The sequence below is a fragment of the Trachypithecus francoisi genome, unplaced genomic scaffold, assembly GCF_009764315.1.
Source record: "Trachypithecus francoisi isolate TF-2019V2 unplaced genomic scaffold, Tfra_2.0 Lachesis_group7, whole genome shotgun sequence".
Taxonomy (NCBI): domain Eukaryota; kingdom Metazoa; phylum Chordata; class Mammalia; order Primates; family Cercopithecidae; genus Trachypithecus; species Trachypithecus francoisi.
Window position 1 is genome coordinate 17,155,671 of NW_022681472.1, and position 72,089 is coordinate 17,227,759.

The 72,089-nt window shown below is 38.5% G+C and overlaps 3 long non-coding RNA genes across 7 annotated transcripts; all 3 read left to right on the top strand.

Annotated features, from left to right (window-relative positions):
* Positions 1–470: 470 nt before the first annotated feature.
* On the top strand, positions 471–29,619 carry LOC117079360. 4 transcript variants are annotated; one of them, XR_004435387.1, is made up of 7 exons: positions 471–556; positions 1,020–1,145; positions 16,299–16,419; positions 17,793–17,900; positions 18,029–18,227; positions 23,788–24,058; positions 29,340–29,619. It is a non-coding gene; the product is annotated as an uncharacterized LOC117079360 (long non-coding RNA). The 4 variants fall into 4 exon arrangements; XR_004435388.1 differs by lacking the exon at positions 18,029–18,227; XR_004435390.1 differs by lacking the exons at positions 17,793–17,900; positions 18,029–18,227 and having other exon boundaries at positions 23,760–24,058.
* A 2,853-nt stretch (positions 29,620–32,472) lies between these two features.
* On the top strand, positions 32,473–41,631 carry LOC117079361. Its single transcript, XR_004435391.1, has 4 exons — positions 32,473–32,692; positions 34,235–34,479; positions 36,996–37,090; positions 41,279–41,631. It is a non-coding gene; the product is annotated as an uncharacterized LOC117079361 (long non-coding RNA).
* Positions 41,632–41,862: 231 nt separating this feature from the next.
* On the top strand, positions 41,863–46,588 carry LOC117079362. Of its 2 annotated transcripts, none has more exons than XR_004435393.1 (3): positions 41,863–42,027; positions 43,851–43,945; positions 46,439–46,588. It is a non-coding gene; the product is annotated as an uncharacterized LOC117079362 (long non-coding RNA). The 2 variants fall into 2 exon arrangements; XR_004435392.1 differs by having other exon boundaries at positions 43,855–43,945.
* The last annotated feature ends 25,501 nt before the right edge of the window (positions 46,589–72,089 follow it).

A 72,089-nucleotide genomic window follows, 5' to 3' on the forward strand; every position in this document is an offset into this window, starting at 1 on the left:
GGATATCTAGGAAGAAATGAAAATCCTCTATAATGTTTGTCCTGAAAACTTAAGTCTTTTAAATGATGTGTACAATTACAGCAGGCAAAACAATTTTTGTGTTATGCCCTTGAATAGTTCTTGCTCACCAATCATTTAAATTGTGTAGCTTTAACTTCAGTCCTTGTCATGACACATTAGAATGAGGATGTGTGATGTACCTACCCAAGCGAGGCGCTGTAGAACATGTCTCACTGTTTTGCCGCTGAGCAGATGAAAAGCTGGGTATTCATCCACCACTGTCGGTCTGTCATTGACTGAGTGCTGTTTCCAGAATCACTCAGTCTCTTGCTTTGCATGTGAGCACTGAGTGTTCCCACATCAATATCAAGTTGGGCAATAGATTCCTGTATTTCTCAAACCCTGTCATCCTATCATTCTGGTGGATGTGCTCTGTATTTCTAAAGAAGCCCTTTCTTTCCAAAGGCCTTTTTGGGATCCTCTGGGAGCTCAGCTTCTTAGACTGGAAGTGCCAGGGAAATACATCACCAAATTCCCCCTTCTACTGGGGCTTCTGGTAAGTACCCTACCTTCTCCTGTAAGATACTGTAAAATGTGCAGGCATTTGTTTACCCTACTAATGCTACTCAAAATATGCTTTGTTTTCTGGTGCAAACACTTTATAGTCTTGTTAAGTTTAGCCTGAAGCTGTGTCCTCATGGATTTTAAGATCAGCCTTAACATTACTCTGTTTACAGTGAACTGTAACTTCATTAGATATGGAAGCAGTCTGTAACCTACTCTTGTACCAATCAGCTAGTTTCAGCCAATGAAAGGTGGCCAACTGTTCCAACTAGGTTCAAATAAGGCAAACACTGAGCTGTAACCAATCCAGTTGTTTTTGTACCTCACTTCTGCTTTCTGTACATCACTTTCCTTTTTCTAGTCATAAATCCCTTCCAAGCATGTGGCAGCACAGAGTTTCTCTGAATCCATTCCAATTCTGGGGGCTGCCCAATTTGCAAATCATTCCCCAACAGATGGTATCAGAAGTGTGATCGGAAGTGGGATATCTAGCAACCCCCAGCAGCACTGAGTGACCAGGCATGGGACCCACCACGGGCCCAGGGTGTCCATTGTTCTCTCGAAGCAACTGGGAATTTTGGGTAAGTTTTCTCTTAGATTCTGAAGCTCCATGTAGTTCAGTTTTGAGTTTTTCCTTTATAGGCATCCTTGGGAATAGACATGGCTATTTGGTATCCAGGATGACTGGGGAAAGACAGGAAAGGTACCTGTAGTTGTAGTTTCAAAATTATTTTCAGTAATTCAAAATCTTAAAGTCATCTTACGCTAAATTAAGTAATAGATAATCATAAAATGATTGAGTCATTTTAAATAAGTTAAAATACTGAAACATTAATTATTAAACATAAATACAGGTTAACATATGTTGTTATCTTATTTTCACACGACATAGAACAGCTACATGTTAGATCTGTTAAACAAAAAACTGATAAGCATAGCTTTCAAAAAATTATAAAGTGGTTTTCATCTTCAAACAGTTTTATAAAATAATTTAAAATTACTTCCTAGGGTTTCCTCAATTCTTTAAACGCCCTCAATTTTGCTGTAGAAGGTTATTTCTTGTCATTAAGGGTTTCAAAGCCAAACATAATTTTACAAAGGGAAGCAGAGGCTGCTGTGTCATTCATTTGCTCTGTAACAAGAACCTAGTGGGAGCCCAGCTACTAGGGCATCTAAAAGTAAAAGCTCACATCCTGAGCTGTGGCCAAATCCTGCCATCCCTTTGGCTTTTCAGCCATGGAAACTGATTTTAGATCCTCAGGGTTGGAATTACTCACCCCATTCACAATATTATAATTCTTTAAAAAATGTTTTGTGTGGTTGCACTAGAGTTTGCAATGTACATTTGTAACAAAGTACACTTAATACTAAAATGCTTCATAAGTAGTGCTGGTGACTTGGGCAATCCCCAGGACCCTGGGCTGTGTGCTCTGTCTGGGGAAGGTGAGGGGCAAGGCTTGTGCTGAGTTTTCCCAGTTCATCTCTTCCTTATAAAACTGCTGTCATTAATTACACATATTCATATAATATAATCATGCAATATGTTGTTTTTGTCAGCTTAAAAGAAAGAAGCCTACGCATAAAATGTAATTTGAAGAGTATACTTGAGCCACAGTATACTTGAGCCACAGCACTGAGGACAGCTGCCTGGGACACACTTCTAAGCAGCTGTGGGGAATGCTGTGTCACCTTTGTTACAAGCATGTTTTTAAATGCAAAAGGGAACAAGTAATGGGCTGATACAAAGTTGTTTGACAGGAAGTCTCATAAGAGAATTTACTTTTATCTTTACATATTATTTATCTTTTCTTGATGCTTTCTTTATGTAGACTGAGTTTCTGAATATATCATTTTATGTTTCCCTGAAGAAATTTTTTTAAAGATATTTTTTAAAAGCAGTTTTAGGTTCAGAGCAAAATCAGACAACAAGGACAGAGAATTCCCATATACCCTTCACTCCCACACATACACAGCCTCCCCACTACCAATATCCTGGTCCAAAGTGGTGTATTTGTTACTGTCAATAAACTTTTGTTGACTTTCACTTGTCAATATCACCAAAAGTTCATAGTTTACATTAAAGATCATTCTGGGGTTGTACATTTTGTGGGTTCTGACAAATCTGTAATGACATGTATCCACTATTATATTGTCATGGAAAATAGTTTCACTCCCCTAAATATACTCTGTCCTCTGCCTATTATCTCTCCCTTTCCCCCAGCCCCTTGCAATCACTTATATTTTTACTGTTGCCACAGTTTTGCCTTTTCCAGAATGTCATACAGTTGAGGCCATACAGTATGTAGCATTTGTAGATTGATTTCTTTCACTTAATAATATGCATTTCCATTTCTTCTATGTCTGTTCATGGCTTGATACTCATTTCTTTTTAGCACTAAATAATATTTCATTGTCTCAATGTACCAGAGTTAACTAATTCATTCCCCTGCTAAAGGACATTGTAGGAGCCAAAGAAAGCTTCCCCTCCACTCTCTGAAGGTTCACTGAAAAGTCAACTCACAAAAGGAGATTATTAGGAAAAATGGAATCAAATTTATTAACATGCACATAAGGGAGAACCATAGAGAGATTACCCCAAGCCCCAGTGCGGTTCAGAAACTTGTATACCATCTAGAGGTTATGGAAAGAATGGAGGCTTGGAGCATCGTGAAACAGGATATGGTGGCAAAATAGGTTATGGGAGGGGGAGAAGAGAAGGCCTGGCTAGCAAAGGTGGACTCGTTATGGAAACACAACCTCACAGGTGGCAGTCCTCAGAAAGAATAAATGGTAAATATTTCTTTCAGATACTTAAAGATGTCAGACTCTCAGTTTATGATTCCTAGATCCAGACAAGGGAAGGCCTCAGAGAAAGCCAGGCTGCATCAATGCTGATCTCTACAAAGCAAATCTCCCCTACAAAAGAGCTTTTCATCTCTTCTTGTACCTTCAACCCTTCTGAATATCTATCTTCAAGGAAATATATTTTAGGGTGAAATATTTGAATTTTCTTCAACATCCGGGTTGCTTCCCAGTTTTGGCAATTATGAATAAAATTGCTATAAACATCTATGTGCAGGTTTGGAGTTGGACATACATTTTCACCTCCTTTGGGATCAAAATCCAAAAGCATGATTGCTTTATCTAGTACTAAGAGTAAGTTTAATTTTGTAAGAAACTGTTGAACTGCTATTACAGTATGTTCCTAACAACAGGCAGAATGGACTCCTTGTGGCTAACTGCAGTGATCAAAGTTAAAACAGAATGAGGTGGCTGTGTCTGGGTGAGGAAGCTGTTATGTATTCTGTGCTCACAGAAAAATGTTGTAAACATGTCACAGGACCTCCCTTTCTACAATTAAGCCAAACCAGTTCTTGTTGGCAGTGCAGAGATAGACTACAGCTGGAAATTCCCCAACTGACTTCAAACAAACCACCTGGTCCCAACTGACTGACCATCTGGAGTCAGCCAATTAAGAGAGACTGGTGATTTGGGACTTAAAGGTCCTCCAATCGAGATTCTGTTCTCACCCCCCTTACTCCTCTCTCCTACCCTGCAAGTTTTGCCTTTATCATCACTCATTCTCTAACCTCACCCCCTCAGGGAAGGCTTTCATTTTACAGTGGAGGCTGTATCTCCCCAGTCCACAGATTTTTTTCTTTTTTTAAAGAAAATAAAACTCTTCTTTTCTCCTCTGCAGATCCCATGGTCTTTTGTTAACACTCTCTTTCAAAGTGGCTGCACCATTTTGCATTCCCACCAGCAATGAATGAGAATCCTTGTTGCTCCAAATCCTTGCCAGCATGTGGTATTCTCAGTGTCCTGGATTGTTGCCATTCTAATGGGTATGTAGTACTACTTCATTGTTGCATTACCTCTCTACTTACATTACCCATTTGTCCTTGCATTTCGTCTACTTCTTCCATTAGAGTCCTTAGCATAATAATTATAATTACAGTTATCTTACATTCCCTGTTTGATAAATCCAAAATCTGGGTCCTGTCTGAGTCTAGTTCTGATGCTTGCTTTGTCTCTTCAGACTTTTTTTTTAATGCCCTTGATAAGTCTTGCAACTTTTTTCTTGAAAGCCAGACATGACGTATGAGGTAATGGGAACTGAGGTGAATAGGCCTTTCCTGTGAGGTTTTATGTTAATCTGTTAGGGGATGGGATGCATTTAATACTTCCTGTTGCTGCAGATGTCAGAGATTTCAATTTTCTATAGTGTCCTTGTTTTCTGTCTCCTTTGTTTTCTTGGATTTTCCCTAAAATCTCTTTCTAAATAGTGTGTTGATGGAAATAAAAATATTTAACCTCAGGATATACTTCTTTGACGTATTTTGAGATGACTGTTCATATGGCCTGCAAACAGACGTAGCCCTGAAAAGCTGTCTTTTATGGGGGAGATTTGCATCTGTAGAGAATCAGCATTGATGCAGCCAGGCTTTCTTTGAGGCCCTTGTTTGTCTGGCTCTAGGAAAGATTAACTGAGAGTCTGACACCTTTAAAGTTATGAAAGAAACATTTCCCATCTATTCTCTCTGAGGGCTGCTGCCTGTGAGATTTCATCAATATGAAAAGACTGCCTTTGCTAGCCAGGCCTGCTTTTTCTGCTTCATAACCTGTGTGGCCACTGTATCCAAATTTACCACCGTCACCTGTTTATGGCCATGCACTAAGCCCCCATTTCTTCTGTAATTTCAAGATGGTAAACAAGCTTCTGTACCCCATTGGGGCATTGGGATAATCACTCTGTGGTTCTCCCCATGCATGTTAATGCATTTGTATGCCATTTCTCCTATAAATCTGCCTTTTGTATGTTGATTTTTCAGTGATCCTTCAGAGGGTTAAGCCCCTACAGTGTGCATCCTGTAACTTTTAAAGCTGAAATCCCCTGATATTATACTGAGGTCTTATTGATGTGGTGGTAGGGTGCAAGGGGACGGTAAGTGTTTTACAATTCTGTGAGTAAATTCAGCCTTTCAGTGTGCCTGTGTCCCTGGGCTGTACACCTTGAGAAATAAAAGTATAATTCTAAGGCCCCAATCAACCGAATGTGCCATCTCTTGGCCAAGAGGACCTGAAAGTAATCTTGAAAACAGTTCTTGGCCATGACAGGATGGGAGGGGTCAGGCACACCTTGTTACACCTCCTCCCTAGCTAAACATGATTAGGATCAGGCTTTCTTCCCTAAGGACCTAACAGAAACCAGTCCTTTCCAAAGACTCCACCTCCGATATCAACCAACCACCTGATGATGGCCCTCCCTTTTTGCCTGATAAGAAACCATTGACTACAGAGTCATTCTGGCCATACTACAGAGATTGCACAATGAAGATTTTCACGTCCTCTGCTTCACCTTTTGATGTCAGATTCCTGAAGACACCCTTGAATCATGGGAATGCCACTAGGTTTTGTAAATGGGACCCATGAAGGAGCATCAAGCTCAGCCTCACGTGTGTATGTTTCCCCTTTTATAAGTCTTCATGACTCCTATAGCTTATCAAATATATGTATTTGGAAACTTCACTCAGCATAAATTCTGTTCCCTTTGCCCCTCCCTAGAAGTATAGAGGCTATGCTTCCCAAGCTGTCAGAATGGCCAACCTGCCGGCTGCAACCCTTTATGAGAAATGTAGCTCCCCCTTTTCAAGTTTATGAACCTTGTCATTCTTCAGTTGATAACTTCTGAAGTCTTAGTTTTTCTCCTCCTTAAGTGAGATAGAAAGGCAGGAATGTATGGGAATTGAGTTATTTCCCTTCTCTCCTCTCAGACGAGGCTTTAGTAAAGTTTTTCTGTATGATTGATCTTTGCTGTGGAGAAGGCTCTAGAAATATTCCAAAATGGTTATTTCCTTACCCTCTTCCTGCCAGAAACATTAAGGTTTTCTCTTGGCTCTTCAGCATGAGAACACGGTGGGGTTCCTAGAGGTAAAACCCTTGAAAAAGGAGACCCCCTAAGGCTCTAGATACCAGGAATCTCTCCCCCTCATACTAGTGTACATTTTACTTCTAGCACTTCCTCAAGGTTATTTAAGTGTTCCTACCAGCTTGTGGCTCTGATGACATTTGAACCAGGTAAGCTGATCTTGACTGCACTTCCCTATATGCAGCTATCGCTTCAGATTTTGGGCTGGCAGCTTTCCCTGTGACCTGAAGGAAAAAAGGAACTTCTATTTGAGGAATGCAAGTCCTTTTAATGATCAGGCCCAGGGAGAGATTAAAATGAGACAGCAATCATACCCTACTTCCCTACTTGAGTTATGTATTCATCTCTTGAAACTGGTTGTGATTGCCCCAAGTAGCTATAAATTAACCTAGTAGGCTGGGCGCAGTGGCTCACGCCTATAATCCCAGCACTTTGGGAGGCCAAGGTGGGCGGATGACCTGAGGTGAGGAGTTTGGGACCAGCCTGACCAACATGGTGAAACCACGTCTTTAATAAAAATACAAAAATTAACCAAGTGTGGTGGTGTGCACCTGTAATCCCAGCTACTTGGGAGGCTGAGGTAGGGGAATTGCTTGAACCTGGGAGGCGGTGATTGCAGTGATCCAAGATTGTACCACTGTACTCCAGCCTAGGTAACAGAGAGAGACTCCATCCAAAAAAATATAAAAAATAGAAAATAAGTTAACCTAATGCCATATAGGACACTATAAACCACACTCTATTGAGAATGTATAGCCAATTACTAATCAATGTTATCTCTATAAACCAATGAGAATTCCTGGCAAACAATCTTGTATCAGCCCACTCATTCTCCCTCTTTTTTTTTTTTTTTTTTTGCCTTTAAAAATCCACTTGTAACTGCTGCTAATAGGAGTGTGTATTCAGGGAAACTTGAATCTATGTTCTTTGGTTGTAATTGTCAAGCTTTGCCCAAATTTCTTCTTATATTAATTTTGCCTTAGCCTCTTCCTTTGTAAACCAAAAATGAAATTAAAAGCCCCTAACCAACTGAATGGATCTTTCCTCTTGGCCAAATATATTCCAGAGTAAACCTGGAAAACTAGTTCAGGCCACGATGGCATGGACAGGTTGGACATGCCTCATTACACTCTCTTCCCTTTGGAATTCAGGAACAATTAACCAGCATTAATAGTAAAACAGAGATCTTAAGAGTGACAAAACAGACTCTTTGTAGCACAAAATACCAAATTCCAACCTGGCTCTAATATAGCATCATATGATAGATAGCAGGCTCTGAAAGAAATTGAAATGTTTTGCTATAAAATATATTCCTTTGACATATTTTGAAATAGCACTGTAAAGCTATCTCTTGTGGGGAACGTCTACATCCTATTGAGAATCCCCCTTTGTTTTCAGATCCTTTCTTGATGCAAGAGAGATTTAACTAAGAGTCTGACACCTTTTTAGGTCTGCTAAGAGACATTTATCATCTATTCTCTCTGAAGCCTGCTAAGAGGAGGTTTCATTGACATAATAAAAACCATGGTCTCCACAACCCCTTAACTCAACCCAGACACTCCTTTCTATTGATTCTAGGTCTTTGGATAATAACTCTTTCAATCAATTGCCAATCAGAAAAATCTTTGAATCCACCTATGACCTGGAGGCATGCCCCTACCCCACTTCAAGTTTTCCTGCCTTTCCTTACCAAACCGAGGTACATCTTACATAAATAGATGGATATCTGCCTGTAACTTCTGCCCCCTAAAATGTGTAAAATCAAGCTGTAACCCAAACATTGTACTTCTAGCACTTCCTCAAGGAAGTACAACCTTGGGTACATGTTCTCAGGACCTCTTGAGACTGTGCCTTAGGCTTTGGTCACTCATAGTTGGGTCAGAGTAAATCCCTCCAAATATTTTACAGAGTTTTACTCTTTTTCATCAATACCTTTTAGATTGACATATCTGGCATAAGTTAACAGGATTCAGAGTGACCTCCCCAATACTCTGAACGTGGCATTTGGTACCAGCATGACCAGTTGTCTTCAGAAGTGCCATCGGGTGTTGCTGGTCAGTTCTCCTGACTTTTCACCTCTCACCTTTTGGTCTTATTTGGGCTTACTTGGTCCCATTTGGACCTCTTATTTGGGCTGTTTTTCAAACTCCCTCTTTATTTATTTATTTATTTATTTTTTTTTGAGACGGAGTCTCGCTCTGTCGCCCAGGCTGGAGTACAGTGGCCGGATCTCAGCTCACTGCAAGCTCCGCCTCCTGGGTTCAGGCCATTCTCCTGCCTCAGCCTCCCAAGTAGCTGGGACTACAGGCGCCCGCCACCTCGCCCGGCTAGTTTTTTGTATTTTTAGTAGAGACGGGGTTTCACTGTGTTCGCCAGGATGGTCTCGATCTCCTGACCTTGTGATCCGCCCGTCTCGGCCTCCCAAAGTGCTGGGATTACAGGCTTGAGCCACCGCGCCCGGCCCAAACTCCCTCTTTAAAACTGAGCGGTTCTGCCTCTGTCTTTAGACAGTTGATTTGAGTTGAGAACTCTGCAGAGAGCTGCTCTTTCTCTGCCTCTGACATAGAATGAGGGTTCAGGTCAAAGTTTTTTCACTCCTGTCTCATAGCAGAGGCATGGGTAAATAAATGGCAGTTAGCCACTGGTGGTCTTGTTTTACATAGCATGCTTTTAAAGACTGCAGTGCTTTTCTATTGAAATTTGGGCTTGATTTTTCATTTGTTACCAACTCCTATTAGTTAAACACCAGCTGGTTTTGTGTACAACAGTTATGGGGCACCTTCTTTTAGATATCTAGAAAAGTGACCCATCTTTCCCAGGATGATCATAAACAACAATGACCAAAAGTGGGGATCTTTTGCAATACCTAAAATAATGAATTTGTGTGCACAATTGGAAAAGGTTGGTTTTAGAACAAGATCAATTTAATAGGAAACTTACTTCCAATGGCACCTAAAAAGCTTCCAAAGGAGATTCTGAGAAAATTGCTTAAATTCTCAAAGTAAACAAAAGATATGCATCACCACCACTTGAGGAAATTTACTACGTCTATGACCCTTTCCCTGAAACTCCCTATTGTGGCAGACCCAGAATTGCTATTGAAGCAGCTACATTGTCTGGTGTATATACCTTGGGGTTAGTTATCTCGTGCCAGGAAAATTTAGGATATGGACACACAGGAGGAGTTTAGGAGTGGAGGTTTGATAGGCAGAAGAGAAGACAAAGAGAAACAGCTCTCTCTCTCTCTCTCTCTCTCTCTCTCTCGAGAGGGGTCTCCTAGTGGAAAGGACTGGCTGGTGGCAAATTCACCGGATTTTATAGTCCCCCTTGAGGAGGTGCTCAGTCCTTGAGGAAGTGCTCAGTCTGATTTACCTAGGGCTCACAGGTTGGTTTGATTAAGTGCAATGTTTACGTAAGGCATGGGGAAGGCTGGTCTCTCCACCCTGATCTTATTATACAAATGAATTCTCCTTTGCCAGTGCCATATTGTCTACTCCTTAACAGTACACGTGGCTGGCAGAGAGGAGAAGATGGAGCCGCCATCTTGAGCATGTCTAGTCCCTAGTTCCTGCTGGCATTCATCAGTGCAAACTCCCAGCTTGCTTGTCTATGTCTGCAGCTTGACTTTACAGGCTGCTCTTTGTTAGAAAATGATTTGGGGCTGCTTTTCATTAAAAAGAAAAGCCTTACTGATGACTTCCCTACCCTTACTATTTGCCTAAGTAATATCTTCTTAACTCCTGTATCACTATGAACCCCTTCTGGTTCTGGGGACTGCCTGATTCTCAAACTATTCTTTGCCCAAGTAAAAAGGTCACTCAAAGGACAATATGGCTCTCTACTATACAAAAGGTCTTCTTTGTTGCCTAGTTTACAATTGCTTAAGGCAATAAAACGGTAATTAAAAGATTAATAGTCTAAAAGGGGAAAATGAACAAAATTAAAACTGTTTATAAAAATGCAGATGCAACAATATTTTTTCTAAAATAGGACTAATGACTGACACTGATGTTGAAATGCTAACTTCCAGGGAATTAGCTAAGCAGCCTTCCTCCTGAGATCTGATCTAAAACAAGTAAAAATCCTTGTAAGCTCAAGCTGCCTGATTTAGTTCCCTTGCAAGATTAACCGTAAAGGCTGCCCTCTCCTCACAGTCTAGTAGTAAGAATTGTATGCTTTCACCACTGTGGCCTGGGTTTGATTTCTGGTCAGGTAGTCAGTCCCTCTTGATTTGATATTTGTGTGACTTTTTACTTTTTGTGGTACCCATTTGTTACTGATCCTTTTAACTTCTATGGACAGCTTTAGATTTCTTGTCTTCTGTCTATGAGGGAGACATGAGGCTTTTGGACCTTTGTGTGTTGATGGTAAGCTGAGAAGCTGACACCTTAGAAAATATGGCCAGATAGAAATGTGGATTGTAATCCATTTGTGACTAGTGATCTTTCCTTTCTTGGAGTTGTATTTTGGGGTGATTCTGGGTCTTGTGAAGACTGCTTTAGACCTCTTTGGAAGTGTCTCATGCATTCTCGGTTAAGTCAAAACCTTGGTTAAAGCTTATTCATTTTACTTGGGAAGGTACTTTTGGTAAAAATAAAACAAAACAAAAGCCATAAATGTAGGCTATTCAAGCTAAAATCTGATAAGAGTTTTAAAAGGATTTTTTAAAAGAGCTCTATAGTCAAAAATTGACTTAAAACTGAATTTTAGGCTATGTATATATACACATACAAACATATATGTGTGTGTGTCTGTGTGTAAAACTATATATATATATGCCTCTTTTCACTCTCTCTAAAACCTTTCAGTCTACTGAATTTCTGTCTTCCTAACTCTGTTAACCATATGCCCACATGCACTTCCTTTGTCTGTTTCTTCATTTACTTCTGTTGGTCTTTCCTCCTTCTTGCCACCCTTGATACTACATGAGGAGACCATAAACATTTCTAACAGCCTGGGAACCCTTAAAGAAAACAGAAAAGGTACCATAGACTCTATTCTTTTTTTGAAGAAACTTCTGTTTTACCTAATGAGTTCCCAATAATTTCAAATGGACAGATTCTTTTCAAGTCTAAAGCTGTACCCACGTTTGCATTAAACTCCTCGATCTTTTTGGCTTTTAGATACACATATGTGCACATGTGTATGTTATATTTTGTGTCTACATATATATATGTATATGTGTGTGTCTACACATATACATATATATGTGTCTATACATATACTTATATATTGTCTAAGCATGGTGCAAAAGTAACTTAAATTTAAATGAATAGTCATAAATTAAAAAGCCAGCCCAATACTTTATGAGTTCATGTGACTTTAGTAATTTTTGGTAAATAAAAATAAGTTTAAAATTGTTCATAAAATAAAACAAAAACATATTCAAAATGTAATTTAGACATTTTTGCTGGAGCCTATTGGTCAGACAGGTTTAGGCTGTTTCTATTTTATGTTTTAAGGTCATAAAACTATTGCTTCTGTCACATTTTTGGTACTTGCTTCATTTGTCTGAAAGTTAAAGCTGTAAGGGCTGACTCCTGGGTTCTTTGAAAGCCTTACGCACATCTTACTTTGAGCTTGTCTTTAATTTTAAACCTCCAAATTCTGGGATGTAGACAAATGATCCTGGTGAGGCCTGGGATCAACACCAAGGCCCCATTTTCCCTGGCCCAGCTATGTCTCTTGGCCATGCTCAAAGGGATTAGATGCCCCAGTATTGTCTCCACAGCTCTGTTTGTTTTTTTTTTTGTCCTGGACACTGCGTCTGGTATTTAACAAAAGTTTATTTCCTAGGTTTTTCACTAAAATAAAAACTTACTAAGACTTAACATTGTATTTAATATCTAATTAAAACTGCTAGATATAAGAGAAACAAGCCTATATACAGAATGTATACAGAAAGTAAAATGTAAAGACAGTTGAAAAGAGAGTGTAATTTTTCTTTTACATGACAGAGAACTTTCTGTGGTCAAAATAGTAAGGGGGAAAGGGAAGGAAATTTTTGTCCTAAAAGTAAAATGACAGGACAAAACTAAAGGTTTAAGCAAGTTGTAGAAAGTTTGTGGAAGACTGATTTTTGTCAAAGGAATTTTTTGTGTAATCAAGTTGGTGAAAAAAGGGAATTATTTAGTTTTCCTAAAAATTGAACACTAATATCAAAAGCACACTGATGTAGGGCCAGAGTCTGGACCCCTATGCTGGAATAACAGAGTTTGCTTGGGGCATTAACCTGATATTTAATAGAAAAATTGTAAGATATTATAAAAGGTTTATGGAAATCTTATCTTGTGTGGTCAAAGCTGATTGAGATTGGATGAATTGATTTATAAAATTTTATTAAATTTACCTTTAGCATTAAACATATACTTCTAGAAATAATTTTTCTCTTTTGATTAATATTTTTATATAATACCATTAAGATAATAAGATTTTTGTTTACTTTTTGAGTAAACTACAAAACATAAAAGAGAAGAGAGACAGATTTTGTTTGTTTTATGCTGTCTTTATTAGGTCTTACGATTCTTAGGGAAACTGTGCCTCCTATCGAAAAGTAAAGGTTTTTGCTTTTTAAAATCTTTAAATTATTATTTTGGCTAAACGAATCACTGTTATTTTACACTGACCTGTGATGCTGTTTTGAACTTGTGTTTTAAATGTTTGATATTTGACAAACTTTCAAATAAAAATTTTTAGTATTTTTAGTATTTTCAATCTCAAACTAACTCTTTGGATATTAGGCTTCCTGGAAGTCCAAGAGAGACGTATTAGGCTTATTTGGTATGTACAAATTATACAGAAAGAATTATCAAATATGAAATGGTGTTTAACTTTTTTGGCTTATATTTGTATACATATGTTATTAACATGTATAAAATGTTATGAGTTATATAAAATTTTGGTATTTCTGAGTTTGTGTTATAAATAATAATTATGATTATTATGTTAAGTTGTTGTATGGCACAGAAATAATCATTTTCTTGTCAATCGTGTCATTAACCAGGGCTATTCTATGACTTTTGTCACTCACAGGCAATTATTTTTATACTCTGATTCTTCTCAAAAAATGATTTATAATCAACTGCAGTCCAAAATTTGCTACTTCCTTAAGGAAATTCATGAGAAGGACTCTGACAAGTACTCCTGAATATAGGTTTCAAATAACTTTGAAAATCATATAATTCATCTAGGAAAAAAATTCTTCTCGGCCTCTAATTAAAAAGCTGTTGTGTTCATGAGGTTTGCTCACCCAACATTAAATGTAACAAGAATTAACGGCATGAGAATAAACTAATAGTGAACTGAAATATTTTTTGGGGAACTTTTTTTCTTTGAAAAATCGGTGATTTTTTTCACTTTTGTTTTCCAGAATCATTTTTTTTTTCTTTTTGAGTTATTAATGGCTTATAGCAGTTGGGTAAAGTATACTTTTGTGAGTAAAACTAACACATTTGTCTTTCTCGCTACCAGATTTCTTCAAAGTTTGAAAACTGTTCATGAGTAGCTATATTTTATGATGATATAGTTGTTTGCATAAGTTTAATAAGAATCTGTTTTCTTTTGTAACAGAACATAGTTAGATACACTCGTAATTTTACTGAGGCTTTAACTGGAATGGCATATTTTCAAATATGACCAGAGTGCTTTGGGGAATGCAGGTTGACTTTATAGAGCCAATAAACAACCTGTACCTTGTTTACATGGTTCCTTTACAAAATTTCTATCCTTGTGGTAGGTAAAGAATGTTACCTTCTGACAGGCCCAGGATCCTAAAGTTATTTTGGCACCTCAAGAAGATAGGAATTCACCCAATTCACACAAGTATTGCAGACAGTCTGATGAAAAGTCTTTTACTTGGTTAACCTAAAGGGTTTTAAAAGTCTCATCTGAAATTTCTTATGAAAGACGTCCCAGCAAAGCCAACTTTAAAAGAACCTGTATGGCCATTCTGTACTCTTGTTGCACTTTATGCAAATAAGCATGCCAAATATAATAAGAGTGAAACTTGTTTTGCAAATAAATTGGTCCTGCTAAGATTATCTTTGATGAAAATGGAGAATTGGAAAAAGAAAAAAGGTATGTTTCAGAAGAAAATTATTGTACATCTATTATTAGCTTACAGCCTTGTTATTTTTGAGTTTTATTATTTGCCTACAATTTGGAGTAGATGCTGAATCACTTCTTTGCAACAACAAATCTCTATAAAAGAACCCAGTTTAATTTTCTTTATAAAATAACCCAGTTTTAGTTGACGCCCTGATTAAATAGATTTTGTTGATGTTGTTGTGGCACACAAATCCTCTTTTGATTGTGCATTATGTTTCTACTATTTAATTTTTAATCGTTATTTCTCATTGTTTTACTTCTGAAAAAGCTAAATTCATACTACTCTAATGACTAGGTATAATTCAACAACTGACAGCAGCCATAGATCAATGACTTTGACAGCACTACTCAGCAGTGAATCTTCCCAACGATGACAGACATTTTGACACTCAACTTTTCATCATCAGTTCTTTCAAGAATAAAGATTTTAGATCAAAACAGGGAAATGAGAAAAGAAAAGAGCTTTTATCTGAGGAAGGCAAGTTCTATTAGTTATCAGGCCCAGACAATAAGATGAGACAGCAATCCCATCCTACTCTCCACTTTGAATTACCTATTCCTCTCTTCAAACTGCTTGCTATTGTTACAAGTAGCTATAAATTAACCTAATAATGCCACACAGGACACTATAACCTATACCCTGTAGCTTAAGACTGTATAGCCAATCACTAGTAAGTGTTATTTCTATAAACCAATGAGAATTCCTGACAAACACCTTTCTATCAGCCTACTCACTGTCCCCCATTTTTTTGCCTTTAAAAATCTGCTTGTAACTGCTGCTAATAGGAGTGTGTATTCAGGGGACGTGAATCTATTCTCACTGGTTGCATTTCTCAAGTTTGGCCCAAATAAACTCTCTACTTATACTAATTTTGCCTCAGCTTCTCTGTTTTAGGTCAACAGGCCAATTTTCTGAAGGGCCTTGGGAAATTAATTGATTTTTCAGTGTCTTTAGCCTTTTTTTTCTTGTTGCAAGATGGGATTAATGACTTCTAAGCTTTTTATGTGTTACAACTGAAACCAGAAGCCTAACCTTTTAAATATATGCAGTATTATGCGGAATATTTATTCACCTGGATTCTACATCAAACCAAAACTGAAAAGTGAACTATAATTTTTATTTTCTGTTAATCTAATATTTTTCTTGTATTTTCTACTGACTGAATAAAACAAAGTGTGTTTCTCCAATGAGAGTTTTCTACGTAGACTGGTCTGTACAACACCATCTTTATATTTTGGCAATATTCGCAAATTATTTGAATAGACTTTTTATTTTGGAAGATTATCTCCACTCCTTCTCTATTACTGTTCCTAAGTTTGGAGTTACAGATAAAATTATTCTGTTTGGGCTTCCCATGAATGCGATGGATATCTTTATTCCCATGAATGCGATGGGGAAACAGATAGATAGCGCCTCTATATTTCTTCGTTAAAGCACATACTTTTCATTTAAGATGTACAGAAATTACCATAATTAGTTCCATTTTAATGTAATTACTTCTTAAAGATTATAAATAAGAATATGGGATATACTCATGGAAAGATATTTAGAGAAAGGAAAACTAGAAAAAGAGATTGTAAGTTTATACAATAAATAATATGCAAAATATGTTGAGAATAGCTTAATAATTTATATATAGTGTCACAGTGTTAGTCATTTCCATTCACTTGTTAACTATTCATATGTACATTTTTGCAGATATTCTTTATTATTCCATCATCATCTCAATTAAACCTCTTGGGTATAGTGTTTGAATGCTACTGTGACCATAAATTCCAATAAAACCTAGGAAAAAATGAAGCTACTAATAACTGAAAGAGTAAGCAATAAGAATAATATTTTCTAACTTCCTTGAATAAGAAGAATCTTGGTGATGATTGTTATTTATTAATTCCAGAGAGAAAGGAACAAGCTAGTGAGTCAGGAGAAAGAATTAAAGCTTATTAAGTTCACTTATTTCAATTACGAGGAATAGAAAGTTAATGAGATTGAATAGGTGAGTGGCTAATTCTTATGGAGAACAAATATTGACATCTTTTAAATATGATTTTTTCAAAATTAAATGGCATAAAATTTGAGAATATCAATACCTTATATGAGTACCAGCATTAATGAGTCCAGTTTACTTCCTTAAGCTTTAGCAAGTTCAGGTCATATATTTTTCAGACAGAAAGGATGTTAAAAGCCCTTCCTTCTGCTGTGTTCTCATAAATCTCTCTAATGCTAGACCTAGACCTGTATTGAGTGGAAAACTCAATGTAGACTTCGGAGTTTCCTTGAAGAGAAAAGTTCAGGACTTGGCAACCAAGCCTCTAAGTTGCATTTGAGCATGATAGAGTCAAATGCAGAAGGTGATCTTTTACCACTCCTGAGAACAAAGGTGCTAAGTAGCCCCAGGTTCTACATTCCTAGAAGTGTCAGCTTTGGGATCAGTTACCTTCAGTTGCTGTGAGGTGACATCTCCCCCACCAAAAATAGTAACATGACTCAGAAGAAGAGGAAGTCTCATTCTTCAAGAGGCCAAGGTTCTTGGAATTGGGGAAGAGAACTCTTCCCCAGACTTAAGAATGAGATGCTTTAGGGCATCCATGTACCTACAAGAAAAAATTCCTTAGATGACTAGCTGCTTTGCTATCAGAATTGCTGATGTCTCCCCATATTGCTGAATTAGGGAAGACAACATTGGAGAAAACTTGTATAGTGGATTCTGCTCAGAAGGGAATAGTCCTCAACCACTGTGTTCATTATTTATCTTAACAACCGCTGACTTCTCGCTTCTTGGTTTTTGATAGGTCAGGTGGATCCCACATATACCCGCAGTCCATGCATTGATAGTGAATAATACATGAGAGTTGAAGCTCCAGTTATGTAAATCAAAAGAATGCAACAGGAGACAAACTTATGCTTTCAGGAAAACGGAGTAGACATACTTCTCCCAATTCTTTCTACTAAGTACAGCTAAAAGCCTGGGCATTAAATATAAAATAAATGCAAAAATACCATGAATCTTGGAGAGAAGAAAACAGACCAAGTAGGTACTTTGGAGCAAAAGCAACACATTGGTGAGTTCCCTAGGTTTTAGTTTTTGTCTTATATATACCCGTCTAGATGCTGGAGAAGCCAGAACTCCAGAAGTACCAACATGTTTAGATGAAGGATGTCCTAACAAAAACTCTTTCTCTCTTATGTAAGGAGTACTAGAGGGACAGCCTAACAAGAGAGAATGTTTAGAAAATAGTGACTACTTCAACCAAAAACCGTGGAAAGAATTGTGGTCCCACCCCACCCTTGTCAGCAAACGTGAGTGGGGAGCCTAGATTTCTACTTTTTCAAGGCTGTAGCAAAGCGTCCCAGTCGTCCCGTTAGGGTGGTGTCAGGTAAGGCCATCTCTGCCTCGCATTAATGAGCCCCTTCCCTCTTTCCCACAGGATCAGGGGGACTTCTACCCCCACCTGGCAATAATGAGGTACCCCTTCACTTTCCTAATGAGGTAGTTTCAGAAGAGGCCTACTGGAAATATTTTCGCAACTTCCCAACAGTAAGGAAGTCACATCTCTCCCGTGATGTCAGTGGTGACAAAGTATGGAGCACTAAGGAAGCACTCCAGCCCATACCAGCCAGGAAGGTGTAAGTGAAGTCTCAGTAAGACACCAGAGTTTCCACTTCTACTCAGCAATAACAAAGAGATTCCCCCATCAGGTGTTAGTGACAGTTTATAGGGAACCTGGACTTCTCTACCCAATTGGTAGTAATGAGATGGTACCTCCTCTTCTCATCCCAGATTGGTGTCAGAGGAAGACACGGTGTCAGAGGAAGATAGCCAAACCAGCAAGTGTAAATAAGATCTAAAATGTAATAAAAACGTACAAAATGGGCCGGGCGCAGTGGCTCAAGCCTGTAATCCCAGCACTTTGGGAGACTGAGACAGGCGGATCACAAGGTCAGGAGATCAAGACCATCCTGGCTAACACGGTGAAACTCCGTCTCTACTAAAAATACAAAAAAAATTAGCGGGGCGAGGTGGCGGGCGCCTGTAGTCCCAGCTACTTGGGAGGCTGAGGCAGGAGAATGGCGTAAACCCGGGAGGCGGAGCTTGCAGTGAGCTGAGATCCGGCCACTGTACTCCAGCCTGGGTGACAGAGCAAGACTCCGTCGCAAAAAAAAAAAAAAAAAAAAAAAAAATGTACAAAATGTTCAGGTTTTAAGGAAAAATTTACTAATCATTATCAAGAACCAGGAAACAAATTGAATGAAAAAAGATAATCAACAGATGTCAACATTGAAAGACAGAAATATTAGATTATCTGATAGTTTAAAGCAGCCATCATAAAAATGTTTCAATGAGCATTTACAAGCACATTTGAAAAAATGAAAAATATAGAAAGTCTCAGAAAAAAATAGAAGAGATAATAACCAAATATTTTATTTTATCTTATTTATGTATTTATTTATTTTTTTGGAGATGGAGTTTTGCTCTTGTTGCCCAGGCTGGAATGCAATGGCGTGATCTCAGCTCACTGCAACCTCCGCCTCCTGAGTTCAAGCAAATCTCCTGCCTCAGCCTCTTGAGTAGCTGGGATTACAGGCATGTGCCACCACTTCTAGCTAATTTTGTATTTTTAGTAGAGAGTGGGTTTCACCATGTTGGTCAGGCTGGTGTCAAACTCCTGACCTCAGGCGATCCACCCACCTTGGTCTCCCAAAGTGCTGGGATTACAGGCATGAGCCACCGTCCCTGGCCATATTTTATTTTATATTATTATTTTTGAGACAGAGTCTTGCTGCGTCACCCAGGCTGGAGTATAGTGGTGCGACCATGGCTTACTGCAGCTTTGATTTCCCAGGCTCAAGTGATCCTCCTATCTCAGCCTTCCTAGTAGCTGGGATCACAGGCATGCACCACCACACTGGCTCATTTAAAAATTTTTTTTGTAGAGACAGGATCTCCCTATGTTGCTCAGACTAACCTCAAACTCCTGGACTCAAGTAACCCTTTCTCCTTGACCTTCCAAATGTCAGGATTGCAGGTGTGAGCCACCATTCCCAGCCCCACATAGACATTCTTCAACTGAAAATCTACAATAACAGAAGTAAAAACTAAAGGGATGGCTAAACAGCAGAATAGAGAGGACAGAGGAATAAAAAAATCAATGAAATTGAGGATAGAACAATAGACGTTACATAATCTGAACAATAAGGAAATTAGACTGAAAAAAAAAAATGAACAGAGCCTCAGAGACCTATGAGACTAAAACAAAAGGTATAACTTATGTATCACTGAAGTTCTGGAAGGAGAGGAGCGAAAAAGTAGAGCGGATAAAATACTTGAAGAAATAATGGCTGAAAACTTCCAAAATCTGACAAAAGCAAAGTACTGTAGATTCAAGAAGCTGAGTGCATATCAAATAAGATAAACTCAAGGAATCCACACAAACACATTAGCTTCTGAAAAATAAAAACAGAGAAAAAAGTTTGAAATCAGCAAGAGAGAAAAAACATGGGGAAAACAACTCAAATGGCGTAAGATTTCTTTTTTTTTTTTTTTTTTGTGAGATGGAGTCTGGCTCTGTCGCCCAGGCTGGAGTGCAGTGGCCGGATCTCAGCTCACTGCAAGCTCCACCTCCCGGGTTTACGCCATTCTCCTGCCTCAGCCTCCCGAGTAGCTGGGACTACATTAGCTGGGACTACAGGCGCCCGCCACCTCGCCCGGCTAGTTTTTTGTATTTTTTAGTAGAGACGGGGTTTCACCGTGTTAGCCAGGATGGTCTTGATCTCCTGACCTCGTGATCCGCCCGTCTCGGCCTCCCAAAGTGCTGGGATTACAGGCTTGAGCCACCGCGCCCGGCCAAGATTTCTTATCAGAAACCATGAAGGTCAGGAGGCTGTGACACAATATTTTTCAAGTGCTGAAAGGAAAGAACTTTCAGTCCAGAATCCAACATTAAGTGGAGCTATCCTTCAAGAATGAAGGGGACACCAATGCATTCTCAGATAAAGAAAAAATTACAGAATTTGTCATTAGGAGACCTACCCTAAAAGAATGGTTAAAGAAAATTCTCTAAACAGAAAATAAACAATAACAAATGAAATATAAAATCAAGGAGGAAAAAGGAAATGGCAACAATAATGGCAAAATTTAATGTACTTTCCCTTCTAAATTATGCTTGTTGGTTGAAGACAAATTATAATATTTTCTGATATGGTTCTCAATATATGTATAGGGAATATTTAAAACAATTTTAAATGGGGAGGATAAATAATTTAAAGAGGGGTAAGTTTTTAATACTTCACTCATAACACCAATATACATTTGACACTAGTTTTTTATAAAGTAATACCTAGTGCAACTACTAAAAATTATGTAAAAAGAAATACACTTAAAAACACTGCAGTTAAATTAAAGTAAAATTCCAAAAAGGGTGATCAAACTAAACAACTAAACATACTTCTAGCACATAACCCAGCTGCCATACTCCTTGGTATTTACCCAAATGAAATAAAAACTTATGTCCACTCAAGAACCTGCACATGGATGTTTATTTATAATTGCCCAAACTTAGAAGCAACCAAGATGTTTTCTAGAAGGTGAATGGATAAACAGTAGCAAATTCATACAATAAAATATTATTCAGCATTATAAGCCATCAAGCCATAAAAAACATGGAGAACCTTATACAGTGTATTACTAAGTAAAATAAGCTAAATTGAAAAAAGTAGGTACTGTATACCCCAACTATATAATGTCTGGAAAAGGAAAAACTATTTAGCAGTGAGAAAAAATCATTGGTTGCCAGGGATTAAGGGAGACTGTTGTTCAAGGGTCAACTATATAAAAAAAGTTTTACAACCTGTCCAAGTGGGATTACTCCAGGGATGTAAGGCTTATTAAATATTTTAAAATTATTTAACAAAATATACCATATTAACAAGCTAAAGAAGAAATATTACATGATTATATCACAATCAATGCAAAAAAATTGATGAAACTCAGTACCTATTCATGATTTTACAAACTCTTTGAAAAATAGAAATAAAGGGAATTTCCTCATCCTTATAAAGGGTATCTATAAAATACCTATGGGAAACCTAATACATAGTGGTAGAAACTCAATGCTTTTTTTCTAAAATTGAGGTTTAACACCATATGGTTACTCTCATCATTCTCATTCAACATAGTGCTAGAAGTTCTAGCCAGTGCAATAAGGCAAAATCTCAGTGCATCTACATAAAAGCTCCTAGAAATAATAGGTAAATTCAGCAAGGTGACAGGATACAAGATAAATATACAAAAATCAGTTATGTTTTTAAATACTACCAATAAACAAATAGACATTGAAATTAAATATTGATTTCATTTATGCTTGCTCTAAAAATCAAATGCTTAGGTGAAATTGAATAACTCATGTAAAAGATTTTATGCTCTACAAAACACTGATTAAGGAAATCAAGAAAGACCTAAATAAATGAGACATACTATGTTCATGGATTGAAAGACTCAACTTAGTAAGGATCTCAATTCTCCTCAAATTGACATACAGAGTTAGTGCAATTGCTATCAAATCTCAGCATGTTTTTTAGATATAGACAATTATTCTGCAATTTATATGGAGATATATGGATTCTAGAATAACAAAAATCATGATAAATAATATGGCAGGAAGAGTCATTTCATTCAATTTGAAGAGTAATTATATAGCTGTCTTTCTCTATAAAATACAATGAATATACAATACATTGTATACAATAACCATGACTGTGTGATATTGGCAGATAAGACACATAGATTAGTGGAACAAAATAAGGACCCAGAAATAAACACACACAAACATGCCCAACTGATTTTTGACAAGGTGGAAAAACACAAAGGTGTAGAAAAGATAGCCTTTCAACAAATATTGCTGGAGCAATTGGACATCCATAGGCAGAAGTATAAACTTTGAGCTATATTTCATATCATATAGAAAAATTAACTTATGAATATCAATGTATAAATAAATATATAATTCACATACATCTTTAGTTTAAAAATATAAAAGTTTTACAGAAAAACTCTTCAGAGAAAATGTTCAAGATCTAGGGGGTAGGCAAAGAGTTCTAAGACTTAACACAAGCATGGTCTATTAATATAAATTGGTAAAGTGTAATTGGTCAAAATTAAAAACTCTTGCTCTGCAAAATACCCTTCAACAGGATGAAAAACAAGCTACAGACTGGGAGAAAACATTTGCAAATGATATTTTGCAAAAGGAATTAATATCTAGAATATATAAGGAACTTAAAAATTCAACCATAGAAACAAAATAATCTGATTAGAAAATGGGTAAAAAATTGGAGATATTTTATAAAACAGGATATAAAAATGGTGGATACACATGAAAAGATGTACAATCTCATGAATGAGTTAAAAAATATAAATCAAAACCACAATGAGATAACATCACATACTTATCAGAATCGTTAAAAGTAGGTGACAAAACCAAGTGCTAGTGAGAAGGCAGAGGAACTAGATTATGCATATACTGTTTGTGGCAATGTAAAAACAGTACAGCTCCTCTGATAGTGATTTTGACAGTTTCTTAAGTAACCAAACATGGAGCTACCATATGACTCAGCAATTACACTTCTTAGCATTTATCCTGGAGAAATTAAATTTTGTAATCACAGAGAAACAAAAGCTTATAGCAGCTTTATTTGTAAGAGCCAAAAATAGAAATGACTCAGAAGTCCTTCAGCTTGTGAATGTTTAAATAATCAGTGGTTTGCATGGAGCACTATTCAGTAATAAAAAGAAATGAAATATTGATACATGCAAAATTTGGATGAAGTTCTACAGAATTATTCTGAGTAAAAAGTTATTCCTGAATTGTTACATGATATGTAATTCAATTTATATAATATTATTTTAGTTAACATCTTTATACAAAATCCATAAACCACAAAATTCACCCATCTAAAATACAGAATTCAACAGTTTTAGTATAGCACAGAGTTGTGCAGCCGTCACCAAAATCTAAATTTAGATTATTTTCATCCCTTCATAAAGAAACTGTGGAAGGCACCAAATTGAAATTCTTATTCACAATTTCATGGGTAGAACACATGTTCTTATCATAGACCTTAGCAACCCCAGCTTATGATTTACTTTCTTTCCTTATTAAGTGGAGAATTTTCACCTTTTTACTTGAAGGAAGCATGTGACAGCTTCCCTTGGGAGTATCAGAATCGCCAGCATCACTACTCTTGCACTTTGGGACCATTATTAAGTGAAGCAAGGATTACTTGAACACAAGCACTGCGATACTGCTACAGTCAATGTGATAACGCAGCTGGTGACTAAGTGACCAAGGATGGGGAGCTTCTACAGCGGGGAGACTCTGGAAAAAGGGAGGATTCACATCCAGTGGCATTGGGACAGGACAGAGTGAGAGTTCATCATGCTACACAGAACGGCACACAATGTAAGTCTTGTGAGTGGATTATCTCTGGAATTTTCTATTGACTACATTTGTACTATAGTCGTATGTGGGTAACAAACTGGAAAGTGAAACCTGGGATAAGGGGGAGGCTACCGCAGATAGCCCAGTATTTCTCATTTTGTGGATTTATCTTTCTGCTCACATCCTTTTCCTTCTGCATTACCATTTTAGTAAAAATAGATAGCATCTAATTGGTGTTTAGTATGTTTCTGGCACAGTCGAACATTTTACAAACATTATATCATTTAATCTGCATAAAACGTACACAGTAGGTACAACTATTATCCAGTTTTTTAGACAAGGCAAACTGGATCACAGGGAGTTTAAAACACTTCTTCCCTTGGTCAAGTTGGGTCACGTAATTGTCAAAGTTAGCAAAGACTTGGAATCAACCCAAATGTCCATCAGTGACAGACTGGATTAAGAAAATGTGGCACATATACACCATGGAATACTATGCAGCCATAAAAAAGGATGAGTTTGTATCCTTGGTAGGGACATGGATGAAGCTGGAAACCATCATTCTCAGCAAATTATCACAAGAACAGAAAACCAAACACTGCATGTTCTCACTTATAGGTGGGAACTGAACAATGAGATCACTTGGACTCTGGAAGGGGAACATCACACACTGGGGCCTATCATGGGGAGGGGGGAGGGGGGAGGGGGGAGGGGAGAGGGGGGAGGGGAGAGGGATTGCATTGGGAGCTACACCTGATGTAAAGGACGAGTTGATGGGTGCTGACGAGTTGATGGGTGCAGCACACCAACATGGCACAAGTATACATATGTAACAAACCTGCACGTTATGCACATGTACCCTAGAACTTAAAGTATAATAATAATAATAATAAAGACAATTTATTCATTAAAAAAAAATGCCCCTTAGGGGATGATTTGAAATTCTCTAATTTTTTAGAAGAATCTTTAGTTTTCCCAGGATAGAACATTTATTGATATGGTAAATATGTGGAAAGACCCACCAGCCCCACTCCGATCTTACATTCTTGCCATTAAAAAAAAAACGTAAAGACTGTTCTCTGTATTTTTTTTTCTTTAAAAAGTATTCTAGGAGATACAATGACATGCATTCTAGTGAATATGTAGAATAAATTGAATTTGAGATATCTTATAAAATTGTAAGATATGTAACAATATGCACCTTAGTTTAGGACACAAGCCCAAAAAGGTAAAAAATAATGAAGAAAGACTACTCAGAAGCTAATCCATTTTCTTATTTTAGGAGATAGATGAAAGGGGAAAATTGTAATATGGGATAATCTCTATCTGATAATCACAATGTGGTTTCTGAAGAGATGTGTTGGCCTTTAGTAATGCTAAAATTACAAATGCAGATTTAAAGACCTCTGCATTTTATCCACTTTTAAATTTACATAAAAAACAAGTGCAAGATTATTGGAAAAGCATCTATGATTGTTATCATAACAGCAAGGGTAGTTGGAGTATGGTACAATGATAAGAAGGGCAGAGGTTAAATTGCCACTAGTAAAGTCTATGCCCATTATTGAAGCCAATCCAATATTAACTTTGTATTTGACAAAACAAAAATTAAGATGCTACTCTCAGAGAAACCTTGAGGAATATCTACAACATGTTCACTTCTTTAAAAATTCACTTGTCTGTATAGCTTTCTCTTAAAATCTCATTTAAAGTGCTTAGGTATACAACCAGTACAACATAAAATGGTGTGGAATTTAGTAAGGAACATATAGTAAATATTTCCTTACAATTCACCTGCCTTGGAGCTGAAATAAGTTTTCAAAATTAGGTTCTGAAATAATGCCATGGAGAAAGCTAGAACCAAAGCCATTTAGATGAACCTACAACAATTTCCACTTCTACTTAGGAGGTAGAAGCAAAAGGCATCTACCCTTGGAGAAAGTTCAAGGAAGTTGTTGAGGGCCAGCATCCTACACTAACACAAAGCAGAGGTCTGCTTCTGCTGGGGTTGAAACAGAAAACACACACTTCTGTCCAAAAATCCCCATAGATATAAGGCAGAATTTATATTCAGAACAACAAAATTAAGAACACGTAAATGTCTTTTCAGAAACTATGTAAAGCAGAAGACAACAAAGTAACATATTTAAGGGACTAAAAATAATCCTATCAACCCAGATCTCTGAACTCAGAAAAAAATCTTTTTAAATATTGAGATACGGAAATACTTTTCTGTCTCATCAAAGCTGATAAAATTCATTGCTAGCAGACTACACAAGAGTATATATTAAAGAAAGTTATTAGGTGAAAAGTAAGATATTAATGGCAAAAACGATAATAAATATAAATGACAACTTTTCTACTTTTAATGTCTTTATAAGATAACTGACTATGTAAAGCAAAAATTAGTAACAATGTATTACGGGGTTTACAGCATATGTAGAAATAAATATATGCCAGAAATATCACAAGTGATGGAACTGAGGAAATATAAATATAATGGTATGTAAATAGCAAATAAGCCATGTTGAGATGCCCAAAAGCATTTATTATTAGAAAAATGCAGATTAAAACCACAATAAGATACCACAGCACACCCACTGGAAAGGTTAAAATTGAAAAGACTGACAATAGCAAGACTGGTGAGGATGCAGAGACAGCGAAATTCATATATTGCTGATGAGATGCCAGCAACTTTGCAAACCAGTTTGCCAACTCTTATAAAGTTAAATGTTCACTTAGGATATAAACCAACAATTCTGTTTCTAGGTCTTTCCCCAAAAAGAAAAAAAATTCTATGCAAAAAGCTCTATGTGAGTCTTTACAGCAGGTTTACTCATAATCAACAACTACTAAACACCACTCAAATGTCCTTCAATTGGTGAATGAAAAACCAATTATGGTACATCCATTCAGTGGAACATTACTTGCCAATAAAAAGGAACAAATTACTGATGCAGTCAGCAACATGCATAGATTTCAAAGCATTTTGCTGACTAAAATATGTCAGACACACAGGCTATATATGTTGTCATCTTGTTTACATTACTGGGAAAAAGCAAAACTCTATTGTCAGAAATATAATCAGTGGTTATCACAGGCTGGGATGGGGCAGAGGTTGACTGCATGGAAGCCCTGCAGGCATAGAAATGCTGTATCTCTTCATTGTTGTGGTGGTTACATGACTGTATTCATGTGTCAAAACTCATCTGTACTTAGAAAGGGTGACTTTTGTTGTATATAAGTTATACCTCAATGAACCAGACGGAGAAAAAAAATAAGCCTTCAATATAATTTGGCCTATGCTCTAGGGCAGTGCCTTTCGATCCCCTAATATATGGCAGTATCATAGGTCAAAAGTTGTTCTCGTTTGACCAGCTTATTTCCTCAATGACTCAACTTGGCTTCCCCAGTCTCCACCAAGTCATCCTGAACAACATGCAGTTAAAAAATTCAAGGCGTAATGAGTCTAGATTGCGCCACTGCACTCCAGCCTGGGTGACAGAGCAAGACTTTGCTCAAAAAAAACCCAAAAAACAAAAAACAAAAAACAAGGCATTTCTCTCAATCAGATCTGCCATGCTAATTCTACCTGAATTTCAATCCTGAAAACTGACACTGACCCACTTTGACTCCTTTCCTCAGATGCGGATTTTCAACAACCCCTAGTAAGATCCTCATTGCATAAACTACCATGCATGGCTCCATGGCTCCACATTTTTTCATTCTGCAATTTTGTTATTCTGTATGTTACACCCATGCCTAAGTGAAGGGATGACTCCAGCAGAAGAGAAAGAAAAAGAGGCCAATACTTTTGGCTTAAAACCGGATATGGACCAAAAAATGTGGAAAGATATGTGATGAATAAAGCCAGACTGTTTTTCTCAAAACGTTAATCCCAACTTCCTATTCCAAGACTAGATACAGGTTCTTTGGGTGAAGGGAAGGATGAACCAAGAAGAAAGTGAAGAAAGCTTACAAGCAACTTGCCTAAGAAGGGGCATCCTCCCTCCATCATTAGAATCTAAGACAGAGAGGAGATCTGTGTCCCCTTCCCCTGGCTAGCACTCTAATATCCAGCAAGGTCTCAAAGATTTCCCATAGGCACAAAGTTGTAGGAAGAAAACAATATTTACATAGTATGTTTAGGGATATTGTCCTCAAATCAGTATAGGAGCAGGGGAATATCTTCCATGGGCCCCAGAGTGGCTCAAACTTGTCATGGTGAGCCAATAGTGGTGCAGAGAGGTAATAATCAGGATAGAAAAGTCCCAGCATGATCAAATAGCCAAAGACCAGAAGGGAGAAGGGTGTGCTGGTGACTGCCAGCCCATAGATGACACAAAAACATCAATGGATTCCACGGTATTTCCCCCACTTTCAATCTGAGGTCTTGGCGTCACATAAACCCACATAACATAGTATCATCCTAGAGAAAGTGATGGGGCAGGACTCTAATTTAAAGTTAAGCTTCAATCATTCATTTAATAAGATCTCTCAAATGCAAATTGTGTTGCTGGAGGAATGTGAGAAAAAATTTCCTTTATAGCATACATGAGTATGTAGACTGAACTTTTTACTTATACTAAATTCTTAATTAAGAGTAAGAATCCGAACTACAATGTAAGCACATACTGATTGCTTTTAATTTCAAGAATTTTCAACAGAATGTCTGAAAATTTTTCATTTATATTGAGTCTTCTTACAGGCACTGTATTTAAAAAGCTTTTATAGACAGAGCTGCATGATTACCATCGAGACTCAGAGAAGTTATAAAACCTCTTAACTTTTTCAGGCCCTTAAAATTAGCTTAAGACAGTGAGTCATTTCCAGCATCTTCACTAGATCTCGTTGAGTCATTTCCAGTTTCTTTACTAGATCTCATTTTTTGATAAGCACAGTTGCCATTTCATTTTATGTGCTTTAAAAATACAGTTTATATAAAGAAAAATCATTTAGAAGTCATATGTGTATTTTTCTTCTCTAAATTTTATTTCATCGAAGTTACAATTAATTTTCTGAAAGTTTATAGTGTGGAAACATCATCAAAGTTTTATGCAGAGAGGTATTGAGAGATATATACATAATCATTATATCACCTTATTTATTGTTTGTGTGTATGTGTGTATATATATATATACACACACCAAGGCTGGAGTGTGGTGGCATGATCATATACTACAGCTTCCAACTCCTTAGCTCAAGCAATCCTTCCGCCTCAGCCTCTTAGTTGGGGTTACAGGCATGCAACATTATGCCTAACTAATTTGTTCTTTATTTTGTTTCTTTATTTTTGTTTTAGAGAGGGGACTCTTGCTGTGTTGCCCAGGCCGGTCTTGAAGTCCTGACCTCAAGTGACCCTCCTACCTCAGCCTCCCAAAGCAATAGGATTAACGGTACAAGCCACCTCAACTGGCTATAATTATATTTTGATTCAAATTACCACTATGTTGAACTTGATTGATTTTAATATTGAAGAAAATGAAAATTACTGTCATAGAAGTTCACGTTATGAGCATGTATTCACAATGGAATGTCACTTTTGTCCCTCTCCTGGTTTTGGATATGAGAAATTTCTCACGATTTCAAAGTGTTTCTAAGTTGCTTTTTTCCTAAAGATAAAAGAAAAGAAGGGGCCGGGCGCGGTGGCTCAAGCCTGTAATCCCAGCACTTTGGGAGGCCGAGGCGGGCGGATCACGAGGTCAGGAGATCGAGACCATCCTGGCTAACACTGTGAAACCCCGTCTCTACTAAAAAATACAAAAAACTAGCCGGGCGAGGTGGCGGGCGCCTGTAGTCCCAGCTACTCGGAGGCTGAGGCAGGAGAATGGCGGTAAACCCGGGAGGCGGAGCTTGCAATGAGCTGAGATCCGGCCACTGCACTCCAGCCCGGGCGACAGAGCGAGACTCCGTCTCAAAAAAAAAAAAAAAAAAAAAAAAAAAAGAAAAGAAGGGTAATAGTCAACTCCCTCAACAAACCACCATCTCTTGACAATGCTAGGGAGGCGGTCTCTGTTGTTGGTAAGTGTCTCCTGTTAAGAATGGGTATTTATCTATTATCCATCACCACTGCCACATGCATCTGCTTACATTCATTGCTGCCTGAAAACGGACTCAGTAGCAAAGATCCCCTTCTTCCTGACCCCTCAAATCTACTCACCTACCTGCTTTCTGAGGCCCCTACAGTGCTGGCTGATGATCTCTTTTCAGCTGTTTTCCTGGGCATTGGAGTTTCTGACTGTTTGTCCTTGCCCACCACTGAATGGTCAGCACAGCTTCCAAACTGGTTGAGAGATGTGAACCGGTGGATCACTCACTATAGCTTCCAGGGAGGTCTCCCTTCCTAGTGGTATCTTCCCTGCTTCCTCAAAACTCACCTTAGTTTCTCTGGTCCTGACTCCAGTCCTCCATCATTTACCACTATTATTAATCAGAATGTTGACCTATTCATTAAATATAATATAAGCAATCATTTGTATGTTATGATGATATGATAATGTAAACTCTTAATTATTTTCCAAAATTCTCAATGTTTGAATTAATAGGGGGAAAATAAACAACTAAAAAAGCATACCATTTTAGTCAAATAATTATAAGATATTTTGGGAATAAATAGTTGAATTACTATGCAGTTAACACTAGTAATGATTGTGAACATATTGGAAATGACTGAGCTATAAAATATCCAGTCTAGTTATTTGGAAGATTTTAATAAATGACCTGACTCAACAGTGTACTAATCTAATGAGCTATTTGGTGATTGGTTATTATGGGTAGGTAGATCGAGTTTGGAAGAGACTGCTAATGATTTCTTATAAGCTATAAAGTATTGTCAAGTATTTATTCTGTTCTAATTTTAATCTAGTGACCACTGCATAAAATCCACTCCACAATAAGTGAGCACACAGGAATTCTATATTCATAGGATTATAGTCAGTTTAAGAGGTTGATGGACCCACTGCCTGTTTTTGTAAATAAAGCTTTATTAGAAAACAGCCACACTCACTTATTTGTGTATAATCTGTGACTGTTTTCATACTATGACAAAGATGTTGAGTAGTTGTGACAGAGACCAAGCGACCTGTAAAGCCTAAAATATTTAGAGATATATCTCACCCTTTACAGACACAGTGTGCTGACCCCTTGCCTATTATAATATCAAAGCATAATGGCAATACCACAGGTATATCCTTAAAGGAACTGAGAAAAAACAAGGAGACACTTCTGGTATCAAAAAATAGGCCTGTTCTAGATCAGACACTTAATAAATGTGGTTGAATATATTGAAGCTGTCATTTGATTTGCAACTTTATTATTTGAACTTGGAGGTGGGAATTTATATCTCGCAATCCAGTCAAGTGGAACAATGCAAACCAATTTTTAAAATGTCTTCTTCGATGACCCCTCTACATCCCATGAATCTGCACTCACTCCCTGTACTTCATCTATCAAGACCCCTGCCCTTCTCCCTAGCACTTCTACTCCCCTGGTTGGCTCACTCTCATTGGTTTCATTGAATATCTTTACTCATTTCCTTATCATTATCCACCTATGGAATCTTACCCATCCTTCAAGATTCATGTGAAATACTATTTTATTCCTACAAAACCCCATCTTCTTGTCCTCACATTTTGAAGTGATCTTTCAGACATTTGTCTTCCTTAAGCATTAGTCACATTTTTCTTATGTGACATTTTACACTCATACGCTTTCCCTCTATACACACAGAAAACTGCTAGACTAGACTATAAGTTCCAGGAAGGCATAGTTAATGGTTTTGTTTAGTGTTCCACACAATAGTACTAACAGACAGTCAGTAAAGATGTAAAACATGACTGCTGCCACCTGGTCTCTCTCTGTTTTAACTCTCTGGAGAACATTTTTTGTTATCTGATTTTTCCTTAATGATTATTCTGTTGAAGGACTGCATCCCACCACCAGAATGTAGACATCATTTGAATAGAGATCTTGTCTGTCTTTTTCATTGCTGTGCCCCACTACCTAGAACAACCTGGGTGCTCAATCAAAATGTGGTCACTGAATGAATGAAATTATAAACCTGTAGTTTTAGAAAATGATAGCTTATTCCTACACTAAAATAACTTTATTTTGTGGTTAATAATAACTTCGATAAATAAGATTCTCTAATTATCTGTGAGCTAGTGTTCTTATATTTAGCGTTTACTATATAATTATACAGGAAATAGTATGCAAATTCAAAGCCATTAATTCTATAAATATAAAACTCAATTTATCTGTAGGAAGGTATAGCGTTCTTCAAGATTATTTTGCAATGTGGCATTTTAAAGGTTTTATACTGATTTTGAAGTTCAGGAGATTGGACAAGTCACTAATTATCTTTTAATGCTTCCTATTGCCTGATAAATTTTAGGAGGTTAATTATCAACATGTTCCATTATTATTCTTAAGGATAAGACATGATGAACAGAAGTTTCAATGCAATTATTCCATTCTGGTGAGGTTAGAAGGTGCTAGGCAGATAAAGAAGTCATCTTATCAAGCAGGAAAACACCATTTACTCAAGAAGGTCTGCTAAACTTTTATCATAACTGAAAATATAAAAAGACACTTTAAATGGATAAATGCAGCTATTGCACAAAATTGACATGGCTGTAGGGATGACAGAGTGAAGAGGTATTTGATCAGTCATTTGTTGTAAAAGCTCAGGGAAAACAAAAATTTCTACTTAGAAACTTTCTCTTTATTGCTTTCTCATTTTCTTTGACTTGCTAAATTCACAGTTAAATCACATCCATATATTCTTAGTTTTAACTGCAACCATATTTCTAACATCACCCTTTTCTCGGCTAGAAAAATGACTCCATGTCACTTTCAATGCCTCCTTTTACGTTCATGTTTGACAGAGAGTGCACACATTTAGGGTCTGTGTAGTGGGGAAAGCTTAAAATGGCAAGGCACATTTCACAGTTACTTTCCACTGGCAGATGGTGAAAGACAGAGCTATCAAACTCTAATCTCAGACAGACCTGAACTTGAATTCTTACTCAGACAACACTAACTGTGTTCACTTAAACAATTTATTTAGACTCTGGTCTATAAATTAGGGGGTAACAATAGTACCAGTTTCACATGACTGTGGTGGGGAGGATAGGAGACAATGCATAGAGGTATAACACATGTGCTAGAAAGTGTGCCAAGCATCCAGAATGTATTATTCCACTTACTGTTCACACCAGCCCTAGAAGATCAGTACCCTTACTACCACAGATCTCAGAGGAAGATACTGAGGCACTGACTGAGACCCAATCAAATCTTGGTATATAAGGAGGATTTATATGTATTACTTGACTAAAAATATACTAATAATCAGTGAGCATTACATTGACCCTGGAATTAGGTTGAACACATTGCATGGGTTTCTAAATTAATCTTCACCTCATCCCTGTGCAATACTACTGTCGCTCCCATTTTGCAAATGAGAAAATTGAGATTTAAAGGGATTAAGCTATATATCTGAAGTACTAGAGCTAGAAAGCACAAAAATCCAACCTACAGACCCAGGAGGTCTGATTTCAAGGACTGTAAAAGTAACCTGTAGTACTGTATACTCATTCTGGCCCCTTACTTTGTACACAAATGACTAAATTAGTGAAAGGGGATGGATTTGACAGAGAAGTAGGTCATGAAATAAGAAGGCAAAGAGCATCCAGAGTGACTTCAACTCAATTGAGTACACACATATTAATCTTCAAATAACACTGCACCAGGCTTTTAAGACACACAAACTAGTATCACATGTAGTTGACCAGGACACCTTCATTTTGTAACCTGGATGATTATTTTACTTACAACTAAGAGAGTGCTCCATATAGGGGGTGTGGCAGGAAATCCCATATTAAGCTTAGGCAACTACTACATACTTGATGTAAGGGCAAACAAGAAATAAACCTGACAAGCAGAAAAGGACAAGAGAAGTCTCCTGTCTCAATCTCGGCACTGGATGAGGGAGGGAAAACAAACCTCATCTAAAAATTTAAAGTTAGTACTTACTCATCTTTGTGTTCTGAATATACACTGTAAGTTTAATTTAAAGTGGTTTCAAATTGATAGTTTCTGACAGAAGCAAACTCATATACTCTCTACAAGAACTCACTGCAATTCAAGCCTATAATAATTTTATCCTGCCATTTATTATAAAATGTATTCTGATTTCAGAGATGTTAAAATATGAAAGAAAAATAAAACACACATCAGAATGGATGAAAGATGATATGAGATGCACTGCCTGCCCTAAAAGAGCTTAGAAGCATCTGAGGTCATGTGATCGACAAGATAAAACGCAAACAACACAAGTTATTATATAAAAGTGTAAAATTAGTTTTGAGATGTGTAGGAAAATGAGAATTCAAAATTGGTAAACTTCCGGGAAGAACAGTGAAGTGGAAAGTCTTCATGGGAAGGTGAGACTTGATCTGGGCTTTGATACCTGGATTGGGTTGCAACGTGGGAGGGAAAGAGGGGATACATATACCATGTAATGTGTGGAGTTCGATTTAATGACAATATTTTTAGATTGGAGAAAGTGAGGAGACCACTCCAGCTGAAACAAAGAACTTGTATTGGGTAGCAATGGCAGGCAAATTTAGGAAATCCTACTGAGAAGACATAATAGAATGCCCTTAAGGAAATGCCAAGCTAAGGAATTAGGAATGGAAATCATATTCATTCAATCACTCAGTTAGCTACCTGAGCAATCTGCAGCCAACCAACAAACATAAAGCAGCTGTATATGCCAGATGTGCTGAGACCTAAGTGTAAAATGGTGAATAACACAGCATTTTGTCCTCTAAGTTACAGTATTTTAGTTGAACAGACAAAAAATTGGGACAAAACCACAGTAAGACCTATTAATTTAGCTGCAATTTATTGAGCAACTACTATTTTTCCAGGTACTATATAGGAAATCTATATATTACATTTCAAAACAAAAGTATATCTATTTTAGGGATGACAGATTTTTCTCCACTTCTTAGTATCTCAGTAAAGATGGATTCTATAACTTACAATAGATCCTTGATTACTCAAATTATGTGAGGTCACAGTTATAAAATATTCAAAATTCTGGAAAAAGACTTTGCAACTTTTTGAAAATAACCAAGAAACTTGTTGTATTTTGATGTTCAGACAAATACATTGAATGATGAAGTTTCAAGTCAATTAATATCCTCAACTCTACGTAATCTCTGAGGTAGAGTTTGCTCAGTTATTTTGGAAACTTAGCTGAGGCATGGAAAAGCACTGATGTAACACACTATCTGCAGCAAATCATTAGTATGTATCACCAGTGTCATTAAGTTACAGCCACATAATTATAGATGGGGAGACAAATTTACATTAATTTAGTGCAAGCTGTGGTGTGGATTCAAATTCCTCCCAGTACCATAAGAGGCAGAAATGTTCTTTCCCTCATTGCTGATGGCACAGGACTAGCAGCTCTCAGATCAACCCTCCGAGGCTGTCATCCAATGAAAAGAGTGGCCTCACCCAAGATTATGTCACCTTCCCAGGAGCAGCCCATCCCCAGTGACTAGTCCATGAGGGCTAAGAAGACCTATCACCCTGGTCCCAATTCAGGATGGCTCTGAAGGGTCATCTTCTCTGCAAGATAATGGAATTTACTTCTAATTCTCCAATTCCAGAATGATGGCCACCCAAAGATATCCATGTCCTAATCTCTTGAACCTATGAATAAATGAAGTTAAATGGAAAAGGGGAATTAAGTTTGCACATAGAATTAGGGCTGTTAATCAGCTGACTCCAAGATAGGGATATTATCCTAGATTGTCTGTGTAAACCCAATATAATCTTAAAAGTGAGTTCTTAAAAGTGAAAGGGAATCAGAAGAGGAGATAAGAGTGATAAAACCTGAGAGAGACTCAACCTGTCATCCCTGGATTTGAAGATGGAGGAAAGGCAGAGGAGCCAAGGTCAGAAACCTCTAGAAGCTGGAAAAGGCAAAGAAAGCGATTCTCCCATAGTTTTCAGAAAGATATTCCCTCTCTGACTAATTTGGCTTCCTTCTTTCTCTCAGGAGTGTTGATTCTGAATGTATTTCCTAATCAACTTAGTGCAGTAAATCTGTGTCTCAAAGTCTTGCTCATGTGGTAAATAACCTATAACAGAAACACATATTAGGCTTACATTTTTCTACTTAAATTATAGATCTCATGTTAACCTAATAATTGATAACACTGCTGAAACAAAGGCACAGTTTAGTCGCAAATTTGCAGTCTGATCCCTCAAACTATGAGATATCATAGTCAAGAATGTGACTGGCAAATACTGCAAGTCAGGTGAATCAGAGGCTGCTATGGTTTGAATGTTTGTGTCTTCTTCAAAATTCATGTTGAAGCTCAAACCCCAATGTGATAGTATTATCAGGAGTGGCTTAAGGAGATGATGAAGTCATGAGGGTGGAGCCTTCATGAATGGGACTGGTGACTTATAAGTGGGTTGGAAGGAACTGGCCAGGCCCCTTGTGCCCTTCTGTCTCTTCTGCCATGTGCCAACATTCAAGGCACCATCTTGGAAGCAGGGGTTGGTTCCTCATCACACACCAAACCTGCTGGCACCTTGACCTTGGACTTCCCAGCCTCCAGGACTGTGAGAAATAAATTTCTTATACTCATATATTGCCTGGTCTAAGATATTTTGTTATAAGAGCACAGAAAGACTAAGACATAGACCTAGGTCAGCTATGTCAGGGAGGCACAGGCCAGCACCATAGGCCATGTCAGCTAGGGGTCATTTTGGGGAAAATCTCTAAGGCACGTCTTAGGAACCCAGTCCAGGAGACTGTAAACAGAGGATTAAGAACCAAAGAACCTGGTCAGTATATTTCCTCTGTGAAGATACTGAAACTGGTATCTAAGAGGCAATTAGTAAATGTTAGTTCCCTATTTTTCCCCTCATGCAGATATCAGAGAGACTTCTCTACTGCTTGGGACGCTTGTTCAGAGTACAATTTCCATAGCAGCAAGAAAAGGAGTTTTTGTTTGTGGATACTTTAAGGTAAATAAAGCTATTATAGAAGGCAAAATTAAAAAATGTCAAACAATTTCTCTTTTCATTTAAAAACAAAAACAGAATAACAAGCCCCATATGCATGTTTGAATGTAAGTACTCAACAAATGTGCTCAGCATTCCACCTGTCAATGCAATATATGGTGTGCAGTGGAAGTAGGGGGTAAAATCTCCCATTAGTGTCACTGAATCTGCACCCTAGGACCTGTGAGATGTAGGAAATGCATTAGGCACAAAATGTGTTCATTTGAGCATTTTTCTTGAGATGTCCTGAGGCTTTTTCACATTAGTCAGTGTACAAAGCACATAGCCTTCTGCAGTATCTTGAACAAAATCATCCCAGTACCAAATGGACTATGGTGATGACCTAACTAACTTAATCCATGTTGTGAATTGATTTTATGTTCAAATTATCCCAGTCCCTAAGAGTGGGATAGTGGCTGTGACATTTGCTCAAAGAGGTTCAGAGAAAGAGATTTCTGATGCACACTGGGCTTTCCTTCTCTGTGCTCCCTAATTACAACATTTTTAACTCTTGGTTGTGTATTGTATTTGTGATGTATATATCCATTACCTAATAGACTTAAAGCACCTTACCATGAGCGTCTGAGTCTGATGATTTTTCAACAAAGCAATTTCCTATGTCATCTTGCACAGCAAATGCCTATTGAGTGAAGAGGAAGAGCAATTTGGGTTGAAAGTGGTCTAAGTAGGCCGGGCGCGGTGGCTCAAGCCTGTAATCCCAGCACTTTGGGAGGCCGAGACGGGCGGATCACGAGGTCAGGAGATCGAGACCATCCTGGCTAACACGGTGAAACCCCGTCTCTACTAAAAAAAAAAAAAAATACAAAAAACTAGCCGGGCGAGGTGGCGGGCGCCTGTAGTCCCAGCTACTCGGGAGGCTGAGGCAGGAGAATGGCGTAAACCCGGGGGGCGGAGCTTGCAGTGAGCTGAGATCCGGCCACTGTACTCCAGCCTGGGCGACAGAGCGAGACTCCGTCTCAAAAAAAAAAAAAAAAAAGAAAGTGGTCTAAGTAAAAAGCACAATTCTGATTGTAATCTGTATATGATGATGCTAGGTATATTTGATGAAACTGAGATGATATGATCACCTGCTCCCATGGGGAACTTCCTACAGGTCACCATCACCTCCTGTATACCCATTGCTTAATGGTCCTGAAAGTGTACCTCACAGTTTTCTATGAGTGAGGGAGGGGGAATGATAGCTGTTAGCTCAGATTCACATCTGTTCTAGCCCAGCAACGTTTCGGGATCTCTGACTTCAGTGTTTACTCCAGAGATGTTGTAGGCATCTGATCCACCACTGGTGGAAATATTGTAAGCCTGGCTGCCTGCAATTGATTTTTGCTAGTACCTACAAAAACCAAGCTATAATGCTTTGGGAATTTAAAAGATAATTTGACTTTAGTATGATATAAAAGTGATCACTAGAATAAAGGAGTCAGCAAAAATGTTAGAGTTATGGTGTACAATAAAATTCAACTTTATAGTCATTAATATCTGTGTTAGTGTGTTCGAGGTACTGTAACAAAACACTATAGATTACAGGGTTTAAACAATAGAAATTTATTTTCTCACAGTTCTGGAGGCTGGAAAGTCCAAGATCAAGATTCTGGCAGGGCTCAGCTCTTCTTCGAAGGGCACTCTTCTTTGCTTGAAGACTGCTTCCTTCCTGCTGTGTTCTCACACAGCTGAAAGAGACTGAGATCTGTGGCGACTCTTTTTAGAAGGCCACTAATCCTGTGGAATAAGGGTGTCACTCTCATGCTTCATTCAACCTTTATTACTTTCACAGAAGCCCTATCTCTAGCTACAGCAACAATGAGGGTTACAGTTTCAGCATATGCATTTTGAAGGGACATAACATTCCTTTCATAACAATATCCATTAGGTTAATTTGGAAATAGTGATTTATTTATACATAAAAAGAATGTTGAATTGTGAAATATTTTATAATTTACAGAATTTCAAGAAGATTAGTAGTTATGACTAGTTGGATATTGCTACATATAGTTAAAAAATCATTTCACTTTTTTTTTTTTTTTTTTGAGACGGAGTCTTGCTCTGTCGCCCAGGCTGGAGTGTAGTGGCTGGATCTCAGCTCACTGCAACCTCCGCCTCCTGGGTTCAAGTGATTCTCCTGCCTCAGCCTCCCAAGTAGCTGGGATTACAGGCACGTGCCACCACTCCTGGCTACTTTTCTGTATTTTTAGGGAAGATGGGTTTCACTGTGTTAGTCAGGATGGTCTCGATCTCCTGACCTCATGATCTGCCCGTCTCAGCCTCCCAAAATGCTGGGATTCATTTCACATTTTTACTGTGCTTTTCAGTTTACAACACTCTTCCTTATATATTGTTATTTGAGTTTCAGTGTTTTTATTCTCTTAAGAATATGGTATGTTTTGTTTTTCACTCTACACTATGTAACACAGAGACTTGCCCAATACAGACTCAAAGGAAATATATACTATAATAAACTAACATCTTTCAATAAAAATCAACACAATTAAGAATTTTAATTTTCTCCATCTATCAAGACTTTGGCACTGCAATAGTTTTAGAAATAAAAGGAGAACAGAAAGTCCGTCTTAATATGTTCTCCTAGTCAATACATGTTGAAAAGGCATTGGTGTTGAATTCATAGCAACATGGTGTTGAATCCTATGTTTATTACTAATAAGATATTTGACCTTGAGCAAGTTGCATGACCTCTTTGAGCTTAAGTTTCCTTTACTCTAACTTAAGAATCATACTATTTGCCTCACGTATGTTTAAGGAAGATAATATAGGTCAAATGTCTGACACTTTGCCAGCTGTGGGCACTCAATCAGTTTTAAGTTTCTTAATGAATTAAGAAGAAAATGTTAGTAAGAAAGTCTGCTTACATGGTACATAGGCGAAAAAATAAGATTCTGCCCAACTAGTTGGCTTTGATATATAATAGGCCAAAATATACAAATATATTTCAAATTGACAGAATTTCTATACCAAAAGATTTGATTGAAGAAGATATTTATTAAAAAATGAGTTATTCAGAAAAGAATACTAGCCACAAAGCAGAGATAGAGTCACTGTGGCACATTTGAGCAGTGCCTACCTGAACCTTGTTCTAGAAAGAAGGTGGCCAGGCTTAGAAGATACAGGATTTTTTCTCTGAAAGTTTGATGTCACTAAATATCTAAATCATAAAACTGGTCATCCCATCCCAGTTCCATGTGTACAAGGAAATCTTGGATAATAATTTCGCTCTCCTTGTAGTTTGCTTCTATGGGGAGAATGTGTTTAGAGGATGCAAGTACTTGGCCCTCTTGGCCAATAACCTTTCAATTTAAAAAAATCAATTGGATTTCTGAATAATACATTAATGTCATACCAACTCAGCATGAGTCAGCATTTCTTGCTTCATCGAATAGCTCTGGGGCACACAAGATCAAAGTTCTGTAAGAGAAAGAAACTAGAACAAGCAAGGTCAACACCAGCTTATTTTGCTACATAATGCCCTAGTCTCAAGAGTATAACTCATTCTACCTGACACTTTTTGGCCATGAGTGGAGGATAAAAGATATTTATTTATAAATCAAGTTCTATAAAATGAAGAAGAGTTTAGAAGATATTCTGTGTTACAACACTACTAAAAGAAGTGAAAAGAAGGGAAAAAAAGAATTTAAGAGAATATGTATTAAAATTTCAATCGTTATCATAAAGTAACTTTGTTGATAAGTTATCCTTATCAACTAAGTTAATTTGTTTTGCATTTCAGACTTTGAAAACTAGGATATTCTAAATCCAGGTATGATATATTATAAAAGTTGCTTAGCAAGGATGAAAAAGAAAGAGAAATGTTGTGTTGAGTAATTCATGTTTCTGAATGTGATGATCTAGATATTGAGTAAAATTAACTAAAATATTCTGAAAATATTAAAAAACAGATCCTTACCATAATGAGCTTCTGCCAGTCTACCTCATCATGAGGCACATTTTTTATTGGCTCGTATTATAAGCCCTGTTTACAAAGTGATGGATGGTGAAGATAAAGTTTACATGAAACTTTTAGATGTCATTATTATTCCCTTACAATAGCAATATGATAGAGGATGACTGGATAATTATTGGTTGCCTGTGAAACTGTCTTTCCTCCCTTATCCTTTCCAACAGCTCCTGATTTTCTTTTGAGGATTCATGTGCTTCTGTGGAAGCTGTGCCCATCTACCATTGCTGTGGGAGTGGAGCAAGTGTTGTAGGATTTTCCAAGAAGTAGATTTTATTGCTCTGGCTACAGTGTTTGCTTCAGGGTTAGACATGTGATGTGATTCAATTGAATTGAAATTAACCTCCAAACTTTTGCTTAGAATTGTGGGACATAGGCACATTACCCTTATCCCAGTGACCTAGTGTGTAGATGTGAGGGCTGGGACTGGTGCATCAATTTTTAGTAATAACAACACAAATAACAAAAAACCCAAGAGAATTAAACAAACTTACAGCAGGGGTGTCCAATCTTTTGGCTTCCCTGGGCCACAATGGAAGAAGAAGAATTGTCTTAGGACACACATAAAATGTACTAACACTAACGATAGCTGATGAACTAAAAATAATTGCAAAAAAATCTATAATGTTGTAAGAAAGTTTACAAATTTGTGTTGTGGCATGTCCAAGCTGTCCTAGGCTGCATGTGGCCTGTGGGCTGTGGGTTGGAGAAGCTTGACCTAAAGGCAAATAGCATCATAATTTGGGAAGGAAACATACAAGCATATAACAAGAAACAGGGAACAGGAAGCACAATAACCGTCTCTAACTATTTACAACAGCCTGGGCAGGAATCTCCACTGTCTATAAGAATGATGAAATACCTCCAACCTCCCCCTCCCACCACCTAACTTGGTCAAGATGAAAATTCCCAGGAGGTAGGGATCATTTGGTCAAATAGTGGAAATGTGCAGGGAAAGAAAAGATCAGTTTTATTTAGCTTGTGCTTCTGCAGTGAAAAGCAGACACTTAGAGTCACTCTTCCCAAAGGAAATCAGGGTAATATTAGAAAGAACCATGCACTCTATCCAGACAAAATGGCACAACTGGCAACTATATTATCTATAGTACAAGGATTTACAGTAATTTGTTGCTCTTCATATAGACATATGTTATTAAAGGACTAAGCAGCATGATTACTATTATTTTGTTTGTTTTTTAAGCAGGTCAAAAAGATTAAAATGTTTCTATAAATATACAACTTAAGTGTAAAATGCCACTACTCTTCTAGGCACAATTTTGGGAAAGAAATTTCTTGGAGATAATATTTGTGATCCTGTGTAACTCTTTGGAATATAGTAGGAGGAAAAAGCTTGAGATTGCAAGCGTGTGTGCTGTATTTTGCCACTTAAAAAGACTGGCTCTCATCAGTCTCATGTGAATAACAAAGAACAGCCATCCCAAGAGCAAAAGATAGACTTCTTGAATCCACCTTTGACAAGGTGTATGAAGTTAGTTTATTTATTTAAAATGCTTCTATTGGAAATATCACAGTGAGAAAAAATGAGGCAGTGTATTTATTCCAAGTCTTCATAAGGCTAGTTTTCTGTAAGGTATGGTGGTTTATTCTTCCTATCTGCAAAATATGGCATGATAAACTTGACTGCCAAGTGCCTTGCCTTTGCTATATTGATTGTTTGAAGTTAAGCAAAGAAGAAATATTTCATCCTTAGACTAAAAGCTCATGGACAAAAGCTTTGGGGGTTGCTTCAATGGTAGCTAAGAGGCACAAAAGAGATGATAGGTTGAGAAAAGGGAAAATGCATCATTGTTCTTTGACTATGAGTGCGTATCCTTAACACCACAAAGAATAGTCATAGAAGAGAGCAATCACACTTTTCTATAATGCAGCCCTTTGTAAATATAATTCACTGGTGCAATATCTAAATACTCAGTGGGTTCTGACAGTTTCATCCATCACAATATAGGCCTCACCATGTCACTGCCTCAGACTGATAAATGCAAAATGACAGTCATTCATCCGGTGGAATAGAAAAAGCCAGGGAAAATATAACGTGAAGTCACTTACGCCATTTGATATAGCTTTGTAATGTCTATCTTTTCTCTCCCCTATCTTTTGTTGTGTGTGTGTACATGCCAGCATGATTTTACTCTTTGCATAAATATATATAAGACAACACATTTCCCTAAAATAAAAAAGTATGAATTAAGAAAGATTATAGCTACATTGTAATGGATTCAAATTCTGCTATGACATAAATAGAATTAGTTAAAGATTACAGTTAGAATGTAAATGTCACTTCTTAACTTTTTCTGTTTCTTGCTATTGAGGAGCATAGTCTAAAATCTGTAGGCAGATAGAGTATAAAAGTAATGTACAATTACGGCACTTATGCTAATTTTTTTCTTTTATACAACAATTCTACAAAAATAATGACTATATGTACACATTAAAGGAAAATTTTTGTAGATTTACTGAAAAATAGGTATTAATAATATGGATATTGACAGCTGTGTACTGTTAATTTAAAAATTAAAAAAATAAAAATAACAGTAAACTGAAACTCTCCATTCTCTCATCTTCCTTTTCCTATATTTATTTTTAAACAAATTGTACTGCATGAATCAGTATCCATTAGGGTCACGTCTTGACATAGCAATAAATTTAATTATTGGTTTAGATCTCTTGCAGATGTATGGAATCTCTAATATACACATTTTTGTTTAATATGTTACTGAGGAAGACAACTCAAGTGATAGAAATAATGGGACAGGAAGTAAGAAGACAGTTCTGGTCTCAAGTTCTTCTCTGACAGCTCACAAACTAGTTAATATGTAAGTTTGAAATATGATTTCTGTATTTTATTGCAAATTTCAAATAGATATTTATTTCCAGCTTCATTGAGGTATAACTGACAAATAAAATTATATAAATTTCAGTTGTACAATATGATGTTTTAATACGTATATCATTGTGAAATGATTACAGAAATCAAAATAATAAATATATTCTTCAGCTTACATAGCTATAATTTTCTATTTGTGGTGAGAACATATAAGATCTATTATATTAGCAAATTTCAAGAATATAATACAATATTATTAACTATAGTCTTATTGACCAAGTAGATCAAAAACTTTGCACCTTTTAAGCCCCAGCCCCTAGTAATCACCATTTTAACGTCAACTTTTGTGAGTTTAACTTCTTAAGATGCCGCATGTAAATGAGGTCATGCAGTTGAAGGAAATAAAAATATTTCATGCCAAAATATCTTTCTTCAGCATATTTTGAGGTGGCTATTCAGAGGGCTTGAAAATGGAATTAGCCCTGAAATAAGTCTTTTGTGGGGCATACATTTTAAGGAAAAAGTCCTCCCCTATGAAAGTAAATTCAAAAATAAGGAAAACTGACTATTACACCAGATGCACAGATATCAATGTAAAGACACAGGAAGCACAAAAAAGCAAGAAAATATGACACCTCCAAAGGAATACAATAATTTTCTAGCAATAAATCTTAATCACAAAGAAATTTTCAAAATCCAAGATAAATAAGTCAAAATATTGATTTAAAATAGTTTGGCCAGGCATGGTGGCTCATTCCTGTAATCTCAGCACTTTGGGAGTCTGAGGTGGGCAGATCACCTGAGGTCAGGAGCTTGGGACCACCTGGGTCAACATGGTGAAACCCTGATTCTACTAATAATACAAAAAATATCTGGGCGTTTGAGATTTTTTAGCCATTATTTCTTTAAAAAAGATTTCTGCTCTTTTCTTGGAATTTCCAAATACATGCATTGGTTCATTTGATGGTATCCTACAAACCACATAGGTTTTTATTCCTACACTTTTGGATTTTTTTTTTTTTTTCCCATCTGACTGGATGATTTCAAGTAACCTGTCTTTGAGTTCATAGATTTTTTTCTTTTGCTTGATTAGGGAAAGAGCTACTATTGAGATATTTGAAAGCTTCCTTTGAAGCTCTCTGCTCCATTTTGGATTTTATTCACTATAGACATCAGCTCCAGAATTACTGTTCATATCTTTTTTATGATTTGTATCTATTAGTTGAATGTTTCATTTGTTCATGTATTGTTTTGTGATAACATTGAGTTGTCTGTGTTCTCTTGGAGCTTGCTGAGTTTCCTTAAAACCATTATTTTGAATTATTTGTCAGGTAATTTGTAGATATGTATTTCTTTGGAGTCAGTTATTAAAACATGATTGCATTTCTTTGGTGGTGTCATGTTAAATTTTTTGTTGTTGTTTCTTGAAATCTTGAGCTGCCTTCTTTGCATTTCAAGAAGCAATCACTTCATTCAATTTTTACTGACCGGCTTTGAAAGTGAAAAATCTTCATCAGTCATCCCAATTAGGCATTGTGGGGGTCGCTCAGATCTTTTCTATGGATGCCCCACTCCATTTTTCTTTGTCCCTTTTGGGGAGAAAGTACTGGTATCGTATGCCTTATCTCCATCCCACAAAGTCAGTTGATTCCTCCCCCCCCCCAAGGAAGTGCCCTGAAGAGTTCAAGGTCAAGTGCTTTTCCCAAATTTAGTAGAGTTTGATCCAGGTGTCTGTGTATTGTGTATGATTTTTGGAGCCTCACATGCACTGTCTTCAGGGGAGCACAAAGGGTTCTGCTTATGAAAAGGAGAGGCATGCAGAGTGCTAGGGGCACATGTAGACCACCTGGGGTCTGTAGTTAACTTGCATTATGAGGTTGGTGATCTGGACTCTTGGTAGAGTTTGCGAAGTGTTTAGTAGAAACCACAACACTTTATTGAGTTCTGTGTTTCATTGCTTTGAGTGCCTACTCAGTTTTTCTTCTCCTAGCTGCCTGCAAGCTATTGAGTAATCCCAATTCTCTCAGTTTTCTGGATGGGATAAGACAGATGTTGGCCTCCTCGGTAGTGTCCCAAATGGCTAGGGAGACAGGGTACTCATTATACTTGCACTTTCCCCTGTGAGGTAAATTAAAGGCAAAGAGGGTCTCCTGGCACAGCACTGAGCTGTGCTGCTTTGGTGGAGGGGTGATGAGGATATAGTGAAACTGTTCCCTTACCCTTTTCAATGTGTCTACTCATAGATTAGAATAGACACCTATAAGGTGCTGGCATCTCTCTACTGGCCTTCTTTTCTCCCTCAAAAGTACCCTCATCCTTGTATAGTTGTCGAAATTGGTGTTTGTTGGGAAGGAGAGCTGCAGACTTCTATTTTGCCATCTTGCCAGTTATTCCACTAGCTTTTTATTTTAGAAATTATTAAAATTTACACTATAAAATACTTAAGGATATAATTTTGTTCATTCATTAATTATTTACTCAGGTTTGGCTGATTGCAAAATATTGGGAACATACCAAGGAAAAAGACAAACACCATGACTTCTGGAAGTTTAATTTCTAGTGAAGGAGACAAAACTGAACAAAAAAAAAGAGTGATATTATTTGTGATAGATATATGTGTGATGAAGAAAAATAAAACAATGTAAGGTGAGGGAAACCCTTGTGTAATTCTTGTCAGGGGAGACCTTCTTCAGGAAAGGAAATTTGCTAGAGGGAGACTGTAAGATAATGAGGGGGAAGAGAAGAGAATTTCAGGCAAAGGGGAAAAATTCTGGAAGTAATTTCTATCTTGAAAGAACATAATAATTTAACAGAACTTAGAAATGTGTGTGAACTACATAAATAAATGCCACTCAACCACAATAATTGTATCACCACCCCAACTTCCCCATAGACCAGCACCTTCTCTCATGCCATCTGCCACGAGAGGAAACATGACTAAAAGGAAGTATGAATGCAATGAAACAGAGTTCTAAATCTAACATAGTTAAAATATTGGACTCTCGAAAATTTTACAAAAGCACATGGACTTTCCCAACACCTTGAAAAGGGTCTGTGTAGCGTGGTGACCTGAAGCTTAAGCTTCATTTATTTTTGGTGAATCCTCTTTTAATCAAAGGTCAGTTTGTTCTTTTCACCTTTTTTCCAGGTGAGGAAAAAATCAGCATTTAAGTACATTGTGTGAATTAAAGGATTTTAATTCTAACAATGGGAATTCTGACCAAGAATCTCCTAATACACCAAGAAAGAGCCAGTGGGAAAAAAATGACAAATTCTATTTTGAACATGTTCGTTTCCAACTGTCTTATTAGACACCTAAATAAGGATGCCCAACTCTAGAGCTCAGGGAAGAGCTGAGCTTAGAGATGCATGCTTTGGAGTCAACAGCCTATAGACAGCATTCAAAACCAAATGCTGGATAAAATCACTTTTGGGCTTGAGGGTAGTGAGAGAAGGGCAAAGGACCCAGGACTGAATTCTGTGACACTCTGACGTTAAGTCATTTATTTGTCTAAGGTAGGAGCAACCGTGTTGCTTTTGCATGCTCACGGAAATGCAATAAAAAGAAACAAAAAAAAGATAATTTATGAAGACAGACCATGATTGTAGAAGCAATGGGCTTGGACTCGGTAACAAAATGGTATCCATTAGAAAAGTTAGGGAGCTGGCCTGAGACAAGGTCAAAGGAAGTTCATCGATTATAAAAGGAGGGAAAGTGGAGTGTGTAGGTATATAGTGTCAAATATAGGGTACATAGAGTATAGTGAAGTGAAGGGAATTATCAAAATAATCAGAAACTCATTCTATTTCTACTAAATTGCAATTCCCTTTAGGCACATGCATGTTGCTCCACATGACTATTAAAATTCTCATACCTTTGTCTTTATCTATTGATCTATCAGTGTATCAGTCTACTTACTTCTGGTTTCCATGGTTGAATATAGAAATTCTTTGAAGGCAAGAGTTATCCATTACTGCGCATTCCTCCAAACACACACATACATGTTTTTCAGTGCTTGGCATATTTTACAGAAATGTAGGGGATAAAGATTTCCAGTATTTGATCAATAAAAATAAATCAGTGTTCGGTTATCTATTAGAAGACATTCTCTATGAAGGCAGGGGCTTTGAGTGATCTGTTAACTGCTCTATCTCCAGCATGAAGAAGAGCCCAGCCCATTAAATATTACCTGTGTGTGTATACTCTTCAATCTGAAGACCGGATATGTGGACTTTTAAGACTATTGTATACCAGGTCCACCTGAAGGGTAGAAGGAAATGATGACTCTTGTGAGGAAAGTAGTAAAGAAAAAGAATTTTAAAGGGAAAGAGAATAAAAACAGTGAAAACAAGGATTATGTTACAACTAGTTTGGGAGTGGTTGGTATGTCTAAAAGAAATACTTATTTCAAAGAAATAGAGAAAAATGTTGTAAAAGCCAGCCCTGGCTAGGGAATGGGAAAGATGAAGTCTGGAAATGCTGAGAACACTGTGGGAAATTCTGAGAACCAAGGTACATTTTACCATCTCTCATTGTGTTTTCAGCCAGTAAGGCTGAGGACCAAGGTCATGATTTGTAGAAACCACAGTGAGTAAATATGGCAGCTCAGTATATCTGGGTAAGGAGGGGACAGCATTAAGTGCTCTTCACCTAGTCTGGACTCTTGTGTAGCATGGAAAGGATCAGAAGTTGTTGCTTCCTTTGAGAGAAGGGATGGTTTAAGCGCTGGGGAGCTTTTAGAGGCGCTCCTGTTGGCACAAGTAAAGTGACCCTGAATAGAAGGGTTGATGGACAGGTCTCTCAAGGCTCACACAATTACTTGGTGGGTGAAATATAGTGATGAGAGGTGGAGAGAGACCTACTCAGCCATAAAAGGTGCTGGCCTCCCAGAAACATGGCCTGGCTGAGCAAACACATCTGGAGCTACAAAAGCCAGGATTTGAGCAGGAGCACAGGCAGAATGCCTTCGTTAAGACTGGATAAACCAGATTTTAACATACATAGTCAACAGACAGTGAGTATCAAAGACTTGGTGCAGAAGAGATGAGCCCAAGACCTCCTATGAGACCTAAGATCCCTTTCTTTATCCTGATATCAGGAGGGTAAGAAGCTTTTCCTACCGCCAACAGCCATCTGGGCAATCAAGAGGGTAAAAGGGGAGGAACAAGTCTGTTAGAGTGAGACTCTACATCAGTAAACGATTTGAAATAACCTGGGAGACTACTAAGTTTACATCTCCCTCACCCTCTTGGTCTCAGCCTAGGGAAGTGGTGGCTGGTGAGGAGGAACTGAATCAGCTAGAGAAAATAGCTTTTGCTTGTGTGGGAGTTTTGTTGTCTTCTTTATTTCTGAAGAAGACATTCAGTCTTTCAAATTCACAAATGGGTTCTTTTGCTTGATAAATTCTGCTGTTGATGCTCTCTATTGCATTTTAAAATTTCTGTAGTGGGATGAATTCTGAAGAATTCTAACATCTTGCTGATGTTTATCTGATCATCTTTTGCCATCAGATGTGCCTGTCACAGTCTCCACCAGGAGCTTTATCTTACCACAGAGTTCAGATGCATTAAGGCTGTGTTTGAGCCATGATCTTCCTCTGAAGAAGAAATGAAGAAAAAATTTATATTTTTTTGGATATAGTGTTCTTAGCTGGTGGTTTAATTATTATTTTTACCTCATCACTTTGTATATATCATCGCACTTTCTCTTGGCCTATAAGACCTCTTCTGAGAAATTTTACGTTCTTCTTACTGGAACTTCATTAAATATTATTTGCATCATTTTTCTCATTGCTTTCAGGATTTTCTCTTTGTCTTTGTTCTTTGATAGCTTGACTATAACAAGTCTTTGTATAGTCTTGTTTGGATTGAATTTGATTGGAGGACTTTGACCTCTCTGCACTTGTACTATTTATATTCCTCTCCAAAATTTAGAACGTTTTCTGCTCTTATTTCTTTAAATAAGGTTTCTACATTGTCTTTCTTTTCTCTTTTACATATTCTTATTACTCTAACAGTTGCCCATTTGATGCTGTCCTGTACATCCCATAAGCTTTCTTCATATTTTTTCACTCTTTTTTTCTCCTCTAACTGTATATTTTCAATCTTTCACGTTCACAAATTATTTCTTTTGTTTGATCAGTTCTGCTATTGATTCTGTCTACTGCATTTTATAATTTCATTCATTGTATTTTTCAGCTTCAGAACGTCTGTTTAATTTTTTTAAAAAATAATTTCAATCTCTCTGTTAAATATCTTATTTTGGTCATTTATTCTTTTTCTAATTTCAGTTAATTACTTCTCTGATTTTTTTCAGGTTATTAAGCTTTCTTAAAACAATTATTTTTAGTTATCTATCAGGCAATTTGTTTATCTTCATTTCTTTTGGAGTCAATTATTGTGAGATTACTGTTCTTTTGATGGTGCTATGTCTCCTTGATTTTTCATATTTCTTGTTGCCTTATGTTGATGTCTGCACTCTTGGAAGAAATAGGGACTTATTTCAGTGTTTGAAGTTGAAGAGTGGCTTTGTCTGGGAAAGCCCTTTGCTAGTCAGCCTTCGCAGAGATTCTGGACAGGTTGTCTGGTATAGTCCAAAGGTGGGTTTACTGCTGGAGTACTCAGTCCGGCTGACTTTGAGCCTGGGTCAGCAGGTAGGTGGCCTGATGTCTGAGTCTGCAGAATTGAGGCTGAAGCCTGGATCCACTAAGGTGGACCTGTTAATTGAGTGTGTGGAGATGGACCTGGACCCTGGGTTCACAGGGACTAAACTGCTGCAGGGATGGGCCTTAATTCTGAGTCTGCAGGGACTGACCAAGATCTGGGTTGGGCCTAGTGCCTGGGATCACTGGAATGGACCTGGGCCCTGAGTCTACACATGCTGGTTTGGAGTCTGCTTTCACATGGGGTGGTCTTGGAGCCTCAGTCCATAGGGTCCAGCCTGACACTGAATGTAGTGTGTGGGCTTGGGTCCTGGATCTCCTGGAGCAGGCCTGGTCTCTGAATCTTCTCAAGTCAGGGGGCACAGGGACTGGCCTGTGGCCTGGGCTGGTCTGGTGCTGGAGCTGGCATAGAATCTGGGTCCAAATGGGCTGGTCTGTAACCTAGGATTTTAGGTGCTTGCCTGGTGTCTGGAGTGACTGGGGTTGGCCTGTAGCATGGGGTTGCGAGGATTGACCTGGAGCTTGTGTCCATTAGTGCTGGCCTGGAGACTGGATCTGCAAATGCTGGTCTGCAGGCTAGGTCCTTAAGGGTTGGCCTGGGTCCTGGGTCCTTGGGAACCAGTCTGGAATTTGGGTATACAGGGGCAGTCCTGCAGCCTGGGTCTGTGGCGATCAATCCAATCCTGGGGTCTGCTAAGACCATCCTGAACCCTGGGTCTGCTGATGTGTGAGACTGCAGCAGCCAATCTGGACAGTGGGGCTGTGAGGACTGGCCTAGCACTGGGCAGGCCTGGAAACCGTGTCTGCAAGTGCCCACCTGGTATTAGAGGCCAGCAGTGTTGACTTGGTGCTAAGGTATGCTTGAGTCCTGGGGCCACAGGAGCTGGTTTTGTGCCTATTTTCTGTTTCTGCAGGGTCTGGCCTGGTGTCTGGGTCCATAGGTGCCGGCCTGTTGACTGGGGCTGTGGAGGCTGGGATCATGGGGACCAGCCCAGGGCTTGGAGTTGTCTGGAGCCCAGGGCTGCTGGGGCCAGGCTGGTATTGCCTAGGTTGGGCCTAGAACCATATTATGTGAGAGCTGGCCTACAGTCAGCATTAAGGAGATGGAGACTGAGTCTACTAGGCAGGCCTGAGCTTGAGGCCATGGGATCCTGCTTGGCATAAGGGCAGGCTTGGATGCTCAGTCTACAGATACTGACCTAGAGCCTGGGGCTGTGGGCACATGCCCAGTGCTGGGTTTTACTGGGGTGGCTCCAGTGTTGGGGTCTGAAGCAAAGGTCAGTGTTAACTTATCTCTATTTCCTTCAAATGTTGGGTATTTTCTGTCTCTTCTTATTTTCATGCTATACCTAGGTGTGTAATCTCTCACCTCATTTCCCTAGCCCTTGTGAAAATATTTTTGTGCATGGATAGTTACTCAAATGGATGTTTCTGCAGTGGGATGAATTTTGGAGAATTCTAACATCTTGCTGATGTTTATCTAACCATCATTTGCCTTCAGATGTGTATGTTATAGTCTCCACTAGGAGATTTATCTTATCTACAGAGTCCAGATGCATTAAGGCTGTGTTCAGGCCACGATCTTTGTTCTTTTCAGTTTGCCAACTCTACTAATATTACCAAATAATTGGTCTTCATTTTCCTTAGAAAGATAAAAGTCTAATTTTTAATTGTATAATTCAGATGTGGATACCTCTTCACTATTTATAGACTTAATTATAGATTATAAAACTAATTATGTACTCTATGGTTTTTCCCTCTGAAGCTGCTCCAGATAGTCTACATTCATCTTCACTACATCTTTGCGATGTGGTCATAAGATCAATTGTTTCTTTCTAATAAAAAGAAAAGGAGGAAAGTGTTTTGCCCAAGGTCACTGATCAAATTAGCACTGGAACTTGGTGGCATGAAGCTCAAGTCCTATGATTCCCACTCCTATGCTCAATCCAGAAAACCCTGTTGCCTCCCAGAGCATGATGCTCTCTCAGGAGTGGCTCCATGTAAGCTAAACAGGCCTACCTCACCGTGATGTTCAGCTACACAGAGAGGATGCAACCTACTGCATGGTCAAATCTGTTCTCACCCTTCAACCAAACAATAGCATATGCTAAAGAGATTACACAATGACCAAGAAGCAGCCCTCATCTTTATCCAGTTCAATGAACTCTGCTGGAGCACCTCAGTCTTATCAATGACAGAAAAAGCAGAGATGTTATGTACCTCTCAGTCACATAAATCTTTTTCTTTTTTTAAATAGAGAGTTTAATACATGGAAGGCCCTAAGGTATTTTTCATGGATTATCCCATTTAATCCTTATAAAATATAACGAGGTACATATAATCATGCTGACACACAACAGGTAAGTGCCAGAGCAAATATCTAAACCCAAATCTGTGCAACTCCAGCCTCCCTTTGTTATAACGGACAGGAGGTAGCATGAAGGCAGAGCCTCACAAAACAGATCATTGCCACTCATGGGGATGGGAGAGACATTTAAGTAAATCAGTAGGGATGGGGAGGTTAAGTGGAATGAATGGCCCTCATGTTAACTCTTGGCTGTAGTACTAATTTAATTTTGTGATCTTGGCATAGTGAAGTCCATTGTCAAAGAGATTCCACACAGATTAAAATGATTTTTAAGCACAACAGATTTGGGGGCAGAGCAAGATGGCTGAATAGGAACAGCTCCAGTCTCCAGCTCCCAGCACGAGCGACACAGAAAACAGGTGATTTCTGCATTTTCAACTGAGGTACTGGGTTTATCTCACTAGGGAGTGCCCGACAATCGGTGCTGGTCAGCTGTTGCAGCCCGACTAGCAAGAGCTGAAGCAGGGCGAGGCATCCCCTCACCTGGGAAGCACAAGGGGGAAGGGAATCCCTTTTCCTAGCCAGGGGAACTGAGACACACAACACCTGGAAAATCGGGTAACTCCCACCCCAATACTGCGCTTTAAGCAAATGGGCACACCAGGAGATTATATCCCACACCTGGCCGGGAGGGTCACACGCCCATGGAGCCTTCCTCATTGCTAGCACAGCAATCTGCGATCTAACTGCAAGGCAGCAGCGAGGCTGAGGGAGGGGCGCCTGCCATTGCTGAGGCTTAAGTAGGTAAACAAAGCCCTGGGAAGATCCAACTGGGTGGAGCTCACAGCAGCTCAAGGAGGCCTGCCAGTCTCTGTAGACTCCACCACTGGGGACAGGGCACAGCTAAACAACAACAAAAAAAAAAAAAGAAAAAAAAAAGCAGAAACCTCTGCAGATGCAAACGACTCTGTCTGACAGCTTTGAAGAGAGCAGTGGATCTCCCAACATGGAGGCTGAGATCTGAAAACCGACAGAGTGCCTGCTCAGGTGGGTCCCTGACCCCTGAGTGGCCTAACTGGGAGACATCCTCCACTAGGGGCAGACCGACACCCCACACCTCACACGGTGGAGTATACCCCTGAGAGGAAGCTTCCAAAGCAAGAATCAGACAGGTACACTCACTGTTCAGCAGTATTCTATCTTCTGCAGACTCTGCTGCTGACTCCCAGGCAAACAGGGTGTGGAGTGGACCTCAAGCAATCTCCAACAGACCTACAGCTGAGGGTCCTGACTGTTAGAAGGAAAACTAACAAACAGGAAGGACACCCACACCAAAACCCAACAGTACGTCACCATCATCAACTACCAGAGCAGATAAAACCACAAAGATGGAGAAAAAGCAGGGAAGAAAAGCTGGAAATTCAAAAAATAAGAGCGCAGTTCTCCCTCCAAAGGAATGCAGCTCATCACCAGCAACGGATCAAAGCTGGACAGAGAATGACTTTGACGAGATGAGAGAAGAAGGCTTCAGACCATCAAACTTCTCAGAGCTAAAGGAGGAATTAAGTACCCAGTGCAAAGAAACTAAAAATCGTGAAAAAAGAGTAGAAGAATTGATAACCAGAATAATTAATGCAGAGAAGGCCATAAACGAACTGACAGAGAGGAAAATCATGACACGAGAAATACGTGACAAATGCACAAGCTTCAGTAACCGACTCGATCAACTGGAAGAAAGAGTATCAGCGATGGAGGATAAAATGAATGAAATGAAGCGAGAAGAGAAGTCTAAAGAAAAAAGAAGAAAAAGAAATGAACAAAGCCTGCAAGAAGTATGGGATTATGTAAAAAGACCAAATCTACATCTGATTGGGGTACCTGAAAGTGAGGGAGAAAATGGAACCAAGTTGGAAAACACTCTTCAGGATATCATCCAGGAGAACTTCCCCAACCTAGTAGGGCAGGCCAACATTCAAATTCAGGAAATACAGAGAACACCACAAAGATACTCCTCCAGAAGACCAACTCCAAGTCACATAATTGCCAGATTCACCAAAGTTGAAATGAAGGAAAAAATCTTAAGGGCAGCCAGAGAGAAAGGTCAGGTTACCCACAAAGGGAAGCCCATCAGACTAACAGCAGATCTCTTGGCAGAAACTCTACAAGCCAGAAGAGAGTGGGGGCCAATATTCAACATTCTTAAAGAAAAGAATTTTCAACCCAGAATTTCATAGACAGCCAAACTAAGTTTCATAAGTGAAGGAGAAATAAAATCCTTTACAGATAAGCAAATGCTTAGAGATTTTGTCACCACCAGACCTGCCTTACAAGAGACCCTGAAGGAAGCCCTAAACATGGAAAGGAAAAACCGGTACCAGCCACTGCAAAAACATGCCAAAATGTAAAGACCATCGAGGCTAGGAAGAAACTGCATCAACTAACGAGCAAAATAACCAGTTAATATCATAATGGCAGGATCAAGTTGACACATAACAATATTAACCTTAAATGTAAATGGACTAAATGCTCCAATTAAAAGACACAGACTGGCAAACTGGATAAAGAGTCAAGACCCAACTGCTTTAAAGTTCATATGGAACCGAAAAAGAGCCCGCATTGCCAAGACAATCCTAAGTCAAAAGAACAAAGCTGGAGGCATCACGCTACCTGACTTCAAACTATACTACAAGGCTACAGTAACCAAAACAGCATGGTACTGGTACCACACAGAGATATAGACCAATGGAACAGAACAGAGTCCTCAGAAATAATACCACACATCTACAGCCATCTGATCTTTGACAAACCTGACAAAAACAAGAAATGGGAAAAGGATTCCCTATTTAATAAATGGTGCTGGAAAATTGGCTAGCCATAAGTAGAAAGCTGAAACTAGATCCTTTCCTTACTCCTTATGCGAAATTAATTCAAGATGGATGAGACTTAAATGTTAGACCTAATACCATAAAAACCCTAGAAGAAAACCTAGGTAGTACCATTCAGGACATAGGCATGGGCAAGGACTTCATGTCTAAAACACCAAAAGCAACGGCAGCAAAAGCCAAAATTGACAAATGAGACCTAATTAAAGAGCTTCTGCACAGCAAAAGAAACTACCATGAGTGAACAGGCAACCTACAGAATGGGAGAAAATTTTTGCAATCTACTCATCTGACAAACGGCTAATATCCAGAACCTAATAAGAACTCAAGCAAATTTACAAGAAAAAAAACAACAACCCCATCAAAAAGTGGGCAAGGATATGAACAGACATTTCTCAAAAGAAGACATCATACAGCCAACAGACACATGAAAAAGCTCATCATCACTGGCCATCAGAGAAATGCAAATCAAAACCACAATGAGATACAATCTCACACCAGTTAGAATGGCAATCATTCAAAAGTCAGGAAACAACAGGTGCTGGAGAGGATGTGGAGACATAGGAACACTTTTACACTGTTGGTGGGATTGTAAACTAGTTCAACCATTATGGAAAACAGTATGGCAATTCCTCAAGGATATAGAATTAGATGTACCATATGACCCAGCCATCCCACTACTGCTTATATACCCAAAGGATTATAAATCATGCTGCTCTAAAGACACATGCACACGTATGTTTATTACGGCACTATTCACAATAGCAAAGACTTGGAATCAACCCAAATGTCCATCTGTGACAGACTGGATTAAGAAAATGTGGCACATATACACCATGGAATACTATGCAGCCATAGAAAAGGATGAGTTTGTGTCCTTGATAGGGACATGGATGCAGCTGGAAACCATCATTCTTAGCAAATGATCACAAGAACAGAAAACCAAACACCGCATGTTCTCACTCATAGATGGGAACTGAACAATGAGATCACTTGGACTCGGGAAGGGGAACATCACACACTGGGGCCTATCATGGGGAGGGGGGAAGGGGGAGGAGGGAGGGATTGCATTGGGAGTTATACCTGATATAAATGATGAATTGATGGGTGCTGACGAGTTGATGGGTGCAGCACACCAACATGGCAAAAGTATACATATGTAACAAACCTGCACATTATGCACATGTACCCTAGAACTTAAAGTATAATAATAAAAAAAATAGTCAAGACCCATCAGTCTGCTGTATTCAGGAGACCCATCTCACATGCAGAGACATACATAGGCTCGGAAGATCTACCAAGCAAATGGAGAACAAAAAAAAGCAGGGGTTGCAATCCTAGTCTCTGATAAAACAGACTTTAAACCATCAAAGATCAAAAGAGACAAAGAAGGCCATTACACAATGGTAAAGGGATCCATTCAACAGGAAGCGCTAACTATCCTAAATATATATGCACCCAATACAGGAGCACCAAGATTCATAAAGCAAGTCCTTAGAGACTTACAAAGAGACTTACACTCCCATACAATAATAATGGGAGATTTCAACACCCCACTGTCAACATTAGACAGATCAACGAGACAGAAAGTTAACAAGGATATCCAGGAATTGAACTCATCTCTGCAGCCAGCAGACCTAATAGACATCTACAGAACTCTCCACCCCAAATCAACAGAATATACATTCTTCTCATCACCACATCACACTTATTCCAAAGTTGACCACATAATTGGAAGTAAAGCACTCCTCAGCAAATGTAAAAGAACAGAAATTATAACAAACTGTCTCTCAGAGCACAGTGCAATCAAACTAGAACTCAGGACTAAGAAACTCAATCAAAACCGCTCAACTACATGGAAACTGAATAACCTGCTCCTGAATGACTACTGGGTACATAACGAAATGAAGGCAGAAATAAAGATGTTCTTCGAAACCAATGAGAACAAAGATACAACATACCAGAATCTCTGGGACACATTTAAAGCAGTGTGTAGAGGGAAATTTAGAGCACTAAATACCCAAAAGAGAAAGCTGGAAAGATCTAAAATTGACACTCTAACATCACAATTAAAAGAACTAGAGAGGCAAGAGCAAACACATTCAAAAACTAGCAGAAGGCAAGAAATAACTAAGATCAGAGCAGAACTGAAGGAGATAGAGACACAAAAAACCGTCCAAAAAATCAATGAATCCAGGAGTTGGTTTTTTGAAAAGATCAACAAAATTGATGGACCACTAGCAAGACTAATAAAGAAGAAAAGAGAGAAGAATCAAATAGACTCAATAAAAAATGATAAAGTGGATATCACCACCGACCCCACAGAAATACAAACTACCATCAGAGAATACTATAAATGCCTCTATGCAAATCAACTAGAAAATCTAGAAGAAATGGATCATTTCCTGGACACTTACACTCTTCCAAGACTAAACCAGGAAGAAGCTGAATCCCTGAAAGACCAATAGCAGGATCTGAAATGAGGCAATAATTAATAACCTACCAACCAAAAAAAGTCCAGGACCAGATGGATTCACAGCTGAATTCTACCAGAGGTACATGCAGGAGCTGATACCATTCCTTCTGAAACTATTCCAATCAATAGAAAAAGAGAGAATCCTCCCTAACTCATTTTATGAGGCCAACATCATCCTGATACCAAAGCCTGGCAGAGACACAACAAAAAAAGAGAATTTTAGACCAATATCCCTGATGAACATCAATGCAAAAATCCTCAATAAAATACTTGCAAACCAGATCCAGCAGCACATCCAAAAGCTTATCCACCATGATCAAGTGAGCTTCATCCCTGGGATGCAAGGCTGGTTCAACATATGCAAATCAATAAAGGTAATCCAGCATATAAACAGAACCAAAGACAAAAACCACATGATTATCTCAATAGATGCAGAAAAGGCCTTTGACAAAATTCAACAGCCCTTTATGCTAAAAACACTCAATAATTTGGTATTGATGGAACATATCTCAAAATAATAAGAGCTATTTATGACAAACCCACAGACAATATCATACTGAATGGGCAAAAACTGGAAAAATTGCCTTTGAAAACTGGCACAAGACAGGGATGCCCTCCCTCACTACTCCTATTCAACATAGTGTTGGAAGTTCTGGCTAGGGCAATCAGGCAAGAGAAATAAATAAAGGGTATCCAATTATGAAAAGAAGAAGTCAAATTGTCCCTGTTTGCAGATGACACGATTGTATATTTAGAAAACCCCATTGTCTCAGCCCAAAATCTCCTTAAGCTGATAAGCAACTTCAGCAAAGTCTCAGGATACAAAATTAATGTGCAAAAATCACAAGCATTCTTATACACCAGTAACAGACAAACAGAGAGCCAAATCAGGAATGAACTTCCATTCACAACTACTTCAAAGAGAATAAAATACCTAGGAATCCAACTTACAAGGGATGTCAAGGACCTCTTCAAGGAGAACTACAAACCACTGCTCAGTGAAATAAAAGAGGACACAAACAAATGGAACAACATACCATGCTCATGGATAGGAAGAATCAATATCGTGAAAATGGCCATACTGCCCAAGGTGATTTATAGATTCAATGCCATCCCCATCAAGCTACCAATGACTTTCTTAACAGAATTGGAAAAAACTGCTTTAAAGTTCATATGGAACCAAAAAAGAGCCCACATTGCCAAGACAATCCTAAGTCAAAAGAACAAAGCTGGAGGCATCACGTTACCTGACTTCAAACTATACTACAAGGCTACAGTAACCAAAACAGCATGGTACTGGTACCAAAACAGAGATATAGACCAATGGAACAGAACAGAGTCCTCAGAAATAATACCACACATCTACAGCCATCTGATCTTTGATAAACCTGAGAAAACCAAGAAATGCGGAAAGGATTCCCTATTTAATAAATGGTGCTGGGAAAATTGGCTAGCCATAAGTAGAAAGCTGAAACTAGATCCTTTCCTTACTCCTTATATGAAAATTAATTCAAGATGGATTAGAGACTTAAATGTTAGACCTAATACCATAAAAACCCTAGAAGAAAACCTAGGTAATGCCATTCAGGACATAGGCATGGCAAGGACTTCATGTCTAAAACACCAAAAGCAACGGCAAGAAAAGCCAAAATTGACAAATGGGATCTAATTAAACTAAAGAGCTTCTGCACAGCAAAAGAAACTACCATCAGAGTGAACAGGCAACCTACAGAATGGGAGAAAATTTTTGCAATTCTCATCTGACAAAGGGCTAATATCCAGAACTTACAAAGAACTCAAACAAATTTACAAGAAAAAACAAACAACCCCATCAAAAAGTGGGCAAAGGATATGAACAGACATTTCTCAAAAGAAGACATTCATACAACCAACAGACACATGAAAAAAATGCTCATCATCACTGGCCATCAGAGAAATGCAAATCAAAACCACAATGAGATACCATCTCACACCAGTTAGAATGGCAATCATTCAAAAGTCAGAAAACAACAGGTGCTGGAGAGGATGTGGAGACATAGGAACACTTTTACACTGTTGGTGGGATTGTAAACTAGTTCAACCATTATGGAAAACAGTATGGCAATTCCTCAAGGATCTAGAACTGGAAGTACCATATGACCCAGCCATCCCATTACTGGATATACCCAAGGATTATAAATCATGCTGCTCTAAAGACACATGCACACGTATGTTTATTACGGCACTATTCACAATAGCAAAGACTTGGAATCAACCCAAATGTCCATCTGTGACAGACTGGATTAAGAAAATGTGGCACATATACACCATGGAATACTATGCAGCCATAGAAAAGGATGAGTTTGTGTCCTTGATAGGGACATGGATGCAGCTGGAAACCATCATTCTCAGCAAACTATCGCAAGAACAGAAAACCAAACACCACATGTTCTCATTCATAGATGGGAACTGAACAATAAGATCACTTGGACTTGGGAAGGGGAACATCACACTGGGGCCTATCACGGGGAGGGGGGAAGGGGGAGGGATTGCATTAGGAGTTATACCTGATGTCAATGACAAGTTGATGGGTGCTGATGAGTTGATGGGTGCAGCACACCAACATACACAAGTATACATATGTAAGAAACCTGCGCGTTATGCACATGTACCCTAGAACTTAAAGTATAATAATAATAATAAAAAAGAAAGTCTTATCTTAAACTAGATATTGGGATCTTAATACATATTCCAACTTTAGTCTTCTCTGAGATGCTAGTAAGGTTCTACTGAGGGATGTTGTACTTCACTGCACCAGGTAGTAAACTCAGTTTTGTCAACAGGAAGTTCTGGTGTTTTGTGGGGGTCAGCATTTGATACCTCTCAAGGGGAAGTTGGTCACTTCTTCTAGAAAGGTTTCCTTGACAACTCTTCCTCAGCCCAAAAGGAAACAAAAGCAGCTAGGACCTGTTCAAGTGCTGAATATTCAAAATGTTTTGACATTGTTAGTATGCTCATCATTTTTCTTGTCATTATCTAAGTCGGAGCAAAATATTCTCAGTATATAAATACTAGAGGATTCATGATGTATCAACACATTTTCATGCTTAATGCTTGCTCTTTATTTACATTTTCTCTATGACTTCATCAAAAATCATGCTTTGCTTACTTAAATGAATTATTGTAGGTAGAAACAGCATAATTTAGTGGGAAAAATACAAAGAAATGTGTGTCTTTACTGGATGTCATCAAGAAGAATTGGTATACAAATTAAATTGGTACATTATGGAAATGTTAACTTTTTCTCAAACATAATTTACTTTTCTGTTGTTTTTTGTATGTATGGTGTTACAAAAAGTGTTTAAAATATGTATGCATAGTTAAAAAATAATAAAAGAAGCTCTCGTGTAAAAAAACACACAACAGATATGAGGGGATGGAATAATGATGAATATCCTCATGGGGGGGAGTAAATGGAAATTTGTCTTTCAAATAGATTTGGATTCTGAATTTTTATCTATCAAGGCATTATTGCTCTTTTCTAAAGACATTGAAGAAGCACAGACATGCTCCAGCATAAATATGCGGTATATCCTGGCACTTAAAAATATGCCCATTGAAACTGGGGCAGGTTCAAATTAAAGTGTCGCCAGTATGCATAAAGGAGAGGAGTGAATGAGTAATGTGTCACTTTCTAAACTGTAGAATAAGTAGTTCATAAGCAAATTGCTGTGTAGTGAGTTTATCAGTTAGCAATTTTTGTGCAACAAATTACCCCCAATCAGTCATTTATTTAGCTTGTGGGCCATGGGTCAGCAGGTTGGTCTGGGCTCAACTGGGTGGTTCTTTTGCTGGCTTTCTCTGAAATCTCCGATTATGTATATATCTTCAGTAGCTGCCTGTCAGCTAGATGATTCAGCTTCTAGGGCTTCCTGGGGCTGACTGTTCAGCTGGGGCAAAGACGGTGATTATACCACACATTTCTGATTAACCAGCCGGCTAGCTCAGACTTCTTCATACAGACTCAAAAGCAGCAAGAGAGGAATCCCCAATGCACATGCACTATTTCCATTATTTGCTTGCATAATATTTATTTCTATTCCATTAGCCAAAACAAGTTATAAGACCAGACCAGACCCATGGAGGTAGAGGAAGATTCAACATTTGATGGCAGAGCTACAAAGCATTGTGGATATTTTTGCCATCTACCACAGTTTACTTTCTGGCCACGGTAACTTACATTACTCTCACGTGTAAGAAATGCTCCCCAATTTAGATTCGCCAAAAGTCCATGCTCTCAGTATCCCCTCAGTATGCATCCTTTGTATCCAGATACTAATGAATTAAGACAAGGTATATGCTCCCTACCACACACACTCTCTGTATGCATATAGATACCCCATACAAATCACACTGTGCCATACTCTACCATATAGTTATAACATTCCATAATAGACATTCTCAATCAAAAAAGGCATTCACTGGTTCATAAGAATTTTGAAATCCTGCAAGACAAATATGCCAAATTCCTTGCTCTATTGGCAGCAGATGTTCCTTAATTAGAGTTTGGTTCTGCTCCCTGGGAGTGGTCTTCCAATCTGTTGCTTCCTAATCTACTGCTAATTCAAGATTAATGGCTTCCTAATCTATTGCTAATTCATAGCTGTTGGCTCCACCTCTTGGGCTTATGGTATCTTTTGGGAAATGTCATTTTCTCCTTATTAAAAAAGATGGCCCATTTTTTTAATGGGCAGCTACCTAAATCTCTTTCTTCAAGTGGAATTTTGGGATCTCAGAGATCCTTTCTGAAATATGAATACTTTCAGTCCCTTTAGGTCAAATGTAGTAGTTCTTTTGCTTGGATACATTTCTCAGAAGTCCTTTCATTTGGTTGAAAGGTATTTCTAGTACTACTCTAAATCTTTTAGAGGTCTTACAATTGGCTTTTCAGCCACATTTTTATTTTTTTAAATTTATTTATTTGAAACAGAGTCTCACTCTGTCACCCAAGCTGGAGGGCAGTAACATGATCTTGGCTCACTGTAACCTCCACCTCCTGAGTTCAAGTGATTCTTATATCTCAGCCTCCCAAGTAGCTGGGACTACAGGTGCCTGCCACCACGCCCTGGTAATTTTTGTATTTTTAGTAAAGAAGCAGTTTCACCACATTAGCAAGGCTAGTCTTGAACTCCTGGCCTCAAGTAATCCACCCGCATCGGCCTCTCAAAGTGCTGGGATTAGTGTCAGCCACCACACTGGCCTGCAGACACACTTTTGATTTGATATTTACCATGAAGAATGTTTTACTAGCTGAAGAGGCAGAACATGAGATTTTATTTTCTAACCCAGTAAATGCTGAGCCTTCTATATTCTTTCTAAATTCTGCGTAAAAATGAAACAATTCTTTCTTTAACTCATCTCTTTCTTCCTGCCTCTTATCATAAGAGAATTGAAATAGCACTTTCAAGATTCTGGCTGGTGGTTTCCTTAGCAAATCTGAAAACATATTGGGTGCTTTCACTTTTCAGAGTTGCTGCAGGTATAAGTTCTGCCAATTGTTTTGCTCCTGTAGAACTCCACTCACCATTTTTCAAACTTTGCAAATAATGTCTTCATTGCTTTTTCAGCTTCTGTCTGTTGCCTGGTCTCAAAGTCAGTGACATATATTTTAAGTTTTCTTTTGAAGCAGGCCACATTGGGTTTCCAATTTTATTATCGGTTAGCTCTTCTAGCATAAAAGCTACTGCCAAACTTGACTGCTTAAAACAACCAACACTATTACAATTTTGTGGGTCAGCAGTTTGAGCTGTGCTCAGCCAAGTGGTTTTTTGCTGGTCTTTTGTTGCATTCACTCATGTGTCTGAGTGCATTTCAGCTAAAAACTTTGCTTTTGGAGTTAACTGGCTGGACAAGTTAACTGGGGCCATGACTGGGCCATGTGTTTTTCATTAGTGGCAGTCAAGCTCAGACTTTTCTACACAGTGAGAGGGCAGGGCTCCTACGAACAGTATGGAGGAAGCTCTAGCATGCAAACCTTTCAAAGCTTCCACTTGTGTTACTTTTGTCACCATTTCATTGTCCTAAGACAGTCACAGCCAGTCCAGATTCAAGAGGGGTGGAGAAATATCTTCCTTCTGTTTTTTTCTATATTCTGTTTTCTGAAGCCCATAAGTTTCTCCTTTCCTTTTCCTTTTCTACTTTTATCTTTTTGTTGGACCACAACCTTTTAAGAAATGGTGGGACTTTTGTTTGTTTATTTTTGTTGTTGTTTTACCACTCTCTTGCTTGAGAATGTCCTTATTCTGTTCTCACCTGATTCATAGCTTGCCTGGGTATGTAATCTGAGTAAGGGATATTTTGCCTACCAAATTTTGAAAGTATCTTTCCACAGCTATCTTTTACATTAACTTTTGAAAAATCTGAAGATATTCTAAATTTTGATCCTTTGCATTTGACCTGAATTTCTTATAATGAAACTGTGATTCAATTTTCATCTCTTAAAAAAAGGTACAATGGTCATCCCTCAATGTTCTAGGAAGAATAACATAAGAAAGTAATGTGTGTAAAGTGCTTAGTGGAGATGTGGCAAATAGGAATTGCTCACCAAATGGTAGTGCCATTCTCCACATTCACTCACTTCTATGGGGTAACTCCACACAAGGAATAAGGGCTTGGCAGACACTGAGCCACTGCTCATTCTTCCAGATAGCCCACATCTTTCAAATGTTCTCAGATATATTTTGTAAATAGATAGACTGAAAAGGGAAAAAGATGGTTTTAGAGCTTTATTTTTGTCCTAATGTTTTTGGATGAGAAATTTTACTTATCCTTCTAAAAAGCTTTTATCACTCTTGGGCAGTAATGTTGGTTCTACATATGTCTGGCAGTGTCTTTGACAAAGTTACTGGATCAAAATTGAGAGGAGAGCTTTTGGATTACATGCTAGCCAAGTTAATGCTGACTTCTGTTCAGAGAAAATTTGGGTATTTATTCTTTTTTTTTTTTTTATTATACTTTAAGTTCTAGGGTACATGTGCATAACGTTTATATCATGTATAACTCCCAAAGCAATCCCTCCCTCCTCCCCCCTCCCCATGATAGGCCCCAGTGTGTGATGTTCCCCTTCCCGAGTCCAAGTGATCTCATTGTTCAGTTCCCACCTATGAGTGAGAACATGCGGTGTTTGGTTTTCTCTCTTGTGATAGTTTGCTAAGAATGATGGTTTCCAGCTGCATCCATGTCCCTACAAAGGACGCAAACTCATCCTTTTTTATGGCTGCATAGTTCCATGGTGTATATGTGCCACATTTTCTTAATCCAGTCTGTCACAGATGGACATTTGGGTTGATTCCAAGTCTTTGCTATTGTGAATAGTGCCGCAATATACATACGTGTGCATGTGTCTTGTAGTAGAGTAATTTATAATCCTTTGGGTATATACCCAGTAGTGGGATGGCTGGGTCATATGGTACATCTAGTTCTAGATCCTTGAGGAGTTGCCATACTGTTTTCCATAATGTTGAACTAGTTTACAATCCCACCAACAGTGTAAAAGTGTTCCTATTTCTCCACATCCTCTCCAACACCTGTTGTTTTCTGACTTCTTAATGATTGCCATTCTAACTGGTGTGAGATGGTATCTCATTGTGGTTTTGATTTGCATTTCTCTGATGGCGAGTGATGATGAGCATTTTTTCATGTGTCTGTTGGCTGTATGGATGTCTTCTTTTGAGAAATGTCTGTTCATATCCTTTCCCCACTTTTTGATGGGATTGTTTGTTTTTTTCTTGTATATTTGTTTGAGTTCTTTGTAGATTCTGGATATTAGCCCTTTGTCAGATGAGTAGGTTGCAAAAATTTTCTCCCATTCTGTAGGTTGCCTGTTCACTCTGATGGTAGTTTCTTTAGCTGTGCAAAAGCTCTTTAGTTTAATGAGATCCCATTTGTCAATTTTGGCTTTTGCTGCCGTTGCTTTTGGTGTTTTAGACATGAAGTCCTTGCCCATGCCTATGTCCTGAATGGTACTACCTAGATTTTCTTCTAGGGTTTTTATGGCATTAGGTCTAACATTTGAGTCTCTAATCCATCTTGAATTAATCTTCGTATAAGGGGTAAGGAAAGGATCCAGTTTCAGCTTTCTACTTATGGCTAGCCAATTTTCCCAGCACCATTTATTAAATAGGGAATCCTTTTCCCATTTCGTGTTCTCTCAGGTTTGTCAAAGATCAGATGGCTGTAGATGTGTGGTATTATTTCTGAGGACTCTGTTCTGTTCCATTGGTCTATATCTCTGTTGTGGTACCAGTACCATGCTGTTTTGGTTACTGTAGCCTTGTAGTATAGTTTGAAGTCAAGTAGCATGACGCCTCCAGCTTTGTTCTTTTGACTTAGGATTGTCTTGGCAATGCGGGCTCTTTTTTGGTTCCATATGAACTTTGAAGCAGTTTTTTCAATTCTGTTAAGAAACTCATTGGTAGCTTGATGGGGATGGCATTGAATCTATAAATCACCTTGGGCAGTATGGCCATTTTCACAATATTGATTCTTCCTATCCATGAGCATGGTATGTTGTTCCATTTGTTTGTGTCCTCTTTGATTTCACTGAGCAGTGGTTTGTAGTTCTCCTTGAAGAGGTCCTTTACATCCCTTCTAAGCTGGATTCCTAGGTATTTTATTCTCTTTGAAGCAATTGTGAATGGAAGTTCATTCCTGATTTGGCTCTCTGCTTGTCTGTTACTGGTGTATAAGAATGCTTGTGATTTTTGCCCATTAATTTTGTATCCTGAGACTTTGCTGAAGTTGCTTATCAGCTTAAGGAGATTATGGGCTGAGACGATGGGGTTTCTAATATACCATCATGTCATCTGCAAACAGGGACAATTTGACTTCTTCTTTCGTAATTGGATACCCTTATTTCTTTCTCTTGCCTGATTGCCCTAGCCAGAACTTCCAACACTATGTTGAATAGGAGTGGTGAGAGAGGGCATCCCTGTCTTGTGCCAGTTTTCAAAGGGAATTTTTCCAGTTTTTGCCCATTCAGTATGATATTAGCTGTGGGTTTGTCATAATAGCTCTTATTATTTTGAGGTACGTTCCATCAATACCGAATTTATTGAGCGTTTTTAGCATAAAGGGCTGTTGAATTTTGTCAAAAGCCTTTTCTGCATCTATTGAGATAATCATGTGGTTCTTGTCTTGGTTCTGTTTATATGCTGGATTACGTTTATTGATTTGCGAATGTTGAACCAGCCTTGCATCCCAGGGATGAAGCCCACTTGATCATGGTGGATAAGCTTTTTGATGTGCTGCTGAATCCGGTTTGCCAGTATTTTATTGAGAATTTTTGCATCGATGTTCATCAGGGATATTGGTCTAAAATTTTCTTTTTTTGTTGTGTCTCTGCCAGGCTTTGGTATCAGGATGATGTTGGCCTCATAAAATGAGTTAGGGAGGATTCCCTCTTTTTCTATTGATTGGAATAGTTTCAGAAGGAATGGTACCAGCTCCTCCTTGTACCTCTGGTAGAATTCAGCTGTGAATCCATCTGGTCCTGGACTTTTTTTCGTGGGTAGGCTATTAATTATTGCCTCAATTTCAGAGCCTGCTATTGGTCTATTCAGGGATTCAACTTCTTCCTGGTTTAGTCTTGGGAGAGTGTAAGTGTCCAGGAAATGATCCATTTCTTCTAGATTTTCTAGTTGATTTGCGTAGAGGCATTTATAGTATTCTCTGATGGTTGTTTGTATTTCTGTGGCGTCGGTGGTGATATCCCTTTTATCATTTTTTATTGTGTCTATTTTATTCCTCTCTCTTTTCTTCTTTATTAGTCTAGCTAGCGGTCTGTCAATTTTGTTGATCTTTTCAAAAAACCAACTCCTGGATTCATTGATTTTTTGGAGGGTTTTTGTGTCTCTATCTCCTTCAGTTCTGCTCTGATCTTAGTTATTTCTTGCCTTCTGCTAGCTTTTGAATGTGTTTGCTCTTGCCTCTCTAGTTCTTTTAATTGTGATGTTAGAGTGTCAATTTTAGATCTTTCCTGCTTTCTCTTGTGGGCATTTAGTGCTCTAAATTTCCCTCTACACACTGCTTTAATGTGTCCCAGAGATTCTGGTATGTTGTATCTTTGTTCTCATTGGTTTCAAAGAACATCTTTATTTCTGCCTTCATTTCGTTATGTACCCAGTAGTCATTCAGGAGCAGGTTGTTCAGTTTCCATGTAGTTGAGCGGTTTTGATTGAGTTTCTTAGTCCTGAGTTCTAGTTTGATTGCACTGTGCTCTGAGAGACAGTTGTTATAATTTCTATTCTTGTACTTTGCTGAGGAGTGCTTTACTTCCAATTATGTGGTCAATTTTGGAATAAGTGCGATGTGGGTGAGAAGAATGTATATTCTGTTGATTTGGGGTGGAGAGTTCTATAGATGTCTATTAGGTCCACTTGGTGCAGAGATGAGTTCAATTCCTGGATATCCTTGTTAACTTTCTGTCCTGTTGAGCTGTCTAATGTTGACAGTGGAGTGTTGAAGTCTCCCATTATTATTGTATGGGAGTGTAAGTCTCTTTGTAAGTCTCTAAGGACTTTCTTTATGAATCTGGGTGCTCCTGTATTTGGTGCATATATATTTAGGAGAGGTAGCTCTTCCTGTTGAATTGATCCCTTTACCATTATGTACTGGCCTTCTTTGTCTCTTTTGATCTTTGATGGTTTAAAGTCTGTTTTATCAGAGACTAGGATTGCAACCCCTGCTTTTTTTTGTTCTCCATTTGCTTGGTAGACCTTCCTCCATCCCTTATTTGAGCCTATGTATGTCTCTGCATGTGAGATGGGTCTCCTGAATACAGCAGACTGATGGGTCTTGACTCTTTATCCAGTTTGCCAGTCTGTGTCTTTTAATTGGAGCATTTAGTCCATTAACATTAAGGTTAATATTGTATGTGTGAACTTGATCCTGTCATTATGATATTAACTGGTTATTTTGCTTGTTAGTTGATGCAGTTTCTTCCTAGCCTTGATGGTCTTTACATTTTGGCATGTTTTTGCAATGGCTGGTACTGGTTGTTCCTTTCCATGTTTAGGGCTTCCTTCAGGGTCTCTTGTAAGGCAGGCCTGGTGGTGACAAAATCTCTAAGCATTTGCTTATCTGTAAAGGATTTTATTTCTCCTTCACTTATGAAACTTAGTTTGGCTGTCTATGAAATTAAGGGTTGAAAATTCTTTTCTTTAAGAACGTTGAATATTGGCCCCCACTCTCTTCTGGCTTGTAGAGTTTCTGCCGAGAGATCTGCTGTTAGTCTGATGGGCTTCCCTTTGTGGGTAACCCGACCTTTCTCTCTGGCTGCCCTTAAGATTTTTTCCTTCATTTCAACTTGGTGAATCTGGCAATTATGTGTCTTGGAGTTGCTCTTCTGGAGGAGTATCTTGTGGCGTTCTCTGTATTTCCTGAATTTGAATGTTGGCCTGCCCTACTAGGTTGGGGAAGTTCTCCTGGATGATATCCTGAAGAGTGTTTTCCAACTTGGTTCCATTTTCCCCTCACTTTCAGGACCCCAATCAGACGTAGATTTGGTCTTTTTACATAATCCCATACTTCTTGCAGGCTTTGTTCATTTTTTTTCTTCTTTTTTCTTTTGGTTCTCTCTCGCTTCATTTCATTCATTTGATCCTCAATCGCTGATACTCTTTCTCCAGTTGATCGAGTCGGTTACTGAAGCTGTGCATTTGTCACGTATTTCTTTTTTTTTTTTTTTTTTTTTTTTTTTTTTTTTTTTTTTTTTGAGGCGGAGTCTCGCTCTGTCGCCCAGGCTGGAGTGCAGTGGCCGGATCTCAGCTCACTGCAAGCTCCGCCTCCCGGGTTTACGCCATTCTCCTGCCTCAGCCTCCCGAGTAGCTGGGACTACAGGCGCCCGCCACCTCGCCCGGCTAGTTTTTGTATTTTTAGTAGAGACGGGGTTTCACTGTATTAGCCAGGAGGGTCTCGATCTTCTGACCTCATGATCCGCCCGTCTCGGCCTCCCAAAGTGCTGGGATTACAGGCTTGAGCCACCGCGCCCGGCCTGTCACGTATTTCTTGTGTCATGGTTTTCATCTCTGTCATTTAGTTTATGATCTTCTCTGCATTAATTAGTCTAGCTGTCAATTCTTCCACTCTTTTTTCAGATTTTTAGTTTCTTTTCACTGGGTACGTAATTCCTCCTGTAGCTCTGAGAGGTTTGATGGACTGAAGCCTTCTCTCTCATCTCGTCAAAGTCATTCTCTGACCAGCTTTGATCCGTTGCTGGCGATGGGCTGCGCTCCTTTGCAGGGGGAGATCGCTTATTTTTTGAATTTCCAGCTTTTCTGCCCTGCTTCTTCCCCATCTTTGTGGTTTATCTGTCTCTGGTCTTTGATGATGGTGATGTACTAATGGGGTTTTGGTATAGGGTCCTTCCTGTTTGATAGTTTTCCGTCTGACAGTCAGAAGGACTGTCTGTTGGTCTGTTGGAGATTGCTTGAGGTCCACTCCAGAGCCTGTTTGCCTGGGTATCAGCAGCAGAGGTTGCCGAAGATAGAATATTGCTGAACAGCGAGTGTACCTGTCTGATTCTTCCTTTGGAAGTTTCCTCTCAGGGGTGGCTCCACCCTGTGAGGTGTGGGGTGTCAGACTGCTCCTAGTGGGGGATGTCTCCCAGCTAGGCTACTCAGGGGTCAGGGACCCACCTGAGCAGGCAGTCTGTCCGTTCTCAGATCTCACCTCCGCGTTAGTAGATCCACGGCTCTCCCCAAAGCTGTCAGACAGAGTCGTTCGCGTCTGCACCGGCCCCCGCTGCTTCCCCTATTGGACTGCAGCTGTGCGCTGTCCGCAGAGGTAGAGTCTACAGAGACAGGCAGGCTTCCTTGAGCTGCTGTGAGCTCCACCCAGTTCGAGCTTCCCAGCGGCTTTGTTTACCTACTTAAGCCTCAGCAATGGCGGGCGCCCCTCCCCCAGCCTCGCTGCTGCCTTGCGGATCAATCGCCGCAGACTGCTGTGTTAGCAGTGAGGGGGGCTCCGTGGGCGTGGGACCCTCCCGGCCAGGTGTGGGATATATTCTCCTGGTGTGCATGTTTCCTTAAAGCACAGTATTGGGGTGGGAGTTACCCGATTTTCCAGTGTTGTGTGTCTCAGTTCCCCTGGCTAGGAAAACGGATTTCCTTCCCCCTTGCGCTTCCAGGTGAGGCGATGCCTCGCCCTGCTTCAGCTCACGCTGGTCAGGCTGCAGCAGCTGACCAGCACCGATTGTCCGGCACTCCCTAGAGAGATGACCCCAGTACCTCAGTTGAAAATGCAGAAATCACCGGTCTTCTGTGTCGCTCGCGCTGGGAGTTGGAGACTGGAGCTGTTCCTATTCGGCCATCTTGCTCCGCCCCTCCCCACTGGGTATTTATTCTTAACACTGAAGATCCCAACTTCCATTACAAAGGTGATTCAACTTAAAAAGAAGAAAAGAAAGAAGGAAGGAAGGAAGGAAGGAAAGAAAGAAAGAAAGAAAGAAAGAAAGAAAGAAAGAAGAAAGAAAGAAAGAAAGAAAGAAAGAAATGAGATGACATTATTGAGCTGAGATGAAAATCCAAAAATTGTAATAAATACTCATTTCAAACCTTCCACAAGAAAGACAGTTATGTGCCACTGCTAATTAGTGCTGAATATTAGAGGATTAGGGAAATTGAGCCAATATGAGATTTTAAAATCTGTTCTCTATTTTATTCCTTAGTTCTCTTTCTTCAGCATTTCAGATGATGAAGAGGTGTTTTAAAATGATATAGCATCTCTTTATCATGAAAATCTGAATATAAAATGTGAATAAAATTAAA